The sequence below is a fragment of the Schistocerca cancellata genome, chromosome 5 (assembly GCF_023864275.1).
Source record: "Schistocerca cancellata isolate TAMUIC-IGC-003103 chromosome 5, iqSchCanc2.1, whole genome shotgun sequence".
NCBI classification, from domain to species: Eukaryota; Metazoa; Arthropoda; class Insecta; order Orthoptera; family Acrididae; genus Schistocerca; species Schistocerca cancellata.
The window spans coordinates 208645305-208717393 of record NC_064630.1 but is presented as its reverse complement, the minus strand read 5'-3'; positions in this window follow the sequence as shown (position 1 = coordinate 208717393).

Genomic DNA, 72089 nt, shown 5'->3' with positions numbered 1-72089 from the left:
GAAATTTCCATCACCAACTTTCTCTTCTGAACGCGTAAATATTTTGTTGACACCCATATACGTAGAGAGAAATGACCATCATAATAAAATGAGGGAAATCAGAGCTCGAGCGGGAAGATTTAGGTGTTTCTTTTTCCCACGCGCCATTCGAGAGTGGAATCGTAGAGAAGTAGTATGAAAATGGTTCGATGAACCCTCTACCAGGCACTTAAGTGTGAATTGCAGAGTAACCATGTAGATGTAGATGTAGATGTGCAAACCATTCCAAAGGGACCTCGTGTGCGGGCTTTAAGTCTGCTTTCGTTATTTTATTGCTTAGGAAAAGGTAAACTGCACAAATGACTGCTAGTGCAGCGTTTTTACTAGAGGTTGCTACACTGATGGTAACTATGTTCTGGTTTCCCCCACGGTGATATTCCTTGTCTTAGCAATTGAATAACAGCAATTTCCCCATTTTCTGCATCAATCAATTTATCTACTCTATGTAGTACCGTAGCATCTGGCGTGTAATTTAGAAAGGAAATGTTCTGAATAAGTACAATGCCGAAGGGCTTTTCTGGCCATTATAATGTCGGTTTTACACTAGAAATTACTGTAGTACCCACGATGGTTGCTAGTAGATGGCAGACTGATCCCACGTATCACATTCAGTTCCGTTGATTAATATACCGCTAAGCTGTAAATCTACTCTTGGCATACCTGGAAAACTCATGTTTTTTTTTTTTTTTTTGACAATTACCGTTTGTGGCTTGTGTACAGAATAAATCCAATGATTTCCGACTAGATGAAAATTTTTTCGTGGCTACATAATTATCTTCTTAAGCTCTAGCTCTGGTGCATTCATTTTTTCCAAGAAGAGTTGCACTTCCCACAATCGGTGATCCGTTTGAATTACTCGTGCAGCGCAAATAGTTGTAATTTCATTAATACATTTACGAAGATCTTATGCTGACAGATAAAGGCTCATTTCCCATTGTTTAGATTCAAGTAATACTTCTTTAACAGAAAATTTAATCCATCTGTTAATAAGACTCCATCCAACTGGATATGCAAGAATCGTATAACAGTGAAATTGTGACTTAAAGCTAGTTAACTGGTTTTGCATATTAATATGTATACGTGTATTACAAGAATAAACTTTAATTGTGGAAACATTATATTAAAATGCTACACTACTTTCATTTATGGAAATAACAATCTGCAGACCAGCGGGAAATTCCTTTTTCACTTGCAATAGTGCTGCAAAAATTTTTCCACTGTTAGAAGTGTAGTGCTTAATTTTTTATGCTTAGCACTGTAGAATTTCCAATTCTTTTCTAGTATCACTTACACCGTAATTCCCTCATTAGCCTAGATATGCCTACTTTGCTGTCCAACGTTTTTACATAATTCTGTGTTATACCTAAATCCTTATTAATGGTAATCATTGTCTTATTAGCGCACTGCTGTTATTCCATTGCTATTGTATGCATTGTTTTAGTTATGTTTAACAATCCTTCCTCCATACCCGTAATTTTCGTTGTATATCAGTGTTTCTGTATGTCTCGCTACTTCTTACACTTGGCCTACTGTACGGTTAAAACGTGAAATATCATCACTATCTGCTGTGACACACATGATTTTTAATAGTTTCCTACCAGCTTTCAGCCATCTCCTCTTTCTCCATATAGAACTGTACCTTTCACTTGCTGCAAGTGCTCTCTTAGCTTATCAAAGAAGAATTTAAGTTAATAACATACATTTCGTATATCCCTCTGACTTCCAGATGTCGAATGTCAGTGTCAACGACCGATTACAACTGGCTGCTGCGCGAAAAAATTCCGTTCTGTAAAGGTCGGTTGAGAGTTCCTTCTGCTCCAATGATGAGCAAAATCATAACACTGGCTATACTCCATCTAGGCATCATCCTCGCCATCGCCTAGAGGAAATAATTTGTACGTACTCCCTCCTTCCTCAGAAAAAAGTGGGAATACAACAATAATACGTATATTCCTAAATGAACTATATGATTCAATGAAAATGAGAAAGAAATTGAACTGTAATCAATGTGCTACATCAAATCTACGTATTCATTGGTCTCAGCCCATGTGCCCTGTTCTGTGGTCTTTCCTTTGACACAGTCCAATTTTTACACAATGCAATCTCGCCAATGTCACGAATGATGATGATGAAGTCAACTCAAACAGCCAGTCCCCGGGCAGAGAAAATCCCCTCCCCATCCCGGCCGGGAATTGAACCCGGGACCCTGTGATCCAGAGGCATCAACTCTAGCCACTAGACCACGAGCTGCGGACTCATATCTGTTGTTTCTTATCCACATTACTTGATAACATATGATCATGTACTTGTCATAGGATTTCTGTCGGCAAAGCTACTGGAACTACAACAGGTGGTCCACAATTGGTTGATCTACATAAAACCTCATCTTGTATGACATACTATGGCTTTTTGCAATGCACTTGACACTCTTTATCACTTGTTTGCGCTTTCCTCAGATCTTTTATAACAAATCCAGAGACTTGCAATGCCCCAATCTTCCTACTAAGTGTGTCTGCATTTCTGTGTTTAACACGTGGTTTGCGAATAATATGTTTTTGAAATTCACTTTCTTTCAAAGCCCACCTTGTTAGACGATGTGAAGGATCTTTCAGCCCTAGTAGCTATTTTAAAGCTGCATGGTCAGTAATCACTGTGGATATACGCCAACATAGATAACATCTAAAATAAGAAATACTGTATATTATGCTAACATCTTCTTTTCAGTGGTAGAATAATTTTGTTCATCCTTATTAAGCTGACTAGATGCATATGCAACCCGGTGTTCATCAATGATTTGCCCTAAACCGCTCCCAAAGCAATAGTACTTCCATCACATGACAACATGAATTCTTTTTTAAGATCTGGAGAAATCGAAACTGGAACTGAAGTTAATACATGTTTTAAATTTTAAAGTGCTGGCTGACTCTCTGGTGTCCATCTAAATGTAATACTTTTCTGCAGTAATTTTGTTGGTGACTGTGCCATTTCAGCGAACGTCTTCACTAATTTGTTATAGTAGTTCGTTAATCCAATTAAAGATTGCAACCCTGAAACATAGTTGGCATCCTCCAATATTGGTAGTGACCAGAAGTTATGGTAAATGCAGTTTCAGCTCTATCCTTGGCACGTACCTCAATTTGATTATATCCACTTCTTAAGTCTAGGGCTGAAAACAACTTGCAGTGACCCAAATTAAGTGTCATTAATATTAGGGATCAGGTATGCTTATGTTACTGTTTTTTCGTTTAAGAATCTGTAGTCGCAACAAAATCGATATTTCTTTGTTACATCTGATGGCTTCTTACTCACAATCACGACACCCACTGAACATCGACTATTACTGTTGTATGATCCCATCTGATAACTGCTAATTCACCGTTTCCTCTACTAAAGGGTGTATACGCTTAGGTAGCCGATTCTGCTTTCTCAATACTGGTGGGTGGTTGCCTGTTGGTGTTCTACGTTGGATGATTGGTGTAGCAGGTAACAGTCCTTGTGGATTGAACAAATCCTTATATGGCATTAACAATGATTCCATTACTGCTCGTTCTTCACCTTGCAGGTGTTTAGCTTTTTCTCGCGCAACAGGTACGTCGACGGTTCACTCTGTTCTACCTTGTACTCTAGGATCCTCGATATCTTCCTCTTAGGGAACCTCTAACGTAGCTATCAGTAATCCCTTTGGAAACCTCACATCATTTCCCTCAAGTTATTCAAGCTTATTGGCATACAACTCGACCATTAATAACCCTTGTAAGCGTTAAACAACCTACACCTCGGCTCTTGTAGTTTGCTCTTATCCACAAGGTCCAGACTGACAACAGAAACATGGCTACTTTACTTACCAAAAATTCACATTGTCTCTCTTACAAACAAGCCACCAACGAACATTCCGTCACTGTGTGCAAAGTGAATGCACTTCCATTTAAAATTGTGTTTGTCGATACTGTGCTTTAACATGACCCTTTCGTCAGCAGTAATAACATCCTTTGTTCGACACAAACATTTTCTGATTATTCCGATATTTAGTAGTACCATATATATCTTGCAAATAATTCGGTACCTGTAACGCTGCTGCTACATCTTGTGGATTTCTCATTCTCACTCTGTGAGAAATTTCTGTAGAAAACACCCTTAAGAACACATCCAGCGCCATATCCTCAGTCTCTCTCAGTAAAACTGCTTCAACATCCGGTTTATTACTCAGAGCTAAGTTTGTGCGCTCTGCTTGCATATCCCGTCCGAAAACTCTTCGTTTGGCAACTGTCTCATATTACTTAACTTTTTTAAAAAAGAAACGAGCACTATTTTGTTTTCTGTATCGTTGTTTTAAGCCATTTGCCAACTCTGTAAATGTGGTTATTTTACTCAAAACCTCATGAAGTACATCTTAGCCTCAACCAATAAGCACAATATGGCCAACTGCAATGATATTTGTTCATACCAGTTACGCGAGCTGACTGCAAATAATGAGTCCTGAATAAAAATAGTGACATGCTCCGATGTTTTGACAGATAAAAGGGAAATAAGGCTAACGGCTAAAGGATCCATAGATGGAGAAGGTACTGCCAGTATTGATTTAACTTCACTAGGACTTGATTGTGAAGAATCTCCCATTTGACTATGTAACTACTGTGTCATTTCCTCGTTCTGTTCTTTTAATAATTTAACCTGTTCTGTCAGTGCTGATACCGTGTCTGCTGTAGTAGCTGCTCGCGTTTGTGCCGTACCTGTGCAGTTTTTTTTTCTTTTCACTACACACAATATACATATAATGAATATCAAAATTTACTTATTACCTCGTCTCATCAAGACCCAATGACACTTATCAAAGCTCTCTTTTGTGCCACCATAGAGCAAGTGTAATATATTAGAGGAATAAACGTATCACAAGACGCTCTGTGCCAAGACAATTTACAAATTTCACAATATACCGGTTAAAAATACACTTCACTATAGTTCCCCTCAAATTCAGAAACTAGGCTGTGTTTTATTCTGGACATGATCTCCACCAAAACATACTCGTTTGAGAGAGAAAGCTGTTCAGTGATTCACCCAACAGTTGTCGTAGTCCCTCTGTACAAACGGCTTTGTACAGCCTTCTGATGAAGATGCTACAGGCGTCAGAAACACGACCACTTCCTGACAGCAATTCTGCAGGAGGCGACTACTTAGAGCGCGTAAATAGAGTTGGTTCTGCGTCAGGAGGCACTCTTCCAGTTCGCTTCTGGCCAATTTTCCTTGGAAGGATGCTAGTGACTTGTGGTCGCCAGTAGCCGCATTGAAACAAGATTCAGAAATTGCTATTTATTTCCACAAAAACATAAGTAGCGTCTTGACTCGTCGTTATCATCATCTGTCAATGCCCGCTGGGGAACCGCACCGTTTAGGGGCCTTTAGCCTGCTCAAGGCAGTTGACACCGCAAACTTCGTTCCAGCTGGCTCCTACAATGTCGGTTCGCCACCTGTGGTTGGTCCAGGACCGGCTGTACCGCGATGCTGCAGCATTGATTGATGGCGGCGCGTGTATTGAAGTTACACACACCGACCTGGGAGGTTCTCTGTCCCTTCTCCCCTCCCGCTCATAACCCTTCTTCGTCATTCTTCGTTCCGTGATGACGGTTGTCGTTTACGTGTGAAGTCCGACGAGACTGGACTGCCATCCAGGTAGGCCCTATTCAGTCTGCCGGAATGTCAGGAACATTGGTGTCCTGGTCCTGCAAGAAAGGAAAGACCTCGAGGTCCTCCCATCTCCAACAGGGACAGAATGTGGTGCTGAACTCTGTGACTGGTGATTATGGCGAGGTAGCCATCTCTCCCATAGCGGCTGTTGTTTTCCATAGCATGCAGGAAATCTACAACAGACTTGTGCCAGACGTCACTTTGTTACAATCAGCTGACCAATTGCATTACGAGCTAAACTACTGGGCTATTTACGGAGAGAGAAGTGGCTAATGTTTACCCTGCAGTCTTTCGTCATGACTGCCATGCGCTTGGTATTACGAAGGTTTCAGCTGTTTTCTTTCTGTCGTGCTTGCTTAACGAGTTCGTTATAGTATCGAACTTGTTTGCAAAAGCTCTTGGTACCATTTATTGCATTCGCCTTAGCTTTTCTTTCGTCACATAACGAAGGTGAAGTGACTCTGTTTGGCTGTTCTTACCCACTACATTCTGCTCACCAAAAACTCCGATGTTGTGTTTTGCCCAGACCCAGCATTATTGACGAAATATCTTCATTGAGGCTGCCTCATGTCGACATTGCCGTAATGTAGCGAGATAGTTTCGCTCTGGGACCTTGAACATTTTACCCATTTACTTCTCTATAAAGGTTGGCGTGTAATACTTCATATCGTACATTGATCATTTTCACAACGAAATTTACATTCCGAAGTCAGAACCTGCAAATGCATAATTATTTATAAATAGCTTTGATTTGACGTCTTGAACTACCGAAAAAAAATCGTGTCTGACAGCTGCAAAGTGAACTTATGAACCGAAATGGGCCCTACTTCGCAAACATTTCTTTAATGTCAATAGAAGAGACAGTCACAGGTTCACAGGTTGGTGAGGGCCTGTATATGCCAATTAAATAGTTTCAATTCCGTGTTGACTGATATCTCATGCACCAGACTATAGACAGTTGTTCCAGGAGTCAACATTAGTATCAAATGCACAAACGGTGGCAGAAGCGTCTTGAAGAGCAGTGGCTGAGTTTGACAGTTCGTCTTGCCTCCTGCAATATGGGCCAAGCACGTCACCATGAGCTCCTGCGCATGGGATAGTTGTAATAAATTGAGCATGCTTTGAAGGATGAGTTCCAGTTGGTAAATTCTGGAAAATAAGCTCAGAACAATTTACAAAATAAAGAAATATCATCATGGGAGGAAAACTGTTTAAAATCATAGAATATAACGGTCGCAGAATAAAGCCTTCCAATGTTGCCACAGAAATAAATGAAAATACCAAGGCACTCGAAGGTATATGAAAATAAAAAATTCGTCCTGTACACATTCTCCTTTTCTCCAGCATAGTTTTGTAACCGAAAGCTGATAAGAATACTCTGCATTTGCACTTACTAAATGCGTTATCAATCTGCACTTTATCAACTGAAGATACAGCGTGAACGGTAGTAGTGAGAAGATGGGGCTCTGAGCGCAATTTTGATATCAATTTCACAGGCACATTAATTATTTGGATCAGTTAATTAGCTCCCACCCCCACCCTGCACCCACCTACACATGATGTCATGTGTTTTCCTCAGCTGGCACATGGGTCCTCATCTCATCCCCCTCCCCATACCGCATCCTCCACCTCCCGTACCTACCTTGTTGGCGGGATTTAGAGTTTTGGCGGGATTTCGAATTTTGGCGGGATTTCAAATTTTGGTGGGATGTCGAATTTTGGCGGGATTTGGATTTCGAATTTAGGTGGGAATTTCGAATTTTGGTGGGAATTTCGAATTTTGGCGGGAATTTCGAATTTTAGCGGTAGTTTCGAATTTTGGCGGGAATTTCAAACTTTTTTCCGGGAATTTCGAATTTAGCTGAAAATTTCGAATTGAAATGGAAATTTATTTGTGCCAGGGCTGTAATGATGTCCCTCGCCACTCCCCATACTCGAACTGGCGGAAAATTAAAAATGGTGGTGTGCTTTCTGGGATACACCCCCCAACAAACGGAAACTGTCCAGATGCAGCAGAGAAAAATTAGGTCAGTGTACTTTATTTATTTTGGGTGGGTTCAAATGGTTAAAATGGCTCTGAGCACTATGGGACTTAACATCTGAGGTCATCAGTCCCCTAGAACTTACAACTACTTAAACCTAAGGACATCACACACATCCATGCCCCAGGCTGGATTCGAACCTGCGACCGTAGCGGTCACGCGTTTCCAGACTGAAGCACCTAGAACCGAACCTCACCGGTCGGCTTAACCATAGAGATCAGTCCCAGATATGCATGGCGCTACACAAGGAGCACCTAAAATCGTAATACTGCTCAAAAATTGATGATGCCATACAACAGGTCTGATGGGAAAAAGTTACACAATACCATTAGAAACTAGTGGCAGATGTACTAAAACTCTACCCTCCTCCTGCAACCTGCTGAGAAAACGGCTCGAGTGGAAGTCACTATCTTAATTTGTGTGACGTGATGCTGGTGTTGAACAGCGAGGAATTTAATTAGTTATTACCTGTAACCATACAGCTGAGAACTGTATCTGTCGGTGTTTGATGTCAGAGTTCGCTACAGACGCCCCCCCCCCCCCCCCAACCCGGCATTGCTCGACAATCATTCTGCAGCCCAGGCAGGTAATCGAAGCCAACACACGCTACCACAACTGATAGAAAATGTTTCACTGTTCTAATTGCACATCGAAATTGTCGTAAAAAAAAAAAAACAGAATTCGTTATCAATGAGTCATAATGCAACACATGTAAGGGAGTCTAGGGCAAATCGTTGTTCCAAAAGATTCTCCAATTTCACCACTGAGAGACTTTGTGTCAAGGTGAAGCTGCCTTTCCTCCTACACGGGAACGACAGCGTGACAGCCAGGGGACTGCGAGAGAAAAACAAGCAATCAAAAAAATTTCGAGGAAATATAAAACCTCTGGCAGTACCACGTAAAGTGGAATTAGCTGCGTTAAAATGGATTTTATAATGGAAGAGCTTCCTGGAATACTGTGACAGATAAGTGCAAACGACTACTACCAACTGGATTTGGGTGCAACGCAAATCTTTGCCCGAATTTTTAATACACTGGAGATGTGCGACTACTTAATATTAAACCACGACTTCTGCATGGAAGGAGATCGCGAGGGAAACAGCAGTGTGATTGTGTACACCAATTAGACAGTTAGAATAGATTGTCTAATGTGGTTAAGCTCCAACTGTGGAGTAAAGATGCATAACAAATTTATATGTCATATCACAAGTCCTGGAATTTACAGAGATTTTGGTAATAACTTTACAGGTTTTATAAAGTATCCTGAGATGCGACTACGAGGAACTTTTAGGTCTTTCTTGGCTAAGCAGCATGGCATTACCAGGCTGGATGCTATAACATACAACTACAGAATGGATCGTGTATTTGACCTTGTACAAGAGAGTTCGTGTATCACACACCAAAAAACAATATTTACAGTGTGCCCAATTTTACTCTGCGCAAACTGCGTCCACGAGGCGTCAAATAACAGAATACTTACGGAACAGCTGTTGTGTTGTGTTTATCAATGTTCTGCAGTTTGTGTGCGGGGTAATAAGAGTACCCGGAAATCGACAGGTGTACAAGTATGTGTTCCAAATACTCAACAACGAGGAAAGCTCATGAGCTAAGATCTGTCTGCATACAGTTTTAGTTATCTACCTGTAAACTACGTGGAGATTCTTAACTCTGATTGCAACAAAACTGATACAAACATTACACAAAAGTGTTATGATATAGCTAGTGAAAACTGTTTTTCTCAGTCTAGAACACTGTTCTCCACAGAACCGTCCAATACAGACATTGCAGAATTATGACTGGCTGACACGGACAGTGTCATACCACAGCTCCTAAGGAAAATAAGCAATGTGTCGAATGGACTTAAACCATTCCCCGTTAAAGAAATTACAACTTCACGTACTGTTAATGTACACTGTGCATGGAAAAGGAAAATGGATATGGAGGAGATCGAAATAAAGAAAACTGGAGTATGCGGAGAAGACGTGAAGGAAGAATATAAACTGAAAATGAAAAAGGCAGAAGCTATTGTGGATTTCTCTATGGTGAAATCTGTCTACGATTAGGGAATTCAAGATAATAGCATTTACTGTAAACAGTAGTGGTAAGTGGCCATATGTTGGAGTATTTGCCAAAACGGAGGACTGGAGCACGTTTATTATGTTAAAGGATACGCGAAAAATCTGTTTTTCAGACTTCACTCCTCCTTGGATCTGCTTAAAAAGGATGGTTACATCATATCGAAATGTGGTAGGCTTCATATCATACACTCAGCAACAGAATAACCGTTTGCAGAGCTAAAAACCAACGGGATAACAACCTTTAATGGTAATTCGTTTGCAAAAGTTGTAAACTTAAAGTTCCTCACCAAAATTCCACAAGAATGTGCAGCAGAAGATCTTGCAGCCTTCGCCCAGGAGGATGTGGAATGTTATAACAACAGTGTTATGCAGGAAATAAGAGGAAAAATTAAAATCTCATCTAGAATAACTGCCAGTAGGAACAGAACTTGTTAAAAGCGTAAAAGAGGTAGTTTATAGGAAAAAAATATTAGATAAATTATATACTTACTTGAATTCGAAAGTACACCTCTGTATTTGCCAAATTACTGGCTGGAGAAAGAAATAGGTGATTCAGATGCGAATTTCAGTTATAAGTTAAAAACTGAAATGGGCATTATTAAAACTGCACCTAAGAAAAATAAGAAAAGAGTTGTCTTCTGTATGTAAATATATATGCCAAAGGTTATAAAGGCCGCTTGGGATTATGGTTCAAATGGCTCTGAGCACTATGGGACTTAATATTTTCAGTCATCAGTCCCCTAGAATTTAGAATTACTTAAACCTAACAAACCTAAGGACATCACACACATCCATACCCGAGGCAGAATTCGAGCCTGCGACCGTATCGGTCACGCGGTTCCACACTGAAGCGCCTAGGACCGCACGGTCATACCGGCCGGCGCGTGCGATTAGCCGAGCGGTCCAAGGCGCTGCAGTCATGGACAGCACGGCTGGTCCCGGCGGACGTTCGAGTCTTCCCTCTGGTGTGGGTGTGTGTGTTTGTCCTTAGGATAATTTAGGTTAAGTAGTGTGTAAGCTTAGAGACTGATGACCTTAGCAGTTAAGTCCCATAAGATTCCACAAACATTTGGACAGTTTTTGGTAATAAAGATTTTGTACTAGAATATTTGGTTGTCTTATGCGCTAATGCAACAAAATTCCTAAGATATGTCCTGTATACAATGACCCATGTGCAGGTATTTCCAATGAGGAAAGTGGGTAGTAGGGTGACCTTGGAAGGTAGTTGAAAGTATAGTAATCCCCTTTTCTTACTTACATGAGGGAGAAAAAGGTTCTGGGACAAACAGATAGAGCGACTTTATGAAATCAGCCCTTGTTTGCTGGTAAGTGACTGCATGTGGCTGCTAAATTAGAGGCATCTGCTATCTTTGGATTAACACCCTTTGTTCATTCTGGGAGAGACAGACAGCCTGTCGCTTCTGGTGCGAGTTGCATCCCTCGAAATACACGTTGTGGTTCGTTTGGGCACAGCCGTGAGAGAAAGACGCTAACCATCGAAAACAAATCTATTTTTCGTGGTAGCTGCCCTGAGATGTGTGCCTAGGTAATGGTGGCTCACATCACAATCATCTGCCGACTTCTCTTTGATCGCTGGGCGGTTGCTACCCATTTGCAATCCCACGTGGTGGGCGTGGCCTGGCACTGGTCGCCCGAGGCGAGGCAGCTGTGGTCCAACCGTTATTCAACGACAGTCATCTATCCCGACCACGCGCGGCACGTGCAGCGTCCGGCGGGGCAACCGTAGTATACGATGTGATCGGAAGATAAACAAAAGTATCCCCGTCCTATGAAAGACAAATTATGTCCTCTGCAGTGCTTAGTTCACCAGTTTCCTGCCCTCTGAATTTCCTTGTTCTATGAAATCAAATTATGACCTCTGCAGCGCATAGTTCTTTGGTTTCCTGTCCTTTGAATTTTTTCGGTTTCTACCACCTGGCCACGTTTTATAAACAGATTCTGTTAATGCTATGTCGTCTGAATTGACAACTGAATTTTACAGCAAAAATTGGATTTTACAGTGTAAATTCAAAATTCCCATCAAAATTCTAAATTCCCACCAATAGGGTAGGTGGGGAGGGAGGATGGGGAGGTGAACTGGGAGGGGGCCCAGGTGCCAGCTGGAAAAAACATATGACGTCATCTGGGGGTGGCAGTGGCGTGGGGTTGGGTAATGAATTGATAAATTTACTTAATTTGAATATCATTTCGATATCAAAATTGCGCTTGTGCAGCCATCTCCCTACTACTAACAGTCGTTAACTTTTTTTCCTCATTGCCAAAATCTTGTGTATGAAATCGCTTAATGCTACTATTAATTCGGTTCAAACATCCTTAGTAGCAAAAAAGAGTTACCCCATTATAGTTCCTTAAATATGTTTGATTGTACCCTTGCCAATTAAACACTTGTTTGAGAAGAAGGTACTATAATACAAATGTGACAACACAATAACAAACAACAAGTTTCCAGCTGGCTTCATCAGCTTTCTGCCTCCTTGCCTGAAGGTCTGAATATTTAGTGGATGCAAGGGTGTTGCTCCCTCTGGGATTCACCCTCGACGCTGTGGGAAACCCACGCAAAATCACAGTGAGAGAGCGACAGTGCCTTGTCGATGTCTGTAGGATGGTCTGAATTGGAAAGTGCGATGTCCATTTCCATCGGTTCGTCGCAGGCTAGATGCAGATGGGGGCCACTGCTGGAGTCACTGGCGTGGTTGGTTGCTACCTGCACCGTAAGCGCTCTGACGGCTAGTTGCATACAGGTCTTCTGATCCTTTAAAGTAAAAGAGCCTAGGAGTTCTGTCTATATGCATTAGTGTGTGACGTGGCTTGATTTGGTTTTATGGCATGTTGTGATTCCAGGGAAACATTTAAAAATTGGATCAATACTGATCTTAAATATTGCACTTAGTAACTTTGGATAGTAATCACAAAGGCAACATTATTTCCGTACAAAATTGGTGTCAGTCCACCAATATCTCCCTTCGTAAACCTGTAGTGCAAGTAGCTCGTGAGAAAGTGCAATCTAGACAGAATAACTTAACATATCACTGATAGCACGACCATGAGGTCGTACACCATTAACAAAGGGTCACAGTAAAAAGAATTCGTAAACCTGTAGTGGAAGTAGATGGTGAAAAAGTGCAATCTAGACAGAGTTAATTTAATATACTCTCGTAGCATGATCATGAGGTCGTGCCATTCACAAAGGGTCACAGTAAAATGATATAAAATTCTCACATAAAAGGTCGCTGGCTCTATTCATACTCAATTAATTAACTTTGTAGTGTGCGAAATATAACAAGGAAACATAAATTACACTGGTTTAATCTAACATGTGGCCACAGACGTGCCCCTGTTGTTGGATGCAAGTCACAAAGAAAACGGCGTAAGTTAAGCAAAATTTCCGCACAAAACGGAGTTTTCCGGAAATATGTTAAACTGAATAAACTTCTATGGGAATCAGACGCCTTTAAAATGTAGTCTGAGCAAACTTATGGGAGCATAAGACAAATTGTGCGAACATATGTTTGAACACATTTCACAAAAGCAACACAAAAAATTCTATAAAATTCCCCCCTCCCCTCCCAACATACAGTTGCACACATAGTATGGTTGCAAACATATTCACTGAATTAAGTTCAGAAAATAGTCTGAAGCACACTCGATTGAAATTTGAACTTCTGTTGGATGGATATCAGTTTAGCTTTAAGAAAATCAAATGTATCAAGAAAGCTGACCTTTGTTTTCCTTGATGAATAAATAAAGAGTTCAGAAAAAATTAGATATTTTCGTAGAATGTTTCAATATAGAATATCTATTCTAAATGTAAAATCATACAAAATGTTTGAAACATCAGAAAAATATGTAAAGCAGTTTCGAGAGATGGGTAATAAACACAACGTTAATGTATCTAAAGGAAGCAATGAAAATGAAAGACGAAGATGTAAGGTCTCGGATAAAACAGAATAATCTGTACGAATGCAGTCTTTCTCCTCTACCATTACACCTGTAAAAAGAGGAAAGCAATTATAATTCAAGGTGACAAGATATCAACGATGAGTTTTCTTGATGACATAGATATACTTTGTGAAGGTTAGGAACAATTAAATGACCTGATGAATACAATAACCAGATTACTGATTAGATAATATGGCTAGAGAGTAAACAGAAGAAAACGAAAGTAATGAGGAGGAAAAGGCTTTAGATATGTGGTGTTGGAGATTTACGATGAAAATGAACTGGTTAGATAGGAAATGAAGTGGTTCCTACAAGTTTTGTGAGAAAAGGAATCTGTTGAAACGTAACTAGAAAAAGAAAAAGAATGATTGAGTATGTTTCAACACAACTGTGATTAGCTTCCACTCTAGAAGCACACATAGAGAAAAAAAACTGTAGCGAAAGACCGAGGTCGGTTCATATAGGAAACCTAATTGACTTCAGTAAGTTAGTTAGTTGGTTGCGTGTTCCATTCATCAGTATCACGGTAAGGTAGCAGTTATGATGTGGAACGTGTCAAGTGCACAAGAAATGCACATATGAAACAAAATTTTTAGTATATATATATATATATATATATATATATATATATATATATATATATATATTGCAATACACAGTTAAAGATTAATATTTCTATTATTTCCCCCTTTCCCTTAAATGGCACAAAATGTATATACTATATATATAGATTTACTTATTCCTATTCAAGAATTCATCTGTGGCATAGAAGGAGTTGTCAAGGAGATAGGATTTCAGTTTATTTTTGAAGCTATTACTGCTGTCTGTCAGGCGCCTTATTTCATCTGGTAATTTGTCGAAAATTTGTATAGCAGCATGTTGTACCCTTATCTGTGCTAAAGATAGGTTGAGTAAAGGATAGTGTAAGTATTTCTTTTTTCTGGTTTTATAATAATGAATTTCACTGTTGTTTTTAAACTGATCCTTGTTGTTGAGAAAAAAATTCATTTGTGCGTAGATGTATTGTGAGGCTGTTGTAAGAATTCCCAATCTTTTAAAAAGATGCCTACAAGATGTGCGACTATGAACCTCATACATTATTCTAACCACTTTCTTTTGAGCAGTGAATACTTTTTGTCTAAATGTTGAGCTACCCCAAAATACTAATCTGAATGACATCAGAGAGTGAAAGTATGCAAAGTATGTTAGCTTCTTAATTTCTATATCCTCAAAATTGGCAATTATTCTGATTGCAAAAGATGCTGAACTTAGTCGCTTTACGAGATCCAAAATATGAATTTTCCAATTAAGATTATCATCTATATGTACACCCAAAAACATAGTATGCTCTAGCCTGTCTAATTACTTCTGTTGATGTGTTATATTTATTGATGGAACTGTACTTTTTCAGCAGAAAATTGGATGCACTGTGTTTTTTCAAAGTTTAGAGCAATCCCATTTTCAGAAAAACAGTTAATGACTTCTCCAAAGGCCTTATTTGTATCATTTTTAAATGGAATTTCTATTACTGGATTAATAATGATGCTTGTATCATCAGCAAACAGTGTCAGTTCAGCTCCCTGTTGCAGATAGGAAGGGAGGTCGTTCACATATATCAAGAAAAGAAGGGGACCCATGATTAAACCCTGTTGAACACCTAATGTAATTTCACACAAGTTAGATAAAACGGCAAACTTATTTAAATCACTTGACCCATGTGAGGAAAGTTTTTGCTTCCTGTTCTGTGGGTATGACTTAAACCACTCATATGCTATTCCATTTATACCATAGAACTGTAATATCTGTAACATAATTTCATGGTTCACACAATCAAATGCTTTGGACAAGTTACAGAAATTCCTATTGGTGATATTTTACTATTTAAAGACTGTATTATGTGGACAGTGAAATTGTATATTGCGTCTCAAGATATTAAGGATTGTAAATGGAAAAACACACCAAATACTCAATCTGAAAATTTTATAATTTATACATAAGAGACCAACACATTGCCCTAGTGACCCATGATACAGAACATTTAGAAATGTAAAACTGTTGAAGTTATGAAATGTAGTACAGAAAGTAGACATGTTATCTAATTTCCTTGTAGCATACCTAACTGTGAGGCACTATATGCCTAACTTTGTAATAACCTGATTAATTCTGTCATAATTTAATGCGCTTTTCATTCATTTTCAGCATCGGTGTCACTGTCCCTAACGTCTGCACAAATATTGCACTTAAATATTGTGTCAGCAGCTGACTCGAGGGACTGACAACTTTCAAGGAATCATCACACACAAAGACACCACTGAATCTAAGCACTTCTGTTCTTTCCACAGCTATATCTCTCTTTACAAGTGGCGCAAATGTCATCGTTTCTTTCGGTTTTTGCCTTCCGTTTTCACTGTCCTGCATGGTTAGTGAATTATTCGGTTAACGTTTAGGTCAAACTCTACTTCCTGTATTTGTATTAAGAAATTAACTAAGTTTACTTCCAGTTCATCCGCAAGGGCAAACGCTATAACCATTTTTCCAAAGGTCGCATTGTGTTTGTCACCATGTCTGCGGCTACGTAGTCTTTTGAAGCACTCCAAGGAATTCATAAATGCTTAGCAGCTATGGATCTCGACAAGTTTTCCTCCAATACGTTCTGAAGTGCTCCCCAAAGGCCATCAGTTCTCTTGCACACATAACCCATTTTTGACTTCTTCTTCTTCTTCACATATTTGCTTAGAGATTGGGCCATTGTTCGTGAAGTTGACAAGAACTTTTAAGAGTTGGTGCTGTTTTTCTAATCAAATGACCGTGTAACAAGGCATTTAAATCCAACTATGATGACTAAGTTTATAAGTATGTTCCATTGGCAATAGAGCTGCATGTAATTGTCTAAGTAATTACTTGAACAACTTACCATAATGAAGCTGTATTACAGGACCAACGTAGCATCTAACAATAAATACATGTGCCGCACACAGCGTTCATTCCTGCCCAGAATGTCTTTCTCGTGTGAAGACATACCTGCCATTTGATGAGGACGGTCGGAACGGTGTGTAGAAGGCCAGCCTTACTTAAGGACAAAGGACTTATCAGCATCAAGAAATGAAGTATGTCACGGAGGTATGTTGGTTTACGCTATAGAACATATGAGAACTTCGATGATGAGCACTACTCTGACAGTATGATGAAGAGGTTGGCACAGAAGAGGAAATCATGGCGGGCCGCATCAAGCGATTCAGAAGACCGATGACGCAGAAAAAGTGTCTTAATCAGTTTATGCCAACGACAGCGTGCGTGAACTAGACCGAGGTCGAAGGCAGGTGAACTATTGTCTCCCTAATCCGAGGCACTATTTGCAGAGCGTCCCACTCCGCCAGATAACATGAGGCTGCAATTTACACCGGGTCACCTGATGGGTTCGATAAGCGACGTGAGGACAGCGAGGCTATAGGGCTCTGGTGGGCGCGTTCGCTATTAACACGGTAATCACTGGCTGCTGCCGTAACTCAACACGCGCGCCCACCCAGCACGTGCCCCACGACCGTGTTAATTTACACGGCCACAGGCTGGCCGCTGCGAGGCGCACAATACGTTTGTCCACATCTCTCCATCAGCAGCAGAGCGCAGTGCAAACGTGCAGAAGTGCTGTGTCGCAAACCCTGAGGGTTTTCGATTACACGTGCATGTACTCTCTGGCAGCAACTGCGTACTGTCCCATAAGCAAAATTAAATTGTAAGTGCCTACCTAATATATTGCAGTAACTGTACCATAATGGTTATTGTGTCGTAAGATGGCTTCAGGGAAGGTAAAAGCAACAGAGGAGCCGCTCTGACGTCTTGCTTGATAATGCAAGTAAGAAAAATCGAGACGCGTTCCTAGAATTTGTCGACCCAGAAAAACCGTTCGACGTTATATAATCTTGCGAAGGGCGTTCTGTAAGTAACGCAACATCTTTTTTCTGAAAGCAGGACGGTTTCATTCACATTTCCAGTACACCATATTATTCACCAATCTTTTGGCTATAAAGTCCTACTTTTCACCACAATCTCCGTTCAGTGCGAGGTACTGACTTGGCAGAAAATCCTAAGAAATTTTGGTCTTATATCAAAACGGTAGGTGGATCAAAACAATATGTCCAGACACTCTGTGACCAAAATGGTACTGAAACCGAGGATGACAGGCTAAAGGCCGAAATACTAAATGCCTTCTTCCAAAGCTGTTTCACAGAGGAAGACTGCACTGTAATTACTTCTCTATATTGACGCACAGATGAAAAAATGGTAGATATCGAAATAGATGACAGAGGGATATAAAAACAATTACAGTCGCTCAAAAGAGTAAAGGCCGCTGGACCGGATGGGATACGAGTTCGATTTTACACAGAGTCCGCGAAGGAACTTGCCCCCTTCTTGCAACAGTGTATCGTAGGTCTCTAAAAGAGCGTAGCATTCCAAAAGATTGGAAAAGGGCAAAGGTTATCCCCGTTTTCAAGAAGGGGCATCGAACAGATGTGCAGAACTATAGACCTATATCTCTAACGTCGACAAGTTGTAGAATTTTGGAACATGTATTATGTTCGAGTATAATGACTTTTCTGGAGACTAGAAATCTACTCTGTAGGAATCAGCATGGGTTTCGAAAAACAAGATCGTGTAAAACCCATCTCGCGCTATTCGTCCACGATACTCAGAGGGCCATAGACACTGGTTCCCAGGTGGATGCCGTATTTCTTGACTTCCGCAAGGTGTTTGATACAGTTCCACACAGTCGTTTAATGAACAAAGTAAGAGCATATGGACTATCGGACTAATTGTGTGACTGGATTGAAGAGTTCCTAGATAACAGAACGCAGCATGTCATCCTCAATGGAGAGAAGACTTCCGAAGTAAGAGTGGTTTCAGGTGTGCCGTAGGGGAGTGTCGTAGAACTGTTTCTATTCACAATATATACAGGGTGTTACAAAAAGGTACGGCCAAAGTTTCAGGAAACATTCCTCACACACAAAGAAAGAAAATGTGTTATGTGGACATGTGTCCGGAAACGCTTACTTTCCATGTTAGAGCTCATTTTATTACTTCTCTTACAATCACATTAATCATGGAATGGAAACACACAGCAACAGAACGTACCAGCGTGACTTCAAACACTTTGTTACAGGAAATGTTCAAAATGTCCTCCGTTAGCGGGGATACATGCATCCACCCTCAATCGCATGGAATCCCTGATGCGCTGATGCAGCCCTGGAGAATGACGTATTGTATCACAGCCGTCCTCAATACGAGCACGAAGAGTGTCTACATTTGGTACCGGGGTTGCGTAGACGAGAGATTTCAAATGCCCCCATAAATGAAAGTCAAGAGGGTTGAGGTGAGGAGAGCGTTGAGGCCATGGAATTGGTCCGCCTTACAAATCCATCAGTCACCGAATCTGTTCGCGTCCGCCGCTCGTGGCCTCGCGGTAGCGTTCTCGCTTCCCGAGCACGGGGTCCCGGGTTCGATTCCCGGCGGGGTCAGGGATTTTCACCTGCCTCGAGATGACTGGGTGTTTGTGTTGTCCTCATCCTTTCATCATCATCCAGGACAGTCGCAAAATTGGACTGAGCACAGATTGGGTAATTGTACGGGCGCTGATAACCACGCAGTTGAGCGCCCCACAAACCAATCATCATCCTCTCGAATCTGTTCGTGAAGAACACTAACCTGTTGATGGTACGTACTGATGTGCTTGATGCTAGTACTGTAGAGCAATGAGTCGCATGCCAACACAAGCACCGAAGTCAACATTACCTTCCTTCAATTGGGCCAACTGGCGGTGAATCGAAGAAGTACGGTACATACTGACGAAACTAAAATGAGCTCTAACATGGAAATTAAGCGTTTCCGGACACATGTCCACATAACATTTTTTCTTTATTTGTGTGTGAGGAATGTTTCCTGAAAGTTTGGCAGTACCTTTTTGTAACACTCTGTATAAATGACCTTGTGGATAACATCGGAAGTTCACTGAGGCTTTTTGCGGATGATGCTGTACTATATGGAGAGGTTGTAACAATGGAAAATTGTACTGAAATGCAGGAGGATCTGCAACGAATTGACACATGGTGCAGGGAATGGCAACTGGATCTCAATGTAAACAAGTGTAATGTGCTGCGAATACACAGAAAGAAAGATCCTTTATCATTTAGCTACAATATAGCAGGTCAGCAACTGGAAGTAGCTAATTACATAAATTATGTGGGAGTAAGCATTAGGAGTGATTTAAAATGGAATGACCATATAAAATTGATCGTCGGTAAAACAGATGCCAGACTGAGATTCATTGGAAGAATCCTAAGGAAATGCAGGAACTAGGTTACAGTACACTTGTTCGTCCACTGCTTGAATACTGCTCACCAGTGTGGGATCCGTACCAGATAGGTTTGATAGAAGAGATAGAGAAGATCCAACGGAGAGCAGGGCGCTTCGTTACAGGATCATTTAGTAATCGCGAAAGCGTTACGGAGATGACAGGTGAACTCCAGTGGAAGACTCTGCAAGAGAGACGCTCAGTAGCTCGCTACCGGCTTTTGTTGAAGTTTCGAGAACATACCTTCACCGAGGAGTCAAGCAGTATATTGCTCCATCCTATGTATATCTCTCGAAGAGACCATGAGGGTAAAATCAGAGAGATTAGAGCCCAGATAGAGGCATACTGACAATCTTTTTTTCCACGAACAATACGCTGCCACACACCGTCAGGTGGCTTGTGGAGTATGATGTACATGTAGATGTAGACGTGCGCCACCTTACTGATAGGGCCTATATGGCTGCTTGGTATCACTCTGCTGATCGACGTCGCAGCCAAAGTCTGGCTGCATCCATAATCTCTCTATCATCCACGTACTCCTTCCTGCGGAGTACATCGTTCGTTGGGCCAGCAGATGGAAGTCGGAAGACGAGGAATGCAGCAGTCACACACATTTGAGTACACAAACCGGTGGACGAGTATGTTACCACTATCAACAGAGACGTCCGGATGATCAGTGATGTGTGTCACTGCGATCCTTCGATCATCTAGGTGTCGGAATGTTTCCGCACATTCCAACATTACCGGAGTTACGGCTGTGTACTGCCGGCCGGCACGAGGGAGATGGGACAGGTTTGCTCATCGTTGTTGCGATGATGGCAGACACCTCGCCCAACGACTCACAGTGCTTTTGTTCACTGCCAGGTCTCCGTAGACACACTGGAAGCGATTGTGAATATCTGCAATGGTCTGCTTTTCCCCCAGAAGACACTCAGTGACAGCTCTCTGCTTGGAATGCACCTCCATTACAATCGTGATTTTGACGGCTACGTAAAGCGCCACCACCTGTCTGACTTTCATGTTGCTATAGGGGCTGAAGCGATATTCCACGATGTCCCACAACAAAGTGCACATTTTTTTCGACTTAAGCTGGCTGAGAAAATAATGTGTTGCATCACTTACTGAACGCCCATCGTAGATCATCAACAATATAAGTGTATGCGCTGTAACTGTATGTTTGCACATTTTTGACGTGGTTTTTGCATTATCGGAAATACGATTTTGATTATCTGTTACGATGACCTGAAAATGGATCCCTGTACGGAACTAGTCATCGAGCGAATAAAAACAGTGAAATCTGCGACTTTTGATGGCTTTTCGTTGTTCTGAACGTGGGTGTAAGCAATACGGAAAGATGGATAACATACGGTATATTCAAGAAGTAAGAGTGAAAAATAAGAATGGACGCCCAGGAACAAGGTGCTCAGCTTCTGAATGGTTAGATACAGGGATGTAGTCTTTTTCCCTTGTTGTTCAATCTGTATATCGAAAAATCCGTGACGGAAATGAGAGGAAGTTTCAAGAGTGGTAGTTAAATTCAGGGCGAAAGGATATCAACGATTATATTCGTTAATGACACTGCTGTCCTCCGTGTAAGAGAGGAAGAGTTGTAGAGCCTGCTGAATGAAAAGAACAATCTAATGGTCACACACTATGGACAGAGAGCGAACCACAGAAGCACAACGGTAATGAGGAGTAGCAGAAATGAGATTTTCAATATAATAATCATACCTAGGGATCACAAAATAGACGAAGCGCAGAAATTCTGCTTCCCTGGAGACGAAATAACATACGACGGACGTACTAAGGGTAATAAAGGCAGACAAGCATAGTTAAAGACATATTTCCTGGCGAAAGCTATGTACCACTATCAAATGAAACACGTCAGATTGGTGCCGATCTCTTGTTTCGTATGTATTATACTAGACTCTTTCTAATCCAGCCTTGCCTTGCACATTTGGGTGCCAGATTAGTGGAAATGCCAAATTATTACCTTAAATGTAGTGTAAACTCAGAGGGATTATGCTTTATTAAATCCTAATACAGATTTATTTTCATAGAACACTTAGTGTGTGTGAATTCCTAAGGGGCCAGATTGCTGAGGTCATCGGTCCATAGATTTACACACTATTTAAACTAACTTATGCTGACAACACACACATCCATGCCCGAGGGAGGACGCAATCCGTGACATGGTGCCTCAAACCGTCGGCCACTCCGCACGGCAGGGCATTTAGTCCTTTAGTGTGTGCATATACAGTTGTATCACACTATGAAACATGTCCCATACTGTTGGTTGTCGCAATCATGGTATGCGACGGCAGCATGCTTAAAATACAGTGGCTTTACAAACTTTACATAGGTACTAAGCTTTTCTGATTGTCCATTGTGTACTCTACAAAGATGCCTGTAGTTTCAGCGCCTGCAGTGCGAATCATATTTGTGTTCTCTCCTCCTATTCTCTCCTCCTATGTCCTCTTCTTCAGCAAATTCATCATCTTTGATTATCTCTTCGTCTCTTAAAGTTTGGTTATGAACAGTTGCTTATCCAACACTATACCCAGCAGCAATGGCATTCTGTGAAGATCTTCATTTTAGCTTGTCTCTAATTTCAAGTTTCTGATGAGGGCTAGCATAGCGTGTTTCCGTTTAGAAAAGGTCGTACTGAACACAAAAGGTCACAATTCCAAATTTGTAAAACATCAATGTAAGTATGGTGTCTCTTTTTTCAAGACATATTCGAAAGAACAGACACCATTTTGACCCGACAACCACTATGAATTAAGACACAAAGGAATTACAGACATTGGCTGCGAGTGGCCATTGATTAAAGTAGCGGGGAAATTTGAAAATCTGTGACGGACCTATATCTGAATCCGGGTCTCTTGCTTACTAGGTAGATGCTCTGACCACTACGCCATACAGTCATAGTGGTCATTACAGCTGCACAAACTACCCTAGCAAGTCTCCCATCAGGTCCAAATTCTCAGCTTATCCACACACTACTAATGAAGTGCTCATTGCCCATTATCCTCATTACTCGTGGTATTTCGCCGATTCTCGTAAGAGTCAGGGTCTGGCGTGCACCTATACTGAAGAGATCACTGTCTGTCCCTGCCTTCGGACATGATCTCTTCAGTGTGGACGCACACCAGTCTCGCATTCTTAAGGGAATTGACGAAATGCCACGAGTAATGAAGATAATAGACGGGCAAGGGGCACTACATTAGTAGTGTGAGGATAAGGTGAGAATTTGGGTCTCATGGGAAGCGTGCTAGACTAGTCCGTACATCTCCGATGACTACTCTGTCTGGATCTAGCACTGGTCAGCGTATCTTCCTAGTAAGCAGGAGACTCGGGTTCTAATCCCGGTCTGACACAAATTTTCAACTTTTCCCAATTATTTTATCAATACCCACTCTTCGACATTGTTTGTAATTGTGTCTTAATCATATTGCATTGTTTAACGTTATAGTTAACTAACAACATTGTTGGGATGAGAATTGCCCGCATCTCGTGGTCGTGCGGTAGCGTTCTCGCTTCCCGCACCCGGGTTCCCGGGTTCGATTCCCGGCGGGGTCAGAGATTTTCTCTGCCTCGTGATGGCTGGGTGTTGTGTGCTGTCCTTAGGTTAGTTAGGTTTAAGTAGTTCTAAATTCTAGGGGACTGATGACCATAGATGTTAAGTCCCATAGTGCTCAGAGCCATTTGAACCATTTTTTTGGGATGAGAATTCATTATTGTATAAGTCATTTCTTCTTAAGCGACTGGAGGCTGGACGTGGGCCAGATTACTGAGAGGTCGGATTAACGACATTTTAATGTACTATCAATCATTCTCGATCAGGTAACTGACATATTTGGTTTTGTCTTCGAGCTACGCAGGTTTTTATATTAATATGGGACGAAGATGATTGTGGAGGCCAATGGTGCCCAAAACAGTGTAAAGAGTGGGAGACCAGGCTCTATTTGCTAAGGAAAGCAGATGAGGTTTTGCTCACTTTTGTGTGGTCTGTAGAATGGGAGTTTTCCACTAAATATAAATAAGAGATTGGATAGCGATTAAATAAACATTTTGGAGGAGAGAAAGCAACGTTTTTACATGATATCCAATTGGGAGTGCAACTAAAAAACTTAATGATTGTTTTCGGCGGCTTCTCCATGGAGAACTTGAAGAAGAGTGACTTTGGAGACAGATAGATGGCGCATTGATGATAAGAAACATCACTAGCGAGTTTAGAGTCATGAATTTCGGTTTAGGAGAGGATGCCACTCACTTTTTTGAGATGAATAATTGTGATAATACCACAAAGACACGGCGAATAGGGAATAAAAGTGGTGAGAAAGAAGTAGGCGCATTTCTTTCTAATAGGACCTGGTTTTGGAACGCTAGTACTGTTTTGCCCCATAGCAGGTGTACGGGGTCATCATGTCCAGTGCAAAATCGGGTATTTGATTTACCTCGGAGGATCACAGGTTGACTGGCAGACCGTTTTTCCTACCATAATCCTGTGGGCTTTGCCTTTCGGAGATTGCACTTAATTGAACTTATTGCAACGACATTGTGTCTGATTTCCTTTTATCTCCGTTGGTTTGGAAAAAGATACTGCACCATTTCTGAGTCATGTTTTTGCCCACTAGCATTTTTATAACCGTAAATTATCGTCAAAGGAGACCTGTCTTTAATTTCACTTCCTTTATTACAATTACCATTTTTTAGGGTTATTACTTTCCAAATAGCTTCCGTTGCACACGGTGCAGACGAGGGAAGTAATGTTTATAAGTAGCCATAGCACAACGCCGTCTTGCACAAAAGTCGGCCTTGTTTTTAGAGATAAATTTCTAACAAGTTTTATTTGGAGCACACCGTTGTATGGAAGTGAATCACAAACTGTGATAAAATCGGAAAGAAGAGAATCTAAGCGTTTGAGATGTGAACGAGATGTTGAAAATTAGACTGACTGATATGTAATAAGGCGGTTCTCTGTAGAACAGGCGAGGAAATAGACATGTGGAATACATTAACAGGACGATAGGACAAATTTTAAAACATCAAGGCATAATTTTCATAATATTGGAGGGAACTGTAGATTTTAAAAATTGTATCTAATGTAAAAATTGTATCTAACAAATTATTGCAAGAATTGTCTAACAAATAATTGAGGATGTTGGGTGCGAGTGTTACTGTGAGATAGAGATTCTGCACAGGAGTGGAAATCGAAGCGCGCCGCAGCGAAATAGTTAGAAGGCAAAGTGTTTTACATACCGTTCTGAGTGTAATGATAGCCAGTCTGAGACCGTTATTAGGTAGGATCTATGAAATAGGGATGACACAAATACGAGCAGCTTGCTTCATCATAGGTTCATTTAGTAAATGTGAAAGCGTCAAGATGATTTTCATCCAACTCCAGCTTATATGTTCTGCTATATCACTACCAATTATCAATGTAACTAATCTGTCCCTTATGCGTTCATCTTACTACATAAAGACACTACCACTACCACTACTAATGACTAAAGCCCATAGCTAATGTGTTTTAGCAAACCATCTTATTGAACAAAGCCCTGAAATGATTTTATTCGGGGCAACGTAATCTCTCCGTAGACCGACTCTTGAACTATTGGGTTCACTGTGTGAAGACACCTACCTTTTAAACTGAAATATACTAAGTGAAAATTAGTCTTTATAACGAACTGCGAAAACGGGAAGAAACTGGGCGCCTTAGAAGCGGCGGAAAGAAAGTAAGAAGTAATGTTGCTGGATCATTCAGTTCAGTGGTGGTTGAAGTAATGTACGTTGTAGTTGTAAGGATAATGGGCATCCAACATGCATAAATATTCCTTACGGCTAAAGGCTAACAAACACATGGCCATATGTTACTGAAGGCAGAAACTGAACACTACATCAGACCAACGGAGTTGTTATTGCTATTGCAAATGGGTGAAAAAACACTAATATGAAATAAATATTAAAAAAGATGGACCAGAATTCATTATATCAGTTGTGGCTGACGAACTGCGAGTGTGATTTAAATTGGAAGTCCATATACAACCAGTCGTTCCTTGAAACAGATACGATTCTTTGTACCATTCGAAGCACTGCAGGCTCATTATCAGATAGAGATATTACAGGAATTTTGCATTTGGGGCCAAGTACAGCTAGACGTCATGCCATGTTGCTGACGCAGATAACGAAAATAAATTGCTGAAATGTTTACGAAACGAAATCGCTACGCTTTAGCACAGTTACATTGCAGTGCTCCGTGGCATCCATGACAGATTCATACCGATAAAGTACAGTTTACCAGCTGATACACACACACACACACACACACACACACACACACACACACACACACACACACACACACACACTTTAACTATCACCCTTCGCTACATCGCGATTTTTGACATGAGATGCATTAACTTATACACTTATACAATGTTTGTTAACGGAGATAGAGGACTCAAGTTATTAACACACAATGGAAGTGTATCCATACCTCAGTACAGATATTATACACTCCTGCAAATTGAAATAAGAACACCCTGAATTCATTGTCCCAGGAAGGGGAAACTTTATTGACACATTCCTGGGGTCAGATACATCACATGATCACACTGACAGAACCACAGGCACATAGACACAGGCAACAGAGCATGCACAATGTCGGCAATAGTACAGTGTATATCCACCTTTCGCAGCAATGCAGGCTGCTATTCTCCCATGGAGACGATCGTAGAGATGCTGGATGTAGTCCTGTGGAACGGCTTGCCATGCCATTTCCACCTGGCGCCTCAGTTGGACCAGCGTTCGTGCTGGACGTGCAGACCGCGTGAGACGACGCTTCATCCAGTCCCAAACATGCTCAATGGGGGACAGATCCGGAGATCTTGCTGGCCAGGGTAGTTGACTTACACCTTCTAGAGCACGTTGGGTGGCACGGGATACATGCGGACGTGCATTGTCCTGTTGGAACAGCAAGTTCCCTTGCCGGTCTAGGAATGGTAGAACGATGGGTTCGATGACGGTTTGGATGTACCGTGCACTATTCAGTGTCCCCTCGACGATCACCAGTGGTGTACGGCCAGTGTAGGAGATCGCTCCCCACACCATGATGCCGGGTGTTGGCCCTGTGTGCCTCGGTCGTATGCAGTCCTGATTGTGGCGCTCACCTGCACGGCGCCAAACACGCATACGACCATCATTGGCACCAAGGCAGAAGCGACTCTCATCGCTGAAGACGACACGTCTCCATTCGTCCCTCCATTCACGCCTGTCGCGACACCACTGGAGGCGGGCTGCACGATGTTGGGGCGTGAGCGGAAGACGGCCTAACGGTGTGCGGGACCGTAGCCCAGCTTCATGGAGACGGTTGCGAATGGTCCTCGCCGATACCCCAGGAGCAACAGTGTCCCTAATTTGCTGGGAAGTGGCGGTGCGGTCCCCTACGGCACTGCGTAGGATCCTACGGTCTTGGCGTGCATCCGTGCGTCGCTGCGGTCCGGTCCCAGGTCGACGGGCACGTGCACCTTCCGCCGACCACTGGCGACAACATCGATGTACTGTGGAGACCTCACGCCCCACGTGTTGAGCAATTCGGCGGTACGTCCACCCGGCCTCCCGCATGCCCACTATACGCCCTCGCTCAAAGTCCGTCAACTGCACATACGGTTCACGTCCACGCTGTCGCGGCATGCTACCAGTGTTAAAGACTGCGATGGAGCTCCGTATGCCATGGCAAACTGGCTGACACTGACGGCGGCGATGCACAAATGCTGCGCAGCTAGCGCCATTCGACGGCCAACACCGCGGTTCCTGGTGTGTCCGCTGTGCCGTGCGTGTGATCATTGCTTGTACAGCCCTCTCGCAGTGTCCGGAGCAAGTATGGTGGGTCTGACACACCGGTGTCAATGTGTTCTTTTTTCCATTTCCAGGAGTGTATGACTCACAATTTACAGACAACCAAATTGAGTGAGATATTTACTTCATAATTAGTGTGAATGAGTTAATATAGTATGTGACAAAGATGAGCTTGGAAAACTGTAGGAGTCGACATGGACTGAAGTTCTGTTGGTGGAGCCATGGCAATATAAAATAATAAAGAGCAAAGCAGTTACAGGAAATTTATCAGAATGAAATATTTGTTATGTAATTGAAAGGGAGAGAGAGTTACCAAAATATCTACATCTACATTTATACTCCGCAAGCCACCCAACGGTGTGTGTCGGAGGGCACTTTACGTGCCACTGTCATTACCTCCCTTTCCTGTTCCAGTCGCGTATGGTTCGCGGGAAGAACGACTGTCTGAAAGCCTCTGTGCGCGCTCTAATCTCTCTAATTTTACATTCGTGATCTCCTCGGGAGGTATAAGTAGGAGGAAGCAATATATTCGATACCTCATCCAGAAACGCACCCTCTCGAAACCTGGCGAGCAAGCTACAACGCGATGCAGAGCGCCTCTCTTGCAGAGTCTGCCACTTGAGTTTGTTAAACATCTCCGTAACGCTATCACTCTTACCAAATAACCCTGTGACGAAACGTGCCGCTCTTCTTTGGATCTTCTCTATCTTCTCCGTCACCCCGATCTGGTGCGGATCCCACACTGATGAGCAATACTCAAGTATAGGTCGAACGAGTGTTTTGTAAGCCACCTCCTTTGTTGATGGACTACATTTTCTAAGGACTCTCCCAATGAATCTCAACCTGGTACCCGCCTTACCAACAATTAATTTTATATGATCATTCCACTCAAATCGTTCCGCACGCATACTCCCAGATATTTTACAGAAGTAACTGCTAGCAGTGTTTGTTCCGCTATCATATAATCATACAATAAAGGATCCTTCTTTCTATGTATTCTCAATACATTACATTTGTCTATGTTAAGGGTCAGTTGCCACTCCCTGCACCAAGTGCCTATCCGCTGCAGATCTTCCTGCATTTCGCTACAATTTTCTAATGCTGCAACTTCTCTGTATACTACAGCATCATCCGCGAAAAGCCGCATGGAACTACCGACACTATCTACTAGGTCATTTATATATATTGTGAAAAGCAATGGTCCCATAACACTCCCCTGTGGCACGCCAGAGGTTACTTTAACGTCTGTAGACGTCTCTCCGTTGATAAAAACATGCTGTGTTCTGTTTGCTAAAAACTCTTCAATCCAGTCACACAGCTGGTCTGATATTCCGTAGGCTGTTACTTTGTTTATCAGGCGACAGTGCGGAACTGTATCGAACGCCTTCCGGAAGTCAAGAAAAATAGCATTTACCTGGGAGCCTGTATCTAATATTTTCTGGGTCTCATGAACAAATAGAGCGAGTTGGGTCTCACACGATCGCTGTTTCCGGAATCCATGTTGATGCCTACATAGTAGATTCTGAGTTTCCAAAAACGACATGCCGACACAAATGAAGATGAAAGCTGTATGTGAGTACTTAAAGTACTGGTTGTTTATTGGTAGGATAATGAGTTATGCTGCAGAATAAGCATATCTTTTTTATTGTGTTTCTTGAAGGTATTTTCATATAGGGACGACATGAAAATCTTGTAGGAAAAAGTTCCGTGTTGATTCAATTTGTTCACTAAGGACTGTATGAAATTATTTTAGCTTGTCAATGTAAATCTCTAACTCTTCAAGGAGATCCAGTAGAAACACTTTGTCAACAATGTGTCACTGATTTCTAATGGAGAAGATTGTCATCCCCATTAATTAAAAAGAGGATGATTTGCACAGCAGATCGGAAGTAGAAAATGTTGACATAGCATTAGCTATCCAGGATAATCTTTGGAAAGGTACAAGATTTAGTCATGCTTACAAGTGGCAACAGTACGCATAGTACTTGGACAGAAAGCTCGCTAGAATCAGATGTTAATAGGAGTCAAATTCCTAATCCTGACTGGAATGTATATCTGAAAGGTAGGTAGATTGAACGGCGTTCATAGAGATGTGTTTACAGCAGTATAAAATCGCGACAATATCTAATGAGATTAGGAAGACTTCTAATGCAAAATAATATGGGTGGTCCAACATGGTCATCGGATGCTATTATAGCCTCAGGGGCTGTCCTGGTGGGACATTTGAGGGGTAACTTAAAGAAAATTTCACGTAAATTTACGTGGAAATCTGAACTTATCAGCTGTAGACTTTGGGACCCGAGGTATTAAGGTGGGTAACAAGAACAGGGAATCATTCGGAATTCTTGGAAATGCCTTATTCTAAAAGTACCTTGAACAACCAGTAGTGAACCGACTCGCGAAAATAGCAAAATTAGATGCCCTAACCACCAACATGAACGAACTTTTCTATTCAGTTAGCACAGAATAGGGAATCAGTTACCGCATCACCGAATACGGCTGTAAATATGAATACAATGAAAGATAGGCCGATCTGCTTAGCAAGAGCGACAATTCAGAGCGATATTTCAGATTACCTGAGCGGTCAACATGAAAATTTCATCTTTAGCATTACAATGTTGAGCATTAAGAGACAAAAATAATGAACTTTATATAAATACATCTTAGGTAGGTATAAACCGAGCAAAGTTGTCAGGCATGTAAAATACCATACGTTGTTCGACAGCCGTATTAGAAAGCTTCTATGAAAGCAACACTCAAAATTTAGCCCCTATTAAGCAAACAAAAACTGCACGGAAAGCACAGCCGGAAGAGCCATGCGTAAAGCGTTCAACGAGTTCGAAAGTAAAATTCTATCTACCAACTCGGCGCCGGCCGGAGTGGCCGAGCGGTTAAAGGCGCTACAGTCTGGAACCACACGACCACTACGATCGCAGGTTCGAATCCTGCCTCGGGCATGGCTGTGTGTGATGTCCTTAGGTTAGTTAGGTTTCAGTAGTTCTAAGTTCTAGGGGACTTATGACCACAGCAGTTGAGTCCCATAGTGCTCAGAGCCATTTGAACTATTTTTGAACCAACTCGGCAGAAAATCCTGATGAGTTATCTTTTTATGTTAAATCAGTAAACAGATCGAAGCCAACCGTCTAGACACTCTGTGACCATAATGACATCGAACTGGAGAATGACTGACAGAAGGCCGAGATACTAAACGTCTTTTCTCAAAACTATTTCACTGAGGAAGATCGTAATGTGGTTACTTGTCTAAAATGTCACACTAACGTCGCAATAACAGATAACAAAGTTAACGACCACGCGATAGAAGAGCACTTGAATTCCCACAATAAAGAAAACGGCTCTGGAGTTGGCGGGTTACCCGTGCGGTTCTACAAAGAATACGCCAAAGAACACTCTCCTCTTGTAACAAGATTGTACCCTATGCCTCTGCAGTAGCTAACCGTTAATAGTGACTGGAAGAAAGTGCAAGTCATTCAAGAAGGATCATCGAACAAACGCACTGTAGGCTTATATCTCTGACATCAGCATGTTAATAGTTTTGGAACTTTTTTCTTTAAGCTAGCGAACTTTAAAATTTCTAGAAACAGAAAATCTCCTCTGTAGGAACCAACATGGGTTCCAAAAGCAACGATCATATGAAACCCAGCGTGCTGTGTTCGTTCACGAGACACAGAAAGCTTTAGGTAACGGCATACCTACAGCTGCCGTGTTTCTTGACTTCTGGAAGGCTTTCGATACAGTTTCGAGGTGCCACCTAGTGAACGAAATACTAGCGTACGAATTATCTGAATAGGTTTGTAACTAAATCGAAGAGTTCATATGAAACACAACATACCGTTCTCAACGGAGAGAAATATTCAGACGTAAAAGTAACTTCGGGCATACCCGAAGTGTTGTTATAGCACCAGTACTGTTCACCGTATATACAGGGTGGCTTTTTCCGTCGTGTACAAACGCTAGGATTTGATCGATGAGAGGATACGAAACAAAAAATTTCTGGTGAACGTATGTCCGGAAATGTATATTTTCCATGCTGGAGACCATTTGTTCAATCACACCTTGTTACAGAGGCTGCGGCCTAATACGCGCTGTAGAATGCAGCCGCAGTTACAGTATGCATGGTTTCCTCCTAGACGGTGGTATTGTTCCTTATACCTCATGCCCTAGCGTCCTCTCCTGCCATGGTAATTAGTAAAGTTGTGTCCGATTCACTGCTGTTGCTCTCTCACCTTGTAGTGGATGTTATACAGCGCTGTACACTGTGGTCACGTATTCGAATCGAGAGCGTGTCTGTCTCAGACAGGGTCATTTCCGGAAGCAGGAAATCATTAAGGACTTACCCGAAATGTTCAGGAACCAGACTCGGAGGAAAATATTAACGCTGTGCAAGGCGACCGCCGTGTCAGTACCAGGCAGTTGGTCCGCCAGTACAGGGTAGGCCAGACGACCATCTTACTATCCTCATCACTTACAGCGTGGCCAGGGATTACTAGCGACAGACTTTGCACATCAGGAGCAGTTTGGTCACTGGTTTCTTCACCAGGCATCCTATTCACAGATGAGGCCATCTTTCCACGAAGTGGTACCTAAAAATTTCATAACAGTTTTCTGTGTGATAGTACGCAGAACCTCCCACGGTATGGTGACAGCGAATCATGAGCCTCGGTGCAGCCGGAATGTGTGGTCCAATTTAATTGGCGACCGTATTTTGGGACCAGTTTTCCTTACCCCGCCTAATAGGCCGGAATTATCGGCGTTTCTTGCTGGTGGCTTTGCCTGCCCCGCTAGAAGAAGTGCCACTGACGGTTTGAAGGGTTGTGTGGCTGCTACGTGATGGTGCTCCAGCCCACTTCGCCGTTAACGTCCGGACTTATATCAGTCGTGTCTTCCCTGGTGTGGGTGGTCCAGTTTCATGGCCAGGTCATTCACCGGATTTCAACCCGAGCAGTTTCAGGTCATCAGTCCGTCTCAAAACTCTCGTGTATGCAGAGCTCATTAAATATGTGGAGACACCGGAGCAGCGTATTCATGCTGCCTTTGACACTCTTCGGATGCAGCCTGGCCGATGAACGTGTGAGACAGAATATGCCACGGCACGTACACGCATATATTGAGGCACATGGAAACCATTTTCTACACCAACTGTAACGGTGACTGCATGGTACAGTACATATTAGACCGCAGTCTCTGTAACAATCTATGATTGAATAAATAGTCTCTTGCATGGAAACCATGCATTTCATTAGACCTTTTTTGTTCCGTATCCCCTCATCGATCAATCACTAGGGTTTGTACATGGTGGAAAAAATCATCCTGTGTAAGTGGCCTATTGAATAACGTCGTCAGTTCCGTGAGGCTTTTTGCTAATGATCCTGTTGTATAGAGACAAGTCGCAACACTAGTAAATTGAAGCAAAATGCAGGAAGAATTTCAGAGGCCCTCAGCATCAAAGAAATTTAACGTATTGTGCATAATCAATCGGAAAGACGCATTTTTATGTAATTACACTACTGCAGAACAATTACTGGATGCAAACACATTTATTAAATGTCTATGAGTATGCGTGCGGAATGGTTTAAGGTGGAAGGACCACATATAACCAATTGCAGATAAGGCAGATGCCACACTAAGATTCATTGGAGATGCTCAGCAAGTATAGTAAACACCCGAAGGAGGCAACTGTTAATCCCTTCGTTAGAGCAATACTTGAATACTGTTCGTCAGTATGGGTACCGTATGGGGGCAGAACAATCATCCGGCCACCCTTTAAACTAATCACGCCGAATCCATTAATCACCACGCCGAACCTGCGCCAATGGTGGGCAAATGCACAACACGAAGAAGAAGAAGAAGAGGAAGAAGATGATGATGATGATGAAGTCTGAGAGTGATACCGCATAGGAGTGATGAAGAATATAGGGATTGCTTCGTTATACAGTAAATACTTACGCAAAGGGAAGTTAATTTGAAAACAATGATATACAAACGGAAGACGAAGTAAATGGCGACGAGATGAAATACCAAGAAACGAATCTGACTGAGTTATGAGAGATCCACATCGAAACAAGACCACTGCAGTAGACGGCATTCCCTCAGAATTGATGGGATCCTTACGGGAGCCAGCCATGTCAAAACTCACTTCACGTGTAAAATATACGAGAAGGGCGAAATACCGTCTGAATCCAAGAAAAAATAATTATTAAATAAAAGGGGCAGTTGCTGATGGGAGTGGAAATTACCGTTCCAATAATTTAATAAGTCATGGTTGTAGAATAGGCATGTATTATTTGCAGAAGAGTGGAGGAAATGGTAGAGGCTTACATCGGCGTAGGTCAGTTCGTGTTCCGGAGAAATGTAGGGACACACGAGGCAATACCCTGCGACTTATCTAAGAAAGCAGATTAAAGAATGCCAGATCTTACAGTAATAGTATTCGTACATTTAAGAATGCCTTTGACAATGTGTTGACTATACTATTTGATAATGTGAAGGTGACAGGAATACATCACAGCGAACGAAATATTACGTTAAGCTTCTACAGAAGCAAAACTACTGGCCTACGAGTTGCAAGACATGAAAGGGAAGCAGTAGTTGAGTCGGGAGAGAAACAGGAATGCGGCCTATCCCAGACGCTGTTCAATCCGTACATATAGCAAGCAGTAAAGAAAACCACGGAGAAATTTGGAAAGGGAATTGAAAATCGGGGAGAGCAGGTGAACAGAATGGATAGACCTGAAATGAGGTGATAAGATGAACACCAACAAAATAAAATCTTCTTGTTTTTCAAGCCGCGTCAATTCGAATAAAATTCTTGAGCTTTCGATGGCCATTTCTGTCATCGTCGTCAGGAGTGAAACAACTGATTGCCGGGGCTGGCGTGGTTTTCCGCGTATATAGTCACGATTGCGTCCTCTGGCACCAATCAGAGAGGGCCGAAACGACGAGTGAGCGGAAAGTGATTGGGCAGCTCAAACGGCTCAATCACCTTCCGCGCACGCGTCGTTTCGGCCCTCTCTGATTGGTGCCAGAGGACGCAGTCGTGGCTGTACACGCGGAAAGCCGTGCCCGCCCCGGCACAGCGATTAATGGAGTTCCTTAACTGGCAGTGACAGACTCGCTAGAATCTATACTCTTCCAGATTTAGAATCTGTTAGTCAATATCGCTCTATTACCGCATCCGACAGTCACCGCCGACGCGACGTCCATCGCCTTACAAAGTCGTCACTGAGATGTTAGCTTCTTCTGTCGCGGACTGACGTTGTCTCCATCGCCGGACTGCTATAAAACCAAGGTTTCAGAATGAAGACATCGCCCGGTATTGCTTCCACGACAAATACAGCTCAATCTACACAACACCGCCTGCTATCTGCACAACAACATGGGCAACAACTACCTGTCGAACGTCAACAGGACCTGTTAACAACACTCTAGCACCAACAACAGCGCAGTCGAGCTCAAAACATAGCACCATCACCATCAACTTTCTCAGCACCAGCCACATCATCGCCAACAGCATCATCGGCCGCAGCATCGTCAGCAACAGCAGCAACCACACCACCAACAGCAGCAGCAGCCACACCACCAGCAGGAGCAGCCCCAACAGCAGCAGCCACATCATCACTAGAAACAATCCCAACACCGCCAGCCACACCACCAGCTACAACGCATACTCTGGTATCAGCATGTAAACATTCCCTACCCCCAGTCATTCCACAGCTTTTCTTCCACACCCAGCCAAAACCTATCGCTAAAGCTAAGAAAAGGCCGGGTACCAGTAATCGTCAGGGTAAAATTATAATGACGAGCTAACTCTCCCAGATACTGACGACATGAAGGACGAAATTATCCCAGAACAGCAACACCTAGTACATTCCTTATTCTTTTGCTCAGCAGATGTGACCCCACATTTTTCAGTCCAAAGACACTGTTAACTCACATTTAGCGCTACACACCAGCAATTAAAACCCAGCAACTAATCTCTCAGAGAGATCCAATCATCATTAAAAATAACAACCGTTATTTCCATTCGTCGCTCCTTTCAGTTACTTCCTCTTTTGGTCGAAATGCTACAAATTCAGCCCTTGCAAACTCTTCAACCCCACGCCCCCCACCCCCATATTCACAGCAGTGTTCAAATATGTCAAGTTAGAGTACACCGACGAAGAGATCGAAAGTGAACTCAACTCGTAACAGGAAATCAATGTGCACGAGGTAATCGGCATTCAAAGTGATAATGGAGCTCATCTTTTAATGCTAGCGTTCTCCGAATAACTTAACACTGTTTATACACTTTTGAAACATGGGGCCATGACTTACTGCGGGAAGCTTCCTGTAGCAGCATCTCGATCCAATACACAAGTGTACGGATGCTGGAACCCACCCGCCTGTCCTCATTGCGAGCAAAACCACCTTCACAAACAATGTCCGAATGTAAACTCCCTACCCATCTGCAACACCTGCAACCTGCCTCTCACTATCTACTCCCATAAATGCAAATCCAAGCCCTCTTCCCAAAAGCCTAAACATTCCCCTATGCACATTTGGTCAACCGCTCCATACAAACAACTCCGTTTGTCCTCCACCCTCCACTGGAGATGTGATCCATTTCATAACATTAATCCTGCAAAATATCCACTCTTTTGAAAGATCTCACCTACTACAACAAATAACCCTCGCCACGTTACCTACGTCATTTTTTCCCAAAATAAAGCCCATTTCATTTTCGATCGTCTGGGAAGACTAGTCTAACATAAACCTATAACTCCTTGTTTTATTGAAAATCGCACAGCAGCCCTACAACGTTCTTTACCAAAGTCTCCATTCCCTCCACTCTAATAAACATCTTCTTATCCATTGCCTCCAACAACATCAAATTCATGCCCTCCTCCTCACCAAAACCTTCCTCCAACCCCACCACTCCCTTCGCATGTCTCCTTACATCCTACATCGCACTGATAATACCCATCCTATAGCTCATGGCGGAGTCGCCATCGCACATCTCCGAAATATCTCCTCTACTCCCCCGACCGCTCCTCAGTCATCCAACTGAGCACCTCATCCTCACTATGTGTCTCCTAAAGCTCACATAACTCTTGTCACTATCTAAATCCGCTATAACCATCCCATCCATTTCGATTACCTGACCCATGTAGACCAAACCTGTGCCACATACATAATCGCAACCTGCATTAACCTTTCTCTCACATCTGACGCAAAATGGTTGCAGCGTCAGTTTATCAACAGTCTCAGTGGACATAATATCTACCTATTGTCCACACACAACCTCACACAGATACTACCAACGATGCCAGTATTGTCTCCCCCTACCTATTGAGGCGCCCCACAATACAAGTCCGAGATTCAACTGGGAGTGATCACCAGTCTGCCCTCCTGATTTCATACCATGTACCCAGCCCAACCCACAACACTCCTAATCAACGTTGCTGACATACCCAGGATTGTTCCTGTGCAGACTGAAATACTTACCATGCCCTAATTCAGACCTTAATCGAAAGCCATGATTCAAACTCCCAAAATCCTGACGACATTTGAAATGAGGGTGACCTACATCACACCGTATCGGATGCTATTTCCAACAATATCCCACTCCGAATTCTCTACTACAACCGTCCTGGTCTTCCTCCTATGGCTCCAAGTATCGCATCGACATAAAGATAATTCATTCCTATTCGTCACCGAGAAGCACGCGCACGCCACCGATGGCTCCAGCGACATGTTCGCAGTTACTTACAAGCCAAACGACGTCGAGACTGGCAAACATGTACTCAACTAAACGAAACACCTATAAACTCTACAAAGTATTGGAGAGTATTCTCTGGAAACAATCCCACTCCCACATAGTCCCGTCTACATAACAGCAGACCACTTCCAGACAACCTTAACAATGCCAGCCGCTTTGCGTCCTACATGCAAGACACATTCACAATCCCACATGAGCCCAACTCTGGTTGAACTCTTATATGTATGAATGTGCCAAAACTAGTATCCCACCCATCAAACTTCCAGTACTTATACAGCACTCCACGAATAGGACTTAACACGCCAATAACAGCTGACTACAATATACACACCATCGCTAAAATGTGGAGCACTGATACTGGTCGCGATACAATTACCTAACGCCACCTCAAGGAATGTCCCAGAGCTTATGACGAAACCCTCACCACCCTTTACGCTACCATCCTGTACACAGGTTATTACCCAGAGCAGTGGAAAATGCTTTTTCAACAAAATCTTTGAAACCATTCTTACCCAACGAATCCACGAGCACCTTCCAACTCGCCTACCTATTCCCAATACTCAGTGTGACTTTCGTCCCAACTATTCCATCGACGATCAAAAATGGTCCAAATGGCTCTGAGCACTATGGGACTTAACATCTGAGGTCATTAGTACCGTAGAACTTAGAACTACTAAAACCTAACTGACCTAAGGACATCACACACATCAATGTCCGAGGCAGGATTCGAACCTGCGACCTTAGCGCTCGCGTGGTTCCAGACTGTAGCGCCAAGAACCGCTCGGCCACTCCGGCCGGCCATCAACGATCAACTTCTTTAGCTTACTCACATAATCGTCCCTCAACAAAATAAACGTAAGTCCGCCATCCTTGTCTCCTCTGATATCCAAAAAACCTTCGACTGTGTATGGCATTCTGAGCTGCTCTTCAAGCTACAAATCTATACACTCCCAATTCACTATGGCCACCTTATAGCATCCTTCCTTCACCACTATCCTACGTATGGCACATCAATCATAGTTGCTTACTCATCTTTCACCAGCTGCAGGTGTGCCACAACGCTCTGTCTTTTCATTCCTCCTTTATATCCCGCTCACTGCTGACGTTCCCAAACCGTCTCCCCCCGATGTACCTCTAGCAATATGCTGATGACAGCGCCTACCTGGCCACCCATCATACCCTTCAACCCTCCCTGCCTCCCTCCAACGCCACCCAAATCTCCTAGTCGAGCAGGCGTAATATGTGGACACTTCAAGTAACCTGCAGAAAAGCCAGGCCACCATCTTTGGTCGCACCACTTGGCGTTTCTGTGCTCCAGATTTCCATCTCTCCATCTCTCCCCCAACAATCAACCCATCCCTCTAACTAACACAGTAAAATATGTAGGACTAACTGATGACAGAAAAGTGGTATGGAACTCACATCTCCTTGCCATCAAACAAAAAGCCCAACATTGTCTGAAACTACTAAGAGGCCGGAAATGGGATCTACACCCTTTGGGCATTATCCTCACCTGCAAATTCCTCATCCACCCCATCTTAACCTACGTAACGTGTCTGGATCTCTGCCTCTCCAAATTCTACAAGTCAGTTGAAATCCTGGAGAGACATGCTCTCCGCCTCGCCTTCCGCATCTGCCGACCAACCCCAATTCGAAACTAACAACTCATTCACTTCTTACACTTTCTTCTCTTCGTAGAGCACCTTCGGATCCGATACATTAATCGCAAAATCCACTTTCAGAACCCAGTTTCCCACCCACGAATCACCAATATAGGTACCTGCTGCGCCATACATCCATATTATACCTTCCGTGCACCTCCAGGCCTTATCCAACCACTCCCGCCGGAATTTTAACCAACTCCCACTCCCCGACGATGAAATCCCTCCCGAGACATAGCCTTCCTTACAACTCTAGTCAGAGCGCTCCACCTCACGCTATCCCCCTAATTTTCTCTGCCCCATTTCATTCATATTGCTGACTTCTAGTCGCTACCCACAGTCATACTCATCATCGCACCTTCATCATGATAATTTTTTCGTGTGTCACCTCGCATCACCATTTCACCATGGTATCATTCACGTTGAAGAGTGACTGTATTGTAACTGTAATATAAAATCGTCGAACGAATTTGAAAACCATCAGTATTTCCATCTAATAAGGCTACGAAGTCTTTCGCGACATATTTCTTGAATAAAAGTCTCTCGGTGTACATGCCGCGTCAATTCAGGATAAAACCAGTTTTCCGACCACCTAGGAAAATTAAGGAAATGTTGAGATCAGTCAAAGATAGTCTCGGCTGAAGAGTGCCGGGAATTTATAGTATTCCTTGTGAATGTGGCAAGAATTACGTGGGCCAGTCGGTAAGAACCGTTGCATAGAGCACCAGCGCCATCTGAAATACAGCTATTTGGTAAAATCAGCGGTGGCTGAGCATAGCCTGCTTAACAAGCATAAGATTTTATTTGAAGAAACGAGAGTAATAGCCCATGCATCGAATTACTGGGACTCTGTGATCCGGGAAGCAGTCGAAATTAGACTTAGCCATAATAACTTTAACAGAGACAATGGTTATGCACTTAGCAACACCTAGAAGAGTGCACTGGATAAAGAAAAATCGCAGAGGAAAACTTCCCGCACTTTACTTCCTGAGTCAAGAGATGGCGCTGCAAGCAACGCGGTATAGAAACTACATCTATGGAAGTAGAGGGCACCACTTCACTATGTGCCATATCGCTGTTGCCATGACGTATTCCAGCCAATCAGAAGCCGTCCTTTGCATATAAAAGTGGGAGCCTCGCCAGTTTACGAAAACGCAACACGGCCCTCGTCACGACTGCCACCTTCGAGAAAGCCCCTATTCCATCCTGACTGTCCTCGCCCATTTCTATAACGTCATCCTCTCTACTAGCTTCTACCCTGACCTGTAGAAGACCTCCCACGTCCTCTTATTCCTCGAACCCAACAAACCCCCTTCTGCCGCCTCTTCCTATCATCCCATCTGCCTCACCTCCGTCTTCAGTAACGTCTTTGAATCCATCCTCTCCCACCGTATCCATCAGCACCTTACTCAACACCTCCTCCTCCCTCTTACCCAGTGTGGCTTCCGACCCTCCTTCTCCGCTGCAGACCAGCTCCTTAACCTCGTTCACCTTCTGCCCCTCCAGCTCATCTCCCATCGGTCCGCCATTTTTGTTTACCTCGACCTCCAAAATGCCTATGACCGTGTATGGCATCCTGGTCTCCTCTTTAAACTCCAAACCTACGCCCTGCCTATCAATTTCGTCCATCTGGTCGCCTCTTTTGTCTCGCACCATTCTTCCTATGTCATCCTCTGCAACACCAACTCCCGTATCTTTTATCCCACTGCTGGTGTCCCATAGGACTCTGTCCTCTCCCCTCTCCTCTATCTCTTGTATACGGCTGATATGCCCAAGCCACCCCCACCTGGCCACCTTCTCCAGTATGCTGATGACACCACCTTCCTGGCTCTCTATCCTACCCTTCAACGGTCCCAATGTACCCTCCAAACCCACCTTAACCAGTTCACCACTTGGTGTAACTAGTGGTTCCTCTGTCTCAACCCCTCCGAAACCCTTGAAATCATCATAGGCCGCACCACCCGAACCTTTCATCTCCATGATTTCTACCTAACCCTTTATGGTTGTCCCATCCAACTCACCCCCACCCTGAGATACCTTGGCCTCACCCTCGACCAACACCTCACCTGGACCATCCAGCAGAAAGCCCATTCCCACCTCCGCTTTCTGAAACTCCTGTCTGGCCAGACATAGGGATTGCATCCTTCTACCATCTTCCACACCTACAAATCCCTCATCTCTCCTATCCTCTGTTAAGCCAGCGTTGCCTGGATCTCGGCACCCATCCGCTTTTACAAGGCCCTCCAAATCCTCGAACGCCATGCACTCCACCTTGCCTTCCGTATCTGCCTTCCCTCCCCAACACGGCTCCTGTATGAACTCATCCCCTCACTCGACCTCCTCCTGTTCCTCCAACATCTCCAAATCCTTAACATTGTCTGCAGGCTTGATCCCCCCACCCTCTGGTTTCCCCCTTCCTCTCCACCCCCTGCCCATTGCCGCGCCTCTATCGCTGTATCCCTCCCTCTCTCCACCTCCACACCCTCCATCTCCTTTGTCAGAGCAATTTCCCTCCCGGATGATGAACTTCACTGTGACATCTACGCTTCCTTCCAACTATATCCTGGCCTTGTTCCCCCTCTACCCAGGGCCCCCTTTTTCATCTCCCCTCCTTCTCCAAGAGCGGATTTTCCTCCTCCCCCCCTGAGACCCAGCACCCTATTCTTTCCTCTTTCCTTCCCACATCCCTCCCTACTTGGGCCTCTTCAGCGCGCCCCCCACGCATATCCCCCCACTCTTCCCCTCCCTCCCTCCCTCCCTCCTTCCAGGTTCCCTCATCTCCTTGCACCTGGCAGATGCTCCATTTTGATCATCGTCAGTGTGCCACGTCAGTGTTGTGTTTAGTGCTGTTTCTCTTGTGCGTCAAGAGGTGTGATTTTAATTGTGTGCTGTCGTGAGGTTCACTGTCAGTGTTTGTTATGTGCTACACCATCTGTCGATACTTTTCTGCTCCGGTCATACTGTGCCTTGTGTTCTTTTAATTGTCCCAGTGTGTGGTATTTTGTGAGTGCTACTTTTTTACGGTTTTTATATCCGTTTTACAGTCGCCCGTTTTTTTTGTCTATTGCCTTCCATGATGTTCCCCCTTTTTTATATCTATGTTCACCATATTTTCACCTTTGTATATTTTTAAATGTCTTCTATTGTTTGTTCTATGTCTTTTGGCTGAAGAGCAGCGCATATGCTGCTGCCAGCCTGCCCCGATGGGGAATTGAAATACAATAAAGGAAAAAAAATAACAGTTTACAAACCCCCTCCCCCCTTTAACTTTTCCTTTCCTTCTCCCGCCCCTTTTTTATTTTCCCATCATCTGTCTAGTTTCCCCCCACCTTCTCTCGGCTATGTCACATTTGCCAACCTCTTAGTGCACTGTTCCAGTGAATTTTCAGTGTTGTTCGTCTTTCTAGTGTTGCGAACAGAAACCATGCTGTCGCTGGGTGTGAATTTTATGTCTTTTGTGAACAGAAACCAGACTGTCAGTGTGTTTTTTAATTGTCTGGCTATTATTTTACCTGTCTGCTTCGTATGTATTTTATTAGCATCATCATCCCTTTGTTCTATATTTTAAGTTCCACGATTTTTTTCGCCATGCTACTATTTTAGTCCCCGATTTTATCGCCTGTTTTTATTATTTATTCTCTCTTCTTTTTAAAACTAAGTCTGTAGGCTGAAGAGCGGCATACTAAGCTGCTTCCAGACCGCCCCCTTCGGGGGAATCGAAATTCAATAAAGAAAAGAAAAAAAACAGTATACAGCAGTCAGTTATAGCCATGACGACGACCATGGAGGTGGTGGTCGAAAGGTTGGAGTTTTATCCTGAATTGACACGGTATGTACACCGAGAGACTTTTATTCTATTCAGTATTTCCATCTATGTGTACTTTACAAATCCTTCTTTCTTGTTACTTGTTTCTATGCAAAAATCGTCACTATCGTCCAGCTATGTATTTTTTAAAATATAGTCTGTTATTGTTACCAATTATTAGTTTGAACCATTCTTAAATAGGCTTTTTGTAACCTTTAGCTGAAGAGCGGTTTTTGCGCTGTGTCCGCCCCGTTGTGGCGAACTGAAATAACAATAAAGCAAAATAACAGCCCTGACGACGACGGCGGAGATGGCCATCGAAAGGTCAAGAATTTTATTCCAATTGACGCAGCTTGAAAACCAAGAAGATTTTATTCAGACATGCCGCCACGAAAGACTATCAGGACAAGCATCAACAAAGGTGAGACAAGGATAATGAACGGAATACAGTAGAATTAATTAGGCAATGTTGAAGGAATTACATTAGAAAATCAAACAGCAAAAGCAGGAGATAAGTTTCGATATTTTGACAATGAGGTAACTGTTGAGTGCCGAAGAAGAGGCAATATAAAACCCAGTCTGGCAGATCCACTATATCTGTAAAGAATAAATCGACAATTACATTTTAAAATAAGAAAATAATGATATAAATGTTCAGTTTCCTCAGTCTCAGTCGCTCGTTTAACATTAGTCCGTACAAGACGCAGTTGTTTATTTTGGCTTCAGACGTCGCTACTGTACCTTATATAACGGTTGGGGGATTGTTCCAGTCAATCAAGAAATAGCAACAAAATGTTCGGAGAGCTTTCAAAATGTCATCACTTCAGTGATAGTCAGTGACTTCCAAGAGGGTCCATCGTCATCCAAAAAGACAGAAAATGTGAGGGATGATCGTAATACTGTCTGACAGACGGCGACGAATGAAAGTATTTTTAGTTCCTGCCGGGCAAAGTAGGGACATGATGAAGTAATTACACGAACAGATTTCGGTTACAGAAGCGGCAAAGTTAATTGCGACACGTAATAGTGTGTTTCACAATTATTCAAATGCCGCAGTTAAAATGAGAATTCCGGCTTTTAACCCCGGCGGCTTTGACGTGGCTCACGCATTTGCGTGTGGACAGGCGCTGCAGATTGCTTGTTCATTGCATTTACTTTATAACGCTGTTAATATGCAGCAGCCGACGGTATTAAATTTCAGCAGAAAATTAGATCGAAGAACAATAGCCGCATGTTTCGCTGAAATTCGTTCCCTGGTGCGAAGAGTGGACTACTCAAACTTTTATTACTTGCGAATCCATTCTGGGCGATTTTTTAACATTGTTCAACAGGAATTCTAGGAAAGACACTCGTTATATCTCTCTGCGCAGACTGGTAGTGTCACTTTACTTGCAAAGAACCATTAAGTACCCTACACTAGATTACGCTATCTTACATTCAGCGTAATTCTCTTAGTTGTGCACGGACGTCATAGGACTGATTTCGCCTTTCTGCTTGAGCTGTACGCGCTGGGTTAATTTGGAGACACCTGTGTGAGGGTTGCACTCGTCGAGGTATTCCAGGATTGTTCTTAAATGCCTGCAGCCTTTTAAACCAAAATTCGTATTCATTTGAGTTAGTGTTGTATTTGTGTTCAGTCTGATGACTGGATTGTGCAGCTATCCACGCAGTTCCGTTGCGTGCAACACCATTTATTTTTGCCAACACACATTTGAAGCTGATCACTGTGGTCAAGCCTTGGTCTCACCCTACAGCAACCACCTCGACCCTCCCCCCCCCTCCCCCCTACGTCTCTCACTTACTAAACTGACAATCTCTTTATGCTTCAGGATGTGTCCTGTAAAAATAACTCTTCTTCTAATAAAGTTCTTACAAACATAACTTCTCTTCCTAATTCAGTTCATTACCTCATCGTTAGTTTACGATCCACCCAAGTAATATTCATTATTATTCTGTAGAGCCACATTCCAAAAGCTGCTATTCTCTTCTTGTCTCACTTCCGTCAAGGCTACACACTGACAAATACCTTCAGAGAAGTCTTCCTAAAATATAAACATATATTCGACTGAGCGCTAAAAGACAATTTCTGAGCGAGTAAAATACTCCAAGTACCAGTATTCTTGAGGGAAGAGGTAATAAAGTGGTAACTTTTTTCCACATCTCTGGAACGGCTAGGACAGTTTCAGTTACCTGGAAAAAATAAACTGGTTAGATAAGGCAATCCTAGGACTCTTACGGACAAAGTGGCGGCGAAAAATTTCCAACATTATTGCAATTGCGTAATAAACGAAAAATCTCTTGTCATATTACAGAAACTGGACATTTTTCATTGAAAAATAAATGGCGACTGACTTTGGCATTGTCAACTGCGACTATTTAATGACTGGCGTAGGAGTGTTTAACAAAATATCTTAATACCAAATAAGTAGATATAACTTAATAAAGAGCAAAGATGGAAACGATGCATAATGATTATACAAATTTGACCACGAACGTACTTTGTTTAACATGATCTGTATATACATGGTATATGTCGTCAGTAGTTGAAACAAGGCTCTGTTTTAATGAGTTGTAAAGAGCAATATCCTGCCAAGATAAGTTTTTTCTTTTTAGTCGCCAGTCTTATGGATGATTTGATTCGGCCCACCACGAATTCTTCTGCTGTACTAACCTCTTCACTTCAGGACTTACGTCCTCAATTATTTGCTGGATGTATTCCAGTCTCTGTCCTCCTCTACAGTTTTTACCCTCTGTTGCTCCCTCTGGTACCATGGAAAATATTCCCTGATGTCTTAACAAATGTCCTAGTCCCTTCTTCTTCTCAGTGTTTTCCATACATACCTTTCCTTTCCGATTCTGGGCAGAATCTCCTCATTGCCTACCTTATCAGTTCACCTAACTTTCAACATTCGTCTGTAGCACCACATCTCAAATGCTTCGATTCTCTTTTCTTCCAGTTTTTTCACAGTCCATGTTTGCCTACCATACAATGCTGTGCTCCAAACGTACATTCTCAGAAATTTGTTCCTCAAATCAACGCCTATGTTTGACACTAGTAGACTTCTCTTGGCGAGGTATACCCTATTTACCACCGCTACTCTGCTTCTCATTTCCTTCTTGCTACCTCCATCACGGGTTATTTTCCTACTAGGTAGCAGACTTCCTTAGTTCATCTACTTCGTTACCACCAAACCTGATATTAAGTTTCATGCCGTTCTCATTTATACTCTTTCTCATTACTTTCATCTTTCTTCGACTTACTCTCAATCCATATTCTGTACTCATTAGAATGTTCATTTCATTCAAAAAATCCTATAATCCTTCACTTTCACTGAGGATAGCGAATCTTATCACTGATATCCTTTCATCACAAATTTTAATTATATCCATGAATGCTTCTTCGATGTAGATATTGAAGAGTATGGTCAAAAGACTAAATCGTTGTCTTATACCGCTTTTAATCCAACCATGTCGTTCTTGATCTTCCATTCTTCTTATTCTCTCTGGGCTATTGTACATGTTGTATATTACATTTCTCTCCCTATAGCTTTCCCCTATTTTCCACAGAGTTTCGAACGTCTTGCATCATTTGACATTATCGAACGCTTTTTCGATGTCAACAAATCCTATGAACGTGTCTTGATTTTTCTTTAGTCTTGCGTCCATTATCAGCCGCAACGTCAGAATTGCCTCTCTGATGCCATTACCTTTCCTAAGGCCAAATTCCTTGTCATATAACACATCCTCAATGTACTTCTCCATTCCTCTGTACATTATTCTTGTCAGTAATTTGGCAGCACGAACTGTTAAGCTGATTGTGCGATACCTCTCGTACGTTTGAGCTCTTGCGCTCTTTGATAATATTTTACCGAAAGTCAGATGGTATATCACCAGACTCAAATGCTATGCACTAACGCGAACTGTCGTTTTGTTGCCACTTCTTCCGATGATTTTAGAAATTCTGATGGGATATTATCTATTCCTTATGCTTTATTTGGCCATAAGTCTTCTAAAGCTGTTTTAAATACTTATTCTAATACTGGATCCCCTATCTCGTCTATACCGACTCCTGCTTCCTTTCAGAATCTGTGTCTGATCCTAATGGAATCTAACTGAAACTATTTTTCCAAATACAACTCCTCCTCTTATGATTCTTGAATACTAATGAAGGACGCTTCGTCTACATCACAGCTGCAATCTACTTTTATATTCATGATATTTTTTCAGCTGACATGTTTCTTCTAGTGAAACTATACAGTTTTAAATACATAAATTTGAAATGCAAGATAGTAATACTACATTTTTTAAAAGTTTGCATTCTAAAATTTTGAATAATTACTCAACAACTTTTTGGTAGTAGCATAATGTTTTTAGGATTACGATTTTTAGAAAATAATCAAATATTTGTTTTACGTAGAACGCGTTTCAATGATTATGTCCCACCAAAACAAATATCTATTGGCAGAGCTGTATTTTCGTGTGCACATGATATTTCCTGCCTGTGAACAGACAACCTGTTGATACCTCACAAATGCCAGCTGCTTGCCTGCAGGTGCCTGACACTACTTTAAAAATTCTCTTTGTATACATATTTTTTTCAAATTCTCAGTAGAGGCGAGTGGGTGCCATCGAACGTGTTGCTAAAGTGGGGAGAGGGGGAGTGGTTCTTAGACGGATCCTTTGCTGTCTCATTCACGCGTGTGTCAATCTTTCAGAAAAGGTGAGTATGTTCCATCGAACGTGTTGCCGAACTGGGGAGGGGGGGGGGGGGGGGTCTTAGAGAAACCCTTTGCTGTTTAATTCACGTGCGTTTCAGTGTCGCTACAGGACGGCGCGAAACGGGAGGGTTAACATAATTTAACCACCATTTGCAGCTTCGGACCACATTCAAATTTCGTCGAATGGTTTGGAACGGTCCCTAGTGTATCCACCCTGTACAAGAGAACAAAATTTGCGGTCGTGGTGCACTCCAAAGGGAAGAGATAACATTAAATGGGTGTAAAGTCCCACAGTGTCCACAGAGAGGGGTTGAAGCGTCCTGAGGTGTCAGAAGTATCAAAGACTACCAAAAATGTCGTCCTATCCTGAGAACTGTCTCTTACGACCGCGAAATATGAGCGAGTAAACGCCCCAAAGAAAGGAGTGACTTCATTGACATCCTTTATTTGCCTCTCGAGTTCATTTCGTGTCGATTCGGTGCGTGTAAAATCTTTTGCTCAGCAACCTCTAAGAAAAGCGTGCGATATCAACGCTAGTTGTTGCAGTTCTGACCTCCATCGCAGAAGCGTTAAAAGAAGGAGCGAAATGTAGCTAACAGAGAGTGTGACGACCTCCTAATCGTGTGACAGGTCCACGGTGGCGGTGGGCGGAATTGCGGTGAAATTTGGTGACAGTGTTACATCATTAACCTCCGTTACGTGTCACATGAACATCTCAGCTCCTGTATTTTTTCTCATATGTCCTCACCGTGATGTCCTAAGTGTCGTCGTGCCCGAGGTTTAAGTCGCAGGACGCCACGCTTTTACACCATTACAGAAGATAGTTGTGGGCAAGTTTGAGCCGAATTGCCAACTTATAAGTAATAATGCTGGAGATTCAAAAAGGGGTTCTCTAATTGTGTTGCGCAGTTATATTTGCTTCGTGGCAGAAGTTAGGATACCTTTTGGGGCGCAAGCATCACTCACGCGTGGCAAAAAGTTATGGCTACCTAGTTGAAGAGAGAAATCATGAAATGCCCCAAAACTTTATGGGAGATGGAAATCATGAAATGCTCTAGTTTAACGGAAAATATTTGTAAGTAGTGGTAAGGGATATTTGCTGGAAATTTCTGAAGATTTGTCGTTGTAGCAGCTTTCTTGCCTTCTACGTATGGGTCAAGCATTTCTTTACTCAAGGTGGTGTGACGATGGTGCGTGGTTGCTAGCACTTGAGACTCCAGCAGTGGACATTTCCCTGTGAATGTCTGCCAGTGACAGATTCAGCTGGAGCAGCACGGCGGCTCGCAGAATGCCGGAAGCCCATGAAGGGCCTGCCGTGCCGCCGCCCCGCTCTCTGTGGGCGAGCACTCGACACGAGGACTTGCGCCTGACAGCTGAATGCAGCCAGCGGCGCAGACGGGCCTCACGCAGGTCAGCAGGCAGCCGTGGGACTGTGAGGCGGACTGCAAAAGCTTCCTGTAGCCTCTTCTTAGATTCTGGATAGCTGTAGCACCTAGCACTCAAACAATTTACCTGTACACCATCACACAGCTACCAAGTCGTCTGTTGTATTTTGACACAATACGTTTCCACAATGGCCGCCTTCGAGTTCATTGGCCAGAATACAAAGAGTTAAAGAGGCGAACGTTGTTAAGACGAGACAAGGAGACCGTTATTGGTGGGATACCTGAGACGCCAGTTCAAACAGTCATTACACAGGGCGAGTCAGAAAGGATGGACGTTTTTAAAACAGCTAGTATTCAGGCTCAGGCGGTCAGAGTGGGGGGGAGTGATGGGGTAAAGTGATCGGTAGCTTCTGCCATTTTTTTAGTCAATGTCATGGAGTCGTGGACTGTAAAACATGGTGTGTTTAACTACGACAGTTTTGTGTGCGGTAGTGAGTCGATCGTTGTAGTGCAAAGTGAGTTTCGTCGCCATTTTAACATCGCTAGACGTGATAGTGTTCCCACTCGTAGCACCATTTGACGTTGGGTAGAGTCACTTCGAACACGAGGGACAGTTACGGACAAAAAACCAGCAGGAACTCCTCGCTCAGTTCCGACACAAGAAAATGTGGAAAGAGTTCGGCAAGCCATACTCCGCAGTCCTGGTCGATCTGCTAGAATACACTCGGTTCAGCTGCGCATCAGTAATCTCTCGGTAAGGCGTATTTTGCATACTAACCTAATATTTCATCCCTACAAAACGACCATTGTGCAAAAATTAAACCCAAGAGCTTATAAACAGCGGCTAAATTTTGCATGAGAAATGGAGGCCATATTTGAGCAAAATGACAAAATTATTTTGCTTATGAGTGATGAAGCTCATTTCCATTTGAATAGAATGGTAAATCAGCAGAACGTTATTGGGCCACTGAAAACCCAAAACTACTGCATGAGAAACCATTACATAGTCCCAAGGTGACTGTTTGGTGTGCTGTTACAGGTACAGATGTTATTGGTCCATACTTTTTACAAGACGAGAACGCGAACAGTTGCAGAGAGTTGGATCCAACTTCCGAGAGCGCCTTGAGAAGTGCATTGCTGAAAACTGCCGTCAGCTGAGAGATGACGGCAGTTCGGTTTTACAGAGAGTACTCTACTGCATTGGCTCCTTACTTAGTTTGCATTTATCGCGAATCTCTTGCCCAACGTAAAGTCCCGAGAGACTGGAAAAAAGCGCGGGTGACGCCTGTATATAAGAAGGGTAGAAGGACGGATCCTCAAAATTACAGACCAATATCCTTAACTTCGGTTTGTTGCAGGATTCTCGAACATATTCTCAGTTCGAATATAATGAATTTCCTTGAGACAGAGAAGTTGCTGTCTATGCATCAGCACGGCTTTAGAAAGCATCGCTCCTGCGAAACGCAACTCGCCCTTTTTTCACATGATGTCTTGCGAACCATGGATGAAGGGTATCAGACGGATGCCATATTCCTTGACTTCCGGAAAGCATTTGACTCGGTGCCCCACTGCAGACTCCTAACTAAGGTACGAGCATATGGGATTGGTTCCCAAGTATGTGACTGGCTCGAAGACTTCTTAAGTAATAGAACCCAGTACGTTGTCCTCGATGGAGAGTGTTCATCGGAGGTGAGGGTATCATCTGGAGTGCCCCAGGAAAGTGTGGTAGGTCCGCTGTTGTTTTCTATCTACATAAATGATCTTTTGGATAGGGTGGATAGCAATGTGCGGCTGTTTGCTGATGATGCTGTGGTGTACGGGAAGGTGTCGTCGTTGAGTGACTGTAGGAGGATACAAGATGACTTGGACCGGATTTGTGATAGGTGTAAAGAATGGTACCTGAATCTAAATATAGATAAATGTAAATTAATGCAGACGAATAGGAAAAAGAATCTTGTAATGTTTGCATACTCCATTAGAAGTGTAGCGCTTGACACGGTCACGTAGATTAAATATTTGGGCGTAACATTGCAGAGCGATATGAAGTGGGACAAGCATGTAATGGCAGTTGTGGGGAAGGCGGATAGTCGTCTTCGGTTCATTGGTAGAATTTTGGGAATGTGTGGTTCATCTGTAAAGGAGACCGCTTATAAAACACTAATACGACCTATTCTTGAGTACTGCTCGTGCGTTGCGATCCCTATCAGGTCGGATTGAGGGAGGACATAGAAGCAATTCAGAGGCAGGCTGCTAGATTTGTTAGTGGTAGGTTTAATCATCACACGAGTTTTACGGAAATGCTTCAGGAACTCGGGTGGGAATCTCAAGAGGAAAGGAGGCGTTCTTTTCGTGAATCGCTACTGGAAAATTTAGAGAACCAGCATTTGAGGCTGACTGCAGTACAATTTTACTGTCGCCAACTTACATTTCGCGGAAAGACCCCAAAGATAAGATAAGACAGATTAGGGCTCGTACAGAGGCATATAGGCAGTCATTTTTCCCTTGTTCTGTTTGGGAGTGGAAGATGGAGAGAAGATGCTAGTTGTGCTACGAGGTACCCTCCGCCACGCACCGTATGGTGGATTGCGGAGAATGTATGTAGATGTAGATGTTGTTTTCAAGCATTACTTTTGTTAAATGGCAACATTATTTGAGTGTTATTCAGTATTTTAAAATTTTTTTGTTGTATTGTTGATTTGAAAACCGTCCATCCTTTATGCCTCATCCTGTATAAACTCATCTACTATGTTATTTATTGTTTGATTTCAGAAAATTTTTTGTGTTATTCAGAACCACTGCATGGGGGCTTAATTATATAAAATGCAAATATTTTTAGTAGCTGTATGTCCCATTACGCTGTGTCTCGTAAACGGCTGGCCCTGACTAGTATTATTACGCAATCTGACTGCATAGAATAACAACAAACAATGAAACAAAATTTTCGTTAACACAGCTAATTAATTAAGTCCCCAGCAACTATAAAATCTACGAAGCCAACAAAGCACAAGTGTAGCTGTTCTGTGTGTGGTAGTATGACTCAACGCACATCTGGCACGGTTCTTCTTCAACAAGACAAGAATTTTTAAATACCAATTATACTGACGTGATAAAAGAAAATTAGAAATACTACAATTGCGTAAGGAAAGCAGAATTACACTCTAATACAAGAACACAAGCCAGATGCTTTGTTGACTGAACCTGTAATGATGCATTATTTGAGATACAGAAATATTAAAAAGAAAAAACAGGGAATTTGTTACCTTCATATATATTGACGAAAAGCACTCAGATCATTACAATATCTCCATTGGAACAACATCTGCTATCTCTCCCATCAAACCACTGCATAAAACATGGAACAACACTCTCCACTACCACATCTCACTCCGACTTCACGACAAGCAGTGTCCACCACAACTTCTCGGCAAGAACTGCCTGCTGCTACTTCTCAATAATCACTGCCAGTGGAGGCGGCGGAACTAAACTCTCTGGCGCGATCTCTGGCGCTGTGGCTCAGTGTAGTCACCTTTCATATGCCCTTCCTCCATGGGCTAGAATTTGATGGTATTTTTGCCAGCATTGGTGGTGAAAATGCCACCAAATTCGTCAAAAAAAAAATACAGACAAAAATAAAAGATAATATTAATACGTAAATATCATATAACTAGATAAAATTTTGGCTTTGCACTGACCTTTCAATAGCTTAATATATAAAATACAGTAAGGAATACAAATTCTTTCATACATATGACTTTACATAATAGTTTACACAAATATCATGTGGTTAAACAATTCAATCGATAGCGTCAGCAAAGACGAATATGGGCAGGTAAGAGTCTCATAACTTTTCACAAACAGTAATACACAAAATATCTGTTTATACAAATATTCACATAAAATGCTTTCACAACAGGTAGTTGACAGTTCCAGCAGTAGCACCCAGCAATGTTGAACAGGTGCTACCACAACAAGTGACATCATCTCAGTAGAAGCAGTCCATCAGTGGCACCCAGCATTGTGGAACAGGTGCAGACAGCATCAGGTGACATCATTTCACCAGAAGCAGTTCATCAGTGGCACCCAGCAATGTTGAGTAGGTATAGACACCATCAGGTGACATCATTTCAGTAGAAGCAGTCCATCAGTGGCACCCAGCAATGATGAGTAGGTGCAGACACCATCAGGTGATATCATTTCAGTAGAAGCAGTTCATCAGTGGCACCCAGCAATGTTGAGTAGGTGCAGACACCGACAAGTGACATCATTTCCATAGAAGTAGCTCCATCTGTGCACCCAGTAATGTCGAGCAGGTGCAGAGAGCAACAAGTGACACCATTTCAATAAAAGCAGTTCCATCAGTTGCACCCAGCAATGATGAGCAGGTGCAGAGAGCAGTCCATCATATTCACTATCACTGATCACACTGTTCATCAGAGTTTATTAAACATGTCCTAGTGGCACCAATCATGTAGAAAAAGTACTAGTAACAGTCCATAATATTCACTATCACTGATCACACTGTTCATCAGAGTTTATAAGCAGAAAGTAAACATGTCCTATTGGCACCAATCATGTAGAAAAAGTGCAAGTAACAGTCCGTAATATTCACTATCACTGATCACACTGTTCATCACAGTTTATAAGCAGAGAGTAAACATGTCCTATTGGCACCAATCATGTAGAAAAAGTACAAGTAACAGTCCATAATATTCACTATCACTGATCACACTGTTCATCAGAGTTTATATGCAGAAAGTAAACATGTCCTATTGGCACCAATCATGTAGAAAAAGTACAAGTAACAGTCCATAATATTTACTATCACTGATCACACTATTCAAGCATGAACAATAGTTTGAATACACATACAAATGCTTTTACACTAAGCATACAAATCATAACAAACACACAAATGATGTCAGATAATTGTCATATTACTATTACAAGTACACAAACATCAGTAAACCTATAATATTTATGGGTGTCAGTGCAAGCCACAACAAACAAATAAAATAATATTTAGGAGTTAGGGCAGTACCAATTTGGGATTGGGAAAGGAAAACACACAAAACACACTCACTCATCTTTCATCCACATTAAGTACTACTGTGTAATTGAATAGTGTTAACTGTGTAAATGCAATTCTGTCAAAATTTCATGTTCATCATGTGTATCAAGCAGTAGTGGCAGCAATGTATAACAGTCAATAATAGTTAAGTCAACGTCATAGTCATCATGTCAAGACCAATGTTTGCCAAAGCAGATCAAAATGTACGGTTGCTGAACAACTGTCAGTGAGCCAAGATATGCAAATGCTTCCTCTCTCCCAAAAAAATACTGCTTAGTGATTTAACAAAGTGTGTGTAGACAATCTTCCTTCCACTTTAGTGTTCTAGTCTGCTATCTTCATCCTCCTTGTTCCATATAGACCAACAAAAAAAAATATGCTCCTCACTTACTTTACCTCTTATACACCAAAACTCCAATAATCATCAGCATCACATAATCTCAATACTTCAATAATACCCATTACGTCGATACATATAAATCTTATCATCAATATCATTTACCTTACCTCTTGTCCACAAAAACTCCAATAATCATCAACTTCATATAATCTCAATACCTCAATAATACCTCTTCAATACGTCGATACATATAAACCTTATTGCCAATATCATTTCACTTCCATAACAACTGTTTCCTCTAGTCAGTCTCCTCGAACAAGTACAGATAAAATCCTAATGCAAACCTCATCATCCCATAAAATCCGAAGACACACTGTCAACACACAACCTCTGTGTAATCCATCTGACCCAAATCTTCTACTCATTATGAATTATAAACAAAAGAAATGCATACATGACCTCTAACAGACTTAGTTCAAATAACTCTCAGTAATTAAGTACGATTACGGAGTGTGAATGATCATAATATTTCACAGTGTGTACACCACTTCAAGAATTATGGCAAACAGAAGCAAACATGTGGAGTATTTCTTGTGTCAAGTGTCACTTCCTATTTCAATTGCTCACGAAGAATGCAGTGTAATAACTGTCAATGGTCTAAACCTAGTTTTGGTATGTCATGTCGTTAGCTTCCTTCCTATTAGCATAAATTTATACAGCTTCCATAAAACCTCCAGCTCATATGACTTCTATGACGTTTCTTGTACTAAAGTCGCTCGTCGAATTATAGCAGATTTTCTTATCTTAAAATTATAAGGCACTGAGCGTAAGCAAAACATGCAATAGCGAGTAAATATACCAGTAGTGAACAGAATGTCAACAAGTGGATGCAGCACAATTCTTACAACGAGGCTCTGCCAAGCGAACAATCTGTAACTAATACCATAGTGTAACCTAAACTCTATGTTCGTACACTGTACATCAGCATTGCTATATACCAAATTAAAGAGTAGTTGTGACGACCAACAGAAATGTATAAATATGCAATCCATACGCATAGCAGTAAACATATATCTTACGTACTAAACAGGTCATTAGCATCATATCAGCATAAGCAAATAAATGTTCATATGTAATCTTAATAAGTAAACATGAAGGTGCAAGCAGATAAATCACAAAGTATAACTTACATACCTAACCACATCAGCACAATTAATCAGGTGACAATTATAATTTAAATAAATAAGCACAGCAGGCACATAATTAAAAAATATGACATCAGTGAAAAAGCAGTGCAGCCAAGCGATGCATAATATACACAAGTTACAATCCAGTTCATTAATAATCATTGTCAAAATCAGTTAACGTACGCAAGCACGTCGCTTCACAAGTAAATTCATAGAACATGAAATTAGCACAAAGTATGAATCACGTAATTGCGAGCAGCAAATTACGTCTAAAGTACATACCTAAGTGGAAATATGTTACCTGAAAATAAACTCAATTAATAATTACCTTTTTAGTTTATTACTTTCTTCTTCGAAATGACATTCTTCCTGAAATTTTCTCGATAGCAAGTCGTCTTAACGTCGGACACGCACAGAATTTACCTGAAGTTCTTAAATATTTTATAGAACCGTATCCTGAAAAATACTGAATGTTAATAACATAATTCATCAAGTCACTATAGCTTTATACTGAATTTAATCGGAGAAATTAGACTATGTATTTGTTTACGGCTGTCAGTGCATTCGCACTGAGCGCTCGATCAGCTGTAGGCGCGTGACGTAGAAACTAATTGTTTGCGGTCAACGACTGCCTTGTGCAGCGCGCAGACTTCACTGTTGCTTTGAGTATGTGCCGCCGCCAAAACACAGCGCGGTATCCTTGTACTCTCTGCATGTTTACATGTAGCTGTTAGTTTCTCACAAGTATGTCATTCCACAAAAATTTTAACGTTTGATATATGATGTATTCCCTTAGAGCGTCGTGATTTAAGAGTTTCTACTTCAACAGTGTTATCATGAATAATTTTGCGAATTCTATATGGACCGTTATAAAGCAGAAAAAATTTGCGACACAAGCCCTTTCCTTTGTGAGACAAACGGTGAGACTTAATTAACACCATCTGACCAACTGACAAGATTTTTAAACGACCAGGACGCTTAGCTGATTTCTCTCTTCTAGTAGCCGCAGATGCAATATTTTGTAGAGCCAGGTTGACAACTTCAGAATGACAGTTTCCGTGAAGGCGGAAAAGGAACGATTTCAGAAATGCGATTTGTCGGTGCTTTGATTTTTAATATCAGTATAGGCGGTAAAGAAGTTGAGTCATTAGGAAGTTCATTCAGAATGTTTTGAAAAATATGAAGATACTGATCCCACGTTCTGTGATTCTGATGACAATAAAGTCGACACAATTTATTGATTTCCTTCATCCATCTCTCTGAAGCGTTAGATTGGGGGTGAAAAAGTGAAATGAAAATTGGTTTAATTTTACGACGCTGTAGAGTACGAAGCCAAATTTTAGAACGAAAGTGTGATCCATTATCTGATATAACCTTATCAACATGACCCACTTCCTTAAGAAAATGTTTGATGAAAGCATTAGATACTGATCGAGCTGTTGCTTTGCGTAAAGGTGTAAAACACACATATTTTGATGCCAACTCCACTGCTACGAAAATGTACACAAAACCATTAGTAGAACGAACCACTGGACCGAACAAATCGACTGCAGCCATCTCCTTTAATTTCGCTGGAATGATAGGAAACAACGGTGCTCTGTGAGAAATTGTTGGCGGCTTAGCTTTTTGACATAATTTGCATTTGGCAAGAACGGATCGAATATGTTTTTCCATATTACTGAAGTAGCAATTTTCCCGTAATTTATGAAAGCATTTTCTGGGACCAAAGTGTGCATAACTGAAATGTGTATACCAAATCAGCTTATTAACCCACTCATCAGGAATACAAACTAACCAAACAGAGTTGTCGACCGATTTTCGTTTAAAAAGAACTTTCCAGATAGATCGCAAAAACGAGGTGTGGCCAAATTTTCCAATCTAACAAAGCGTCTAAGAAAATTACAGACACCAAGGAAACTATGAACATTACATTTTGTGGTAGGAACAACATAATTACGAATAGCGTCTAATTTCTCTGGATCAGGAAGAATACCTTCTGTAGAAATAATGTGATCGAGAAATTTCACCTGAGAACGACCAAATTCAGATTTTTCTAAGTTCACTGTAATGCCAATTCTTGCAAAAATACGTAATAATGAATCCAAGATTTTGTTATGCTCACTCCAAGAACGTTTAGCAATAAGAATATCGTCAACATATGAAGTAATGTTGTCACGAAGATAAACAGGTAAAATTTCATTTAAGCTACGAATGAATGCTGCTGAAAATATAGTAAGTCCAAACGATAATTTCCGAAGTCACTTTTGGGTAAAATAGTCATATCCGGTGTTTCTTTACTTACTCTCTAGATAGATTGATAGTCGAAGAGTTGTTTTGACAGATGCAAAGAATAGTAAAAGAGTAGGCAGCGGTACAGAAAACTAAAAGAGAAATAGCACCACTACAGCTCGGGGCCCTATGCTCGCTACGGCACATATTCACTTAAGAGTAGTGAATCCCCTGAGGACCTTAATAGCCGCACATAATTTCCAGTTTGTGACTTAGTGGCAAATTTGGCGGAACTGCGTACGTAAATTGACCTAACCATGCACATGGATGTATGTCATTCTTAGAATTGCGGAAGATCTTAAATTTCCGAACAGTCAAAAAATGTTTATAGTCAAAGTTTTCGCCTCGTGGCGACAAAGACCTACCGCGTCTGTCCCAGTCCGAATGTCGATTATTGTAAAGTTCGCGCGCCTGGCGCTCTCTTGTTGCATCTCGTAAATGAAATAAATTACTTTCTTCAAACTCTTCTGCTAAACTAAGACTTGTCAATTTATCTGAGATCTCCTCAACTCTTTCCGATGAGTCACTTAATTGTCCTTTCTGTTTATTTACGTCTTCCGTCAGTGTCGCGACTCGGGTTTCAGTATTGACACATTTGGTAGTTAACTGTTCATATTGTTGTGTTATGTTATTTAATCTGTCATTTGATACGGATTCCTCGGTTCTTTCAATTATTTCTTCCTTATCGTGTGCACGATGTAAATTTAGCTCTGAAAAATTTTGTACTATCACGCGATCCTTTTCTTCCTGTTCTCTGTCCTGTTCCTCTTGTACGATTTCTGTGGAAATTAAACTATTACTGTGAGCCTTCAAAATCGGTTGTACTTCTTCTCTAATTTCTTTATTTGATTCGTCTTTCATGTATTTGAAACATGTCCCTGTTCGTGAGCCTAACTGTGTTTCCATTGTTCCCATATCAGTTTCTAATTCAGATCGTAACTGTGATCCCACTGCTTTCATCTCGGTTTTAATTGTGCCTATCTCAGTTTTAATTGTTCCTATATCTGTTTTTAATTCAGATCGTAATGAGTCTAACTGCGTTTCCATTGTTCCCATCTGTGATCCCAAATTTAATATTGCACTCATTAACTGCTCCATTTCTTCTGTCGTTAACCACGCAATCTGAGAATTTTTCGATTGTGAAAAATTTTGAACTGTTTCCGGACTATTTTCCCGACTTATTAAATTGTTTTCAACACCATTATTCATCATACTGTTGTCCTGTGTTGGAGAGTTCACCATGTCAACAATTTCGTTATTCTGACTATCCATCATTTTCGCCTTTTTCATTGATCGCGTAATCATTTACAAAATATACAAAACTCGTCACTATATGAAAATTACACACAATGACTCTCTATCTCCAACAATACCATTCACACGAAATGTTTCCTTCAAACACGATTAACGAACAATTGAAATAATTGCACTAAAGTGTCAAACGCGTATACAAGGCAATAAAAATTAAATTTTGAGAAAAAATACCATTATAAGAATGACAATTACCAAATCTACACATGCAATGTAAACTACAAATTACAACAATACTACTGCCTACTATTTTTACAATCAGAAGAATTCCAAGGGACGATCCGAAGCAGCGGTCGCCACGTGCATGGGGGCTTAATTATATAAAATGCAAATATTTTTAGTAGCTGTATGTCCGATTACGCTGTGTCTCGTAAACGGCTGGCCCTGACTGGTATTATTACGCAATCTGACTGCATAGAATAACAACAAACAATGAAACAAAATTTTCGTTAACACAGTTAATTAATTAAGTCCCCAGCAACTATAAAATCTACGAAGCCAACAAAGCACAAGTGTAGCTGTTCTGTGTGTGGTAGTATGACTCAACGCACATCTGGCACGGTTCTTCTTCAACAAGACAAGAATTTTTGAATACCAATTATACTGACGTGATGAAAGAAAATTAGAAATACTACAATTGCGTAAGGAAAGCAGAATTACACTCTAATACAAGAACACAAGCCAGATGCTTTGTTGAATGAACCTGTAATGATGCATTATTTGAGATACAGAAATATTAAAAAGAAAAAACAGGGAATTTGCTACCTTCATATATATTGACGAAAAGCACTCAGATCATTACAATATCTCCATTGGAACAACATCTGCTATCTCTCCCATCAAACCACTGCATAAAACATGGAACAACTCTCTCCACTACCACATCTCACTCCGACTTCACGACAAGCAGTGTCCACCACAACTTCTCGGCAAGAACTGCCTGCCGCTACTTCTCAATAATCACTGCCAGTGCAGGTGGCTGAACTAAACTCTCTGGCCCGATCTCTGGCGCTGTGGCTCAGTGTAGCCACCTTTCACCACTCTAAGATCTAAATTACTGATTTAAGAGAGTAGGGTGGTGGGCGACCAATGAGAACCTTTCTTGTTGGGAGCCAACAAGCGGCTAAAGGAAAACGGGAGTGGTGTGTCCTTTGTGACAGAAGCAGACATGAAGTTTCCAGATGCAGAGGCTCTCCACTGTGTGTGAGCAAGATACGGGACAGCAGTAGCAGCCAGGGAAGAAGTAGCTTGATGCTGCCGTCGTAGGTGACGCATTCACTGCTGTTTTGGAGACATCACTGAGAATTACTGCCTAATTTAGCTCGTAGCTACTAGGCTGCCGTGATTATGTGAATACTAGTCTTGAAAGTAAATATGACCGCTATTTCCTGCGCCACATAAAGTAGTAAACCGACTTCATCTTGTGAAACGATCTTAGTAGCTGCTAAGCTATTGGAAGTACAGTTTATTAACTGCTCTTAAGACTGTAGTATGGTTCAGATCTGTACTTGCTGAAGCAACGATGTTCACTGTGAATACATCACTTATAAAAGACTATTGAACCAGTGATTTGTAGTCTCCATAGGTAATTGTAAATTACTAATTGCTCTTACTGATTGCCCCTACTGATTTCCCCTACTGCAAACCCTCCTCTGGCAAATTTAGTGGGAACAATTATCTGCTGAAATTACTGCTGTGTAGACATTACAAGTGAATTTCCTGACCACACAGAGTTGTCACTAGCATACTTTCCAAAAATAGTCTTAACTGCTTCAGTTACGTTTTCCTTGATTACTTCTGTCAATGTGGTGGCTTGCTGCTGGAATGCTAAGTAATATTTCCTTCCATTAATATATCTGTAGTAAAATTTCTACCAAACTTTTATTTTCCATCTCATTCCTGTTTATGTGGATCGAGCTTCTTGCATGAAATCGAGAGTCGCCTTTCAGCATTATTGAGCAAAGCAACATGTTCAGAGGTCAGGATAATCTGCTGTGGTGTCATGAGTGTAGCAAGTTATTCTTTGCCAAGAGTCAGATTCATCTGAAATGACAAAACGTGAGGAAGAGTGAGGAAGGCTGAAGAGAATGCCTGTGGTTGAGGTTGCGGCCCAGACTGTTGTCAGGAGCAGAGAGTTTTTATATGGCTTTTACGAGCCTGGCATACCAGGGACAGATAGCGTCGTCTTAAGTAGAACGCGTGACCATGCAGATGTTGTAGTAGCCAATCTGACTCCATAACGTAACTAAAACAAAGTGCGATATCCAAGCCGGCCGCGGTGGTTTAGCGGTTCTGGCGCTGCAGTCGGGAACCGCGGGACTGCTACGGTCGCAGGTTCGAATCCTGCCTCGGGCATGGATGTGTGTGATGTCCTTAGGTTAGTTAGGTTTAAGTAGTTCTAAGTTCTAGGGGACTTATGACCTAAGCTGTTGAGTCCCATAGTGCTCAGAGCCATTTTGCGATATCCAAAATAATAGTTGTGACCTGAAAGAAAAGGAAGTTCTGGTGTCACATAGCGCTTGGTTCATTATAGGATGGTGATTTCAATATCGCAAGAGTTAGGAAACGTTACAGCATCTACCAGCAAAACATATAGTGGCTGTGTAAGAAATGCCTATGATCTAAAGACACTCACCTCTTAGAAATGGCTTATGCAACTGACTATTTCATTATATTTCAGTTTCACGAGTATCAGCACTGTGTGGTTTGTACTCTCCTGGATACAATAGGAGTGCAGACAAAAAAGTGTATTTCGCAGCCACTGGGAAATAGGGTGCCCTGCACAGCAGGAATGTTGTGTGGGAACAATATCAGCCCGCCAAATCAACAGGGTTTGCAAGGCATCATATACTTGGCTAGAAAATATTTTCCGTTCCCTGATATGTAGGCTGCCCAGCATGACAGGTGTATTGTGACGGAGCAATATTCGCTAGTACTGGTCTACTTTATCAACCTGCTTTGCATTCAAGCATTCAATTACTGTCAGTTGTTCTCATGGCGTAGGTGACAGCGCATGAGACTGCACAGCCTTTGGTTTGGATTCGATTCTTACCACCATCCCGTAACCAATATTTGTATCATTCTTTTGTTTGGTTTCAAGAACACATTTGGCGGGACGCTTGAATTTGCGAGCAGAATGACCTAAGTTTCTAACTTGAACGGTAATTAACTCGCAGATGGTTCAACGTATCGAAATTTTTTCGCAACGGCTATTTCTCCTTATAACCTACCCTGGAACACGTTAACGAACATAGCCCGTTACGTGCTTTTAAGGCGAATGCTCAATAGCAGTGAAGCTTGCTTTTGAACAAAAGGACGCACACAGGCAGCACGAACAGCTTACGGAGTCAGCATAGAAAAAAATAGCCACGCCCGTCGATGGAGATGCAAACGGTTTCATCCTTTGTACTAGTAGAATCGCAACCGAAATTATCGAGAACATCCTAGTCAGAAACTATGGAACGAAACCAAACTGGTCGATCCACGGCTGCTACCACATAACGGAATCAGGCTCATAGTTAACAGAATGGTGATAACGCACGCTCTGGTGTTACCACAAAGTGACTCTAACCTAGAAATATAGCGAACTGTGTCCCTGACAGCAGCTGTCCACACTTTTCTCAATTCAGATGCTTCTCCACATTAAGCGTTCGCAGGCAGAAGCAAGTTCCCACAGCAGGTTGTGGGTACAATCTGTTCTGGCCAGTGACGACACGTCCTTCCAGTTTAGTAGGCGCAGAGATTGAATGACACCAGTTCTGCGAAACCGGACAAGACTGGTATCCTTGCACGTCGAAGCAGCTGTAGCTTTAAATTCAGAAAAATGAAACTCTGCAGAATTTCACCATCTTATTCGTAAGTAACAATAATTAATATGTGATCCTGAAAGTTTCTCTGCCACCACAAGCCGATAGTTCTCTACTCGGACTAGTCATCGTTGGTCTCGGAATTCCGAGGAAAACCGATAACTCTGCATTCTCTGTGCAGTTCCGTAGCAGGCATAGTGTCTCGAATGGCTTACAGTACAATTCGACTTCTGTATACAGTTCTGTCTGTCAATATGAACATTATCGTTTTACGGCAAGAATGGTTGTCAGCAAGGCAAGTTGCCGGCCATTTTGGCGTACAAAACAGTGACGTCATTCGAGCATACATCCGTCATTCCGAGACACACAACATAGGATATCTGTCACGTAGTGGTCGCCTGCCCTCAACAACACAGGTGTTTTACCTCTAAATGATCGCACGTGGGTCACTCGTGGTCCAACGGTAACGTCTCCGACTCCTACACAAATTGTCCTGGTTCCCGGGTATGACCGTCGTCACAACGTAAATTTTGAATAAAACATCGTCGGAAATGGCGGCCAAGGACTTCCACTATTCAGAGACACCCTCGTTCTGCCAGTGGCCTTATCTAGGAGGGAGGACGAGCCACAGAGTTTGAGGACGTCCTCTTGCACTGGGGGTGGGAACCTGACCCTGAAAGCGGAATAATCAGCAGTACTAAACGGCGGAAAGGAATGGAAACCATAGCATTAAAGACACAAAACGTGTATCCACAGTACATGTAGCCTGTAATGGAAAACTGTTATTATGACCTCTCCATTGGGGAAATATTCCAGATTAATACCCCACTGGGAGCTATGGGAGGAGCTTGTAAAGAAGGAGGTAACCACGAGAAAAGGATTGAACAGTCAATGAAAGGGTTCCCTTCTATGAGTCAGAGCGTGCAATATCAAAATTATGAATGTGATAGGGAAACTAGAATATCTTGAAAAGGGAAATACAAAGGCTCAGTCTAGTGTATCAGGCGCGCCGATCCCAGATCGAATCCGCCCAGTGCCAGTGTGCCGGTGTGCCGGACAGACTGGATGTGATTTTTAGGCGGCTTCCCACACCCAACTATGGGAATATTGGGCAGCTATCCACACCCCGGCTGTTACAGAATAAGAAAACATTTAGAAAACATTCTCAAGCTTGCAATGAGATAATACTAGACGCAGACAGAAGAGGCACAAGAATTTCGTCACGCTGTGTGTGTGTGTGGGGGGGGGGGGGGGAGGGGGGGGATGGTGGCGTCAGAAAAGACATCCTGCCACCCACTACCACTAATAATGCAAAATCCCCGTGGAGACACGTTGTAAGACCAAGAAGAAGGAGAAATATTTACATGTAGTGTGGGTCAGTGACTTGAAACGGAAATAAGGTAAAGGTTTATGGTCAGGGTGATTTCAATAGCGGCGGATAGTGTTAAAACTAAAGTAGGTTCCGTTACGAACACGAAAATAAAGCAGAGGGTGAGTTACTGTGAACAACTCACTGATACAGTTATTCTCTTCAGACTCGACTACGAACTAATAAAATAACAAAAGTTCAGCTATAACTGCCGACGTCAGAAGCAGACAGAATTCATGAGGTCGTTAAAAGGACTACACAGTATGCATAAGAGGCGCAAATTTAATAGTGAGGAAGACGGAATGCTGTAGCAGGGGAAGGAATAGATGATAGAGTTATAGGACAATGTGGTCTGCGTAGTAGGAATGATGAAAGAAGAAGACTAAGCGAGTTCTTCAAATAAATTTCAGCTGGTAATAACCAATACACTGTTCAAAAATCACAACAGGAGAATGTATATTTGGAAAACAAATGGAGACACGAGAAGATATCACCTACGTTACGTGCACTCAGGTGATTCATGGGAAAAGGTTTCGGTCATGATTATGGCAGCACGCTGGGAAGTAACATGCTCTAAACGCGGAATAGCAGTTGCAGCTAGACACATTGGACATTCGATTTCGGTAATCGTTAGCGTATTCAATATTCCGAGATCCACGACGTCAAGAGTGTGCCGAGAATTCCAAATTTCAGGCGTTATCTTCCACCACGGACAACGCAGTGACCGACAGCCTTCGCTTAACGAACGGAGCAGCGGCGTTTGAGCAGATTTATCAGTGCTAACAGATAAGCGACACTGCCTGAAATAACAGCAGAAATCAATATGGGACGTGTGACGAACGTATCTGTTAGGACAGTGAGGTGAAATTTGGCGTTATTGGGCTATGGCAACAGACGAACAACGGGAGTGCCTGTGCTAACAGGACGAAATCGTTTGCAACGCCTCTCTTGGGTTCGTGACCATATCGATTGGACCCTAGACGACTGGAAAACCGTGGCCTGCTCAGATGAATCCCGATTTCGGTTGGTGAAAAGAAATGCGTGTGAAATCTTATGGAACTTAACTGCTAAGGTCATCAGTCCATAAGCTTACACACTACTTAACTTAAATTATCCTAAGGACAAACACACACACCATGCCCTAGGGAGGACTTGAACCTCCGCCGGGGCCATCCGCACAGTCCATGACTGCAGCGCCTTACACCGCTCGGCTAATCTCGCGCGGCTTTTTTCAGTTGGTAAGAGGTGACGGTAAAGTTCAAGTGTGGCGCAGAAACCATGGACCCAGGTTGTCAACAAAGCACTGTGGCAGCTGGTGGTGGCTCTATAATAATGTGGGCTGTGTTTACTGAACCGATCATTGACTGCAAATGGTTATGTTCAGCTACATGGCGACGATTTGCTGCCATTCATGGATTTCATGTTCCAAACAACTATGGAACAAGTATCGATGACAATGCGGCATGTCACCGGTCCACAACTGTTCGCGATTGGTTTGAAGAAGACAATTTGGACGAACTATTTGGCCATCCCGTTCGCCCTACGTGAAACCCGTCTAATATTTGTTGGTCATAATTAGCAGATCAGTTCGTGCACAATATCCTGCACCGACAACACTCTTGCAACTGTGGATGGTCATAGAGCCAGCATGGCTCAGTATTTCTGCGGGTACTTCCAACAACTTGTTAAGTCCAGGTCACGTCGAGCTACTGCACTAAGGCGGACAAAAGGAAGTCCGATATGATATTAGGAGGTATCCCATGACTTTTGGCAGCTCAGTGTATATCATTTATTAAGTCAACAACCCTCTTTTTCAACATGCACCAACCGTACCGGGATGAATGCGTTATTGTTAGGATGGTTTCTTAGCCGCCTTCTAATACTGAATACCGATTTTGCGCTAAGACTTTCGATTTTTGTCCAATTTTAACATAGAAGAGAGTTTTAACTATTCTAGGTGAAAGAGCATGATGGGTGCCCACGTTCATATGTATATTTTACGAAATTACGTTATTAATCACGCGTAAGAGACTCCCTTTTCATATTATCTTATTACCAACACCATTTGATTTATTTTAATGTACTTATAACAGGTTAATTTTTACACAAAATTGCCACAAATAATAACCGTGACTACTGCGGTAGTCCATTATCTCTGCCTGTGATACAAGTTGCCTGTTCTAAACGAATATATTTTCCAAAAGACAGACATCCTGTAAAATTCTCACATTCATTAGATCCGTCAGGATTAGCACCAAGTAAACTTATACCGTAGAAAAACACTATTGTCGTGTGATAAGAAGCCTGGAACTATACATGGCTTAGCAATGGAGCACACATGGTCGTAACCAAACCCAATGAATTTAAAATTAAAGCTAAGGTGCCTGACACCTGCAAACTGCTGTAATACCACGGTTAAACTTAACATCATCTGATCCAAGCAAGACTTTTCAGTTGAAAAGAAGATAGTTGCCTATTAAAATTGCATTTGTGATCACTATAAACAAGTAGCAGGGACAAAAGCTTCAAAGAGAAGGATTGTATTTACTGAATTCCGTCTTTACTCATGGACAATTGTATGTAGCCTTTTGAAGGGTAACCGAATCAACTAACATTTTTGAATCTCCTAAGGAAAATTAAAAACAGAGTGTACACAATCATTACAGACTTACAGTCTTACACCCGGTATTATAATGCCCTTAATGCTATCTTAAGAATTTTGTTCAGAATTATTTGCACGGAAATGTATTTTTTTATACAAGGATGTAGTATAATTACATTACTACTATTTCACATCGTTCGGTTCATTTTTGAAGATGTTTTATCTTCCTACCCTTATCTCAACGACTACACTTATTTCAAACACTGTCATTACTTAAAAGTATAATAGTGCGACAGTTTCGCACGTTTCCCATTTTAAGGAATAAAAGGACATGACACATAGCATCCAAAACAAAAGAATTATTTTACCAAGGGCTAATCACAAAATTAAAATACACCACAATAAACAAAATTTATAATAAAGCTCAATGCAGATGGTACCACAGAACACAATTAATTAACGTTTGACCCTAGCCACAAAATGAACGGAGTAATTGGGCCCAATCCGTCATGCTCAAATCGCCACAAAATATCAGAATGAAATAAATCAGTCACCATAGACTATTTCACCAAAAAACAATGCCATCTGTCAAGTGCAAATATATTACCAAATGGAAATGGAAATGAGAGTTTGGCGTCATTGGCAGGGAGGCCTCTTACGGGGCAGGTCCGGACGCCATGGTGCAGGTCTTAATTACATTCGACGCCACGTTGGGCGACCTGCGCGCCGGATGGGGATGAAATGATGATGAAGGCAACACAATACCCAGTCCCTGAGCGAAGAAATTCCCCGACCCAGCCGGGAATCGAACCCGGGCCCGTAGAACAGAAATCCGCCACGCTGACCGTTCAGCTATCGGGGCGGACTATCAACAAATCAAATATATAAATTTAATTCATTCAGTACTGCTACAAGAACTCCGAAATAATGGTAACACTGTGATGATCACACACACACACACACACACACGTACACACACACATACACACACACACACACACACACATAAACACTTAGGTAATATCAGTGTACGAACGTGGTCACCTGTGCAGAGAACCATTGCCTATATACACTACATAACTCTAGTGCCTGGACTGTTTCCTGTAAGCAGAAAACTTCACAACAATTCATACTAGACCTTGGGGAGCTCTGTATGCGCAACGGGAAGAATGTCTCACTGTAGTACAAAGAGAGATTAGTTCACTGATTTCCCTCTTAAGTTAGCAGCAATTTACAACAAATCCCAGAGGAAAGCAATATGATTTAACAGCATATTTTACACTTGCGAAATATGAACACGCCAATCCCTTGCTGTTTGAATTTCCTTTTAAAATAACAGTCACATGTTTACAGGCTTTGAAATTAAAATAGCCCCGTCCAGAACTCGAGATTAGCCCCGTATTATAGATGTCACCCAAACGGATATGCAACTTGACCGCATCCATCTTAACACGCAATGAAGTGGAATTAGAAGTGACATATGAAACCGGCTCCAGGATCAACTCTGGCCACACACATTGAGACTGCTGGGAACGGCACCAGCTTCCTCAAAAAACTCTGACATAACTATTTACATGTGTCTAAAAGAGAGCAAAGAGGCTCATTATTAGCTTCGCAGCATATGAACGGGGTTTAATGTCCGCATTGTGCCTGCAAATCTTCCCCTAGCCCAATGCTGCAAGCATCCTAGTCACTCCAGTTTCTCCCTTAAGATACTGCCACCTTGCTTCCACCTTACCTCGTTTCCGTTGTGAACAATCATGCCTGAAGTGTCCCTGACCACCACACGAAGAAAGGTGAAACATTATACCCTAATACATCCGGAAACATAATTAGCTCCCAGATGAAAATGTATCATAAATCACAAATATTAAATTTGGTTCCCTCAGTACTTCTGCAAGAATTCTCCAAAATTATGTTACTCGTTAATAATAATCGTAACAATCACACAGAAACTCAGTTATCAGCATTGTAAAAATACAGGTTTGCTTGGAACCACTGCCCAAATACATTACGTACCACTAGTGACTGCTCTGTTGCCCGTAAGTACAAGACTGACCGTACAGGGGCAGACTCCACTACAACTCGCACTGAGCTTCGCGTACCTTCATATGCACGCCAATACCAAGCAAGACACTACCCGAGTCAGTGCTCTCCAGGAACAAGAAGCGTCTTGGCACCATGACAGCACAAGACACCTCGTTCTTCCCGGTTTCAGGCCCACACGCTCGTAGTGTCTGCTACCAACCACCACTCCGCTGCTCGGGATCCTCTTCCAATCCGCCCTGTTCCACTGCTCCACAGCACACAAAATACCAGCAGCCGCCATGTCCTCCATACGTATGGGGTGCACTCCATAAGGCGTACCCAGGAGCAAACATATTCTGAGTTCACATTTTCTTAATGTTGAAGAGTAGGCTCAAGTTTTAGAGAATCCTCAGGAGGGGTCAGTGTAATAATACACTCCTGGAAATTGAAATAAGAACACCGTGAATTCATTGTCCCAGGAAGGGGAAACTTTATTGACACATTCCTGGGGTCAGATACATCACATGATCACACTGACAGAACCACAGGCACATAGACACAGGCAACAGAGCATGCACAATGTCGGCACTAGTACAGTGTATATCCACCTTTCGCAGCAATGCAGGCTGCTATTCTCCCATGGAGACGATCGTAGAGATGCTGGATGTAGTCCTGTGGAACAGCTTGCCATGCCATTTCCACCTGGCGCCTCAGTTGGACCAGCGTTCGTGCTGGACGTGCAGACCGCGTGAGACAACGCTTCATCCAGTCCCAAAGATGCTCAATGGGGGACAGATCCGGAGATCTTGCTGGCCAGGGTAGTTGACTTACACCTTCTAGAGCACGTTGGGTGGCACGGGATACATGCGGACGTGCATTGTCCTGTTGGAACAGCAAGTTCCCTTGCCGGTCTAGGAATGGTAGAACGATGGGTTCGATGACGGTTTGGATGTATCGTGCACTATTCAGTGTCCCCTCGACGATCACCAGTGGTGTACGGCCAGTGTAGGAGATCGCTCCCCACACCATGATGCAGGGTGTTGGCCCTGTGTGCCTCGGTCGTATGCAGTCCTGATTGTGGCGCTCACCTGCACGGCGCCAAACACGCATACGACCATCATTGGCACCAAGGCAGAAGCGACTCTCATCGCTGAAGACGACACGTCTCCATTCGTCCCTCCATTCACGCCTGTCGCGACACCACTGGAGGCGGGCTGCACGATGTTGGGGCGTGAGCGGAAGACGGCCTAACGGTGTGCGGGACCGTAGCCCAGCTTCATGGAGACGGTTGCGAATGGTCCTCGCCGATACCCCAGGAGCAACAGTGTCCCTAATTTGCTGGGAAGTGGCGGTGCGGTCCCCTACGGCACTGCGTAGGATCCTACGGTCTTGGCGTGCATCCGTGCGTCGCTGCGGTCCGGTCCCAGGTCGACGGGCACGTGCACCTTCCGCCGACCACTGGCAACAACATCGATGTACTGTGGAGACCTCACGCCCCACGTGTTGAGCAATTCGGCGGTACGTCCACCCGGCCTCCCGCATGCCCACTATACGCCCTCGCTCAAAGTCCGTCAACTGCACATACGGTTCACGTCCACGCTGTCGCGGCATGCTACCAGTGTTAAAGACTGCGATGGAGCTCCGTATGCCACGGCAAACTGGCTGACACTGACGGCGGCGGTGCACAAATGCTGCGCAGCTAGCGCCATTCGACGGCCAACACCGCGGTTACTGGTGTGTCCACTGTGCCGTGCGTGTGATCATTGCTTGTACAGCCCTCTCGCAGTGTCCGGAGCAAGTATGGTGGGTCTGACACACCGGTGTCAATGTGTTCTTTTTTCCATTTCCAGGAGTGTATATAGGATACTGTAGCTCTGGGTTTGACGTTTGAAACTGTCTAAGACACTCACAATCAAGAAGTTGGACACACAAATACGAGGAAGGTACTTCAGAAGATACCTTGAGTGGTACAGGAAATTCTGCTACAGATCGACGACAAAGGAAGCATGAAATATTTAGGAAAAGACAGAAGCACAGTAGAATAAGCTAATCAGGTTGAAATAAATAGGGAGTGCCCGGAGGCTACAGCGAAATGGTTGCAACACAAATGTGAAGAAATCGAAAAAGAAACGGTCTTCTAAAAGGACGGATTCAGCAGAAGAATGGCGTATAAAATCGAGGTTGTGTTAGATGACGATCAGTTTGGATCTATGAAAGTAAAAATATTGGAGAGGCAATTGTGACAATGTGTCTGATTATGGATGCAATGTTTAAGAAACACATTGACACTTTTATAGGATTTTCCGAGCCAGGTAAAGTATTCAGTAACGTATTCATTAAATTCTGCACCATATTCGAAGACAAAAACAGGGTAAGTTAAAGAGAGGGACGGGTAATGTAGAACGTACATAAGAATCCAGGACAAAGGATGAAGAAAGACAGTAAACAAGAGATTTAGTCTTTCTACCCTACTGTTCAGCCTATGCAACGAAAAGGAGTGGGATTAAAATCCATGGTGAAAGAATGTCAATGATAAGAATCGCTGATGACATGACCGTAATCAATGAAGGTAACGAAGAATTATATTGTAATGTGCACACCGAAGGAACTGAGAGTATTAAGAGAAACGCGAAAGTACTGAGTATTTGCAGAAAAGAAATTAGTGATAAACGTGACATTAAAATTGGGTACCACGAAGTACACGATGCTATTTTGCTACCTTGGAAGCAAAATAA